The 70017-nt window shown below is 50.0% G+C and overlaps 4 protein-coding genes across 4 annotated transcripts in view; 2 read left to right on the top strand and 2 right to left on the bottom strand.

Moving 5' to 3' along the window:
* Positions 1-14700, bottom strand: part of EFHC1 (EF-hand domain containing 1) — a gene marked incomplete at both ends in the record, with an annotated part of 17639 nt that extends 2939 nt beyond the window's left edge. Inside the window, 9 exons of the mRNA XM_082305505.1 lie at positions 97-244; positions 876-1089; positions 2304-2444; positions 3235-3455; positions 3773-3965; positions 5391-5540; positions 7358-7645; positions 9242-9463; positions 14632-14700. Coding sequence (XP_082161631.1) covers positions 97-244; positions 876-1089; positions 2304-2444; positions 3235-3455; positions 3773-3965; positions 5391-5540; positions 7358-7645; positions 9242-9463; positions 14632-14700 — 1646 coding nt within the window. The remainder of the gene's footprint in view (positions 1-96; positions 245-875; positions 1090-2303; positions 2445-3234; positions 3456-3772; positions 3966-5390; positions 5541-7357; positions 7646-9241; positions 9464-14631) is intronic.
* A 6776-nt stretch (positions 14701-21476) lies between these two features.
* PAQR8 (progestin and adipoQ receptor family member 8) lies at positions 21477-36852 on the bottom strand. The gene is made up of 2 exons (XM_082306721.1): positions 36788-36852; positions 21477-27115 (listed from the first exon to the last, which is right to left on the bottom strand). Exon 2 carries the CDS (start codon positions 27059-27061, stop codon positions 26003-26005), a length of 1059 nt encoding a protein of 352 aa, XP_082162847.1. The 5' UTR covers positions 27062-27115; positions 36788-36852; the 3' UTR covers positions 21477-26002.
* Positions 36853-45860: 9008 nt separating this feature from the next.
* Positions 45861-55320, top strand: MCM3 (minichromosome maintenance complex component 3; the record flags this gene model as incomplete). The annotated part of the gene is made up of 17 exons (XM_082305220.1): positions 45861-45941; positions 46141-46253; positions 46757-46965; positions 47262-47392; positions 48080-48318; positions 48712-48820; positions 49524-49677; positions 50231-50362; positions 51064-51272; positions 51797-51971; positions 52159-52285; positions 52616-52766; positions 52916-53056; positions 53278-53381; positions 54362-54444; positions 54808-54883; positions 55122-55320. 17 exons carry the CDS (start codon positions 45861-45863, stop codon positions 55318-55320), a joined length of 2433 nt encoding a protein of 810 aa, XP_082161346.1.
* Positions 55321-67370: 12050 nt separating this feature from the next.
* LOC309588032 (interleukin-17F-like) lies at positions 67371-69448 on the top strand (the record flags this gene model as incomplete). Its single annotated transcript, XM_082306742.1, has 3 exons — positions 67371-67397; positions 68356-68600; positions 69211-69448. The coding sequence occupies 3 exons, from the start codon at positions 67371-67373 to the stop codon at positions 69446-69448; spliced, it is 510 nt and encodes a 169-aa protein (XP_082162868.1).
* Between the last annotated feature and the right edge of the window lie 569 nt (positions 69449-70017).

Raw genomic sequence — 70017 nt, 5'->3', positions numbered from 1 at the left:
GACAGCAGGCTGGAGCCCATGGATGATGCTGGAAATGCCCTTAGCTGTCAACCCTGAGTCTTATTTAGTTCCACAACGCCATCCTTTGAAGCCTACCTGTTGGCATTCTCCTTTACCACCTGCCGTGGGCGAAAATGATCCCTCAGGGACTGCAGTGCTGCCGCAGGGAAACTCTCTGCATTGCTCTCCATATAGTTAAGCACATACTCATCAGCGTCGGTGATAACAAACCTGTGGCCAAACACTGGGGAAGAGGCATCAAAGAAAGCAGTGTTACTTGCCTTTCAGCATGGGTAAGTCGCTTCATCATCCAGGAGAAAGCACGGTTTCTCTCTTGTGGCTGGGCTCAGGTCTGAGCGAGCTCTGCTATTTGTTTCTGTCCTTGAAGTGAGAATAGTTTCACTGACTCAAAGGGAGCTTTGCTGCAAGAAAAGCAGCTGCTGAGAGCAAAGGCCCCGTGCTTGGGCCTACGACACCCCATTAGCGCTGTTGTGTTTCTAATATTTCAGTATTATGTTTGTTTTCCTTACAAGATAGGTTTTCCTTGCAGGTTAGGCCTTTGCTACTGGAAGTCGTCTGGCATAGCTTTAACCCTGTGAATCCTGGCAGGTCCTAAAATGTAAACTGAACACATACTATGGAGAACGTAGCTCCTTACCTAATTATGTGAAAGGTCCAAACATCATCGAGAGTAACAGAGATATATCAATGTACACCAGCTGGTGATCTGGAAACTCAAACGTAATGAGAGCTGGAAGGAACAGATCTTTCAAGTGAAGTAAGGAATATGCACTGTCCATGCAATAAATGACATATCAGAGCAGGCACTGAAGACCAAAGCTCAGAGAGTGTTATCAATCCAGGCTGGGTTTTACCTTCAACTGTAGAACCGATGGTGAGGTCAGAGGGCTCATAGTACGTGACATTCTCTGTAGTAGAACCTGGTTTGGCAACTCTGGTCTTTCCTAAGTATTTGCCTCCAATGATGCCAGAATTACGGACCGGGGGTTCATAAATGCTGATCATGTCATTGGAGAGGAAATAAGAGAGGATGAAACGACGCTTTCTGTCCTCGGGGTTTGGTGATTCCTAGAGGAAAGGTAGTGGCTTTGGAAAAGAACATTCGAACCAGGTTTTTCTTTCCTGGGGTGCTTAGGAGTACCTAGTAAGCCACTCGTAAGCACCCTGAGTTCATAGCTTTTTTTTATAGCTGACTAAAAAAAGCGCTTAATGTAGGCCAAAAGCTACAGATATGCTGACATAGTGTAACAAAGCCTTAGACAGCATTAAGTATCTGAATTTCAAAGGTTACTTGCTCTAGTCAGGCTAACAGAAGCAGAATCTGGGCTGCAGTGACCAAGTAAATTCAGTGTTTCCACAGACTGAGTAATCCAAGAGAAAGGACTATCCTATAGGGAATGATTCATCACAGAAAGAGACTGGCTGTAAAATTCAGTGTTACAGCTATATTTTTCATTATAATGAGTATCTGAGAGAGGTGGGTGCCGCTTCCAGCTCTTAGTCACAGGAAGACACTCCCCTGACACGCCAGTAGGTTTACTTGATTAGTTTAAAATTAAGTGGATCTGAACTCGTCAGCTGTGACCTTTAGGAACTCTTGCACAATCGGGAAAAGAAATCAGCCCTTATTCACCCTGAGCGTGTGGAGAGGGCAGGCACCAGGCAGCAGAGGAAATGCCATTGCTACTGCTGGCCGTGCCAGAGGCTCCTTGCATAAACCAACTGTAAAGCTGGCACAAAGGCCAGGGCCTGAATGCCGATGTCGTGGGTGGAAAGCACCGTCCCCGCGGACTCCCCAGCTTCTGCGCTGGCACTCGGCTGCTCTGCTAGCACAGCCCCTTGCTGGCTGCTGCAGCCAGGACCAGCCTGGAGAAGGACAGGTGCTGGGAGCCAGCAGCGGAGAGAGCAAGCTTGTGCCTGTGGCAGCAGCGGAAGGCAGGCAGAGGCACAGTGCCCAGCTGCAATGCTGTTTCAGTTAGGGCCATCTGTCACGTGCTGATGTCAGTGGGAGTTTTTCCATAAATGGCCGTGGTTTTGTAGCATGTCTGTTTTGTATTTTCTGGCCTTGTTTTTTTCTACCTTTGCGTGCTACTAATTGTCACAGTGAGTACACAATAACCCAACGGCATCCCCCGAGGGGCACGCCTGTTGGCTTGGGGAACTCTCTTTTCCCACCAGCACAGAGGAGAATTTGCTAACAGCCTTGTCTCAGCAGGCTGTTCCTCCCATCCTTCTGACTCTACAACATAAGCTGGCACTATACCACCAAGCAAAGCACTTACCAGGGCCACCTGGTATCGCAGCACCTTGTGGTCATTCTCTAGCATCTTAATTACATCTTTCCGGGGAGGCTTTGGAACCAGAGAAAAGCAGTTCTGAAGAGAGTCTTCAAGGATGCCAAAACCATTATAGGGAGGAATTACCTGCATCCAGAGGAGATATCAAGCATAAACAGCTGAAACTAAGAACAAGACGATGTTTGCAAGACGGCTTATCAGAAACCATCTGTTTGGAAAGAAATCTTTTGTCACCAGGTAGCAGTAGCCGTGACATCCTGCCCAGTAGAGACGCTACTAGCCCAGCCATGAGTTGGATCCCCTACTTGCAGAAAATATTTAAGAGAATTAAGAAAATCTGAAATTCAGAAAGCCAGGTAATTTCTCTGAATAGAGACTATGGCCATACTAATAAGTAAACCTTCCTGTGCACAGGAACTCAATCATCTATATGGTTACACTGTTAACTTAATCCCCACTGTGTTTGTGGTCTAGGCCAGCTCGCACTCCAAACTATTCCTAGGCTCAGTCTGGGAGGTAACAAGGGCTGTGACTGTCCCCAGTAGGCAGTCTGGACTTAGCAACCACGTTTTGGAGGGTGAGGGAGAGTTTAGTAGCATGAGTTCAGCCATACTGTACCAGTTGGCTTCCCAGCCAAAACCAAACCCTGACACTGTTTAATTTTCTAGTATAGACATAACCAGAGTTTTTTCTATCACTATTAGCAAGTGCTTTGTCCTTTACAGTACTAGAAATCAACAGTTTCAGGGGACTTTCATTTTTATATTGACTATAACCATTCTTGCCTTGTCTTTTTCAAGTTACTTGCTCTTTTCTTTAAGCTGAACTTGTTTACTAGAGGTTCTTACTAAGCTGAACGTATACGAACTTATACCAACTGCTTCCTTCCCTCCCTTCAAGAAATTGTTTGCAGTACCTGTGGAACTTCCTCAAGCGATTTCTCCTTTATTTCCACTGGCTGGAAGTCTGTGATGCCAAACTTGTCACGATAGAAGTTTCGTGTGAAGTCATCGCAATCATAGATGAAGAAGGTGCGTCCAAGGAGGGTGGTAGATTTGCCGACAGCAAAATCTTTAGCTGTGTACCACTCAAGTACCTCCCGATCAGAGATCTCCAGCACACAGCTTGGGAAGGTCTCTAAGGAAAAGGGAGCAAAAGGAAAAATAAATCAATCAGGCAGATGTTAACATTTCCTAGTGAAAAGGGATACAAAAGCAAGCTGTATAAATAGCTCCAGGGAGCTGTTGGTACTGCTGTCCTGCCACTGTTTCCCAAAAGATAAAGAATTTAATAATCATTTAAAGGACTTTTCTTTGTCCAAAAACCAATGACACTTGGAGTGTTCTCATAAAAAATTCTCCAGATTCGTTGTACCTCTGACACAGCCACCACACACGTGTCTACCCACCAAGGCACTTCAGCACAGACAGATGTGCTGGCCAATCTAAACTTACTTTTCTTGTCCACAAAGGTTTTGGGCAAGCGTTGGCGTTTTATCAGTATTGGGAATGGGTCTCTACCATCATTTTGCTTGTAGACTTCCCGAACCTCCACTGTGTCATCTGCCAAGTAGTAATGGATGATGTAAGGCCGATTCTCACCAAACATGCTGTTGGTGTCATCCCACATGGCGTAGAAGCGAAGGACCTGGGGCGGGGAAAAAAGAGGCAGAGAAGACAAACGTGGATTAGAATTACTAATGCTTTGTCCAAACAAAGTGGGTTGAAATGGGCTGGGTGACTGGAGGCATCTCAGCAATCTTCTCTGCCAGGTACAGAAGAACCAAGCCCTTGTACTGTGGGTACTGGGATGAATGGGCTGCTGAGGCAGCAGTGGGAAGGGCAGCAGGGGCCTGGAGAGCTGGACAGGCCTGGCTTACCTTGACAGCAGCAAGTGAGAAAGAACAGTTTATGCTAAGACAAGAAATTTAGTTCAGGAAGCATGAGGAAAAATGGAGGGGGAAGTGATTAAAAAGCAGCAGAAAATAATTGCCCAGGACTGAACAGGGAAGTAGTCTAAAGGGAAGTGATTTTTATAATGAAACTTAATACAGCAAGACAGAATCTTGTTTTGACTCTTTAACCTCTCAGAGGTTTCATGGCCAATTCCTTACTACTGTCATGCTGAGGATGGCAGAGGGGAAGGCACTCAGCAGTCCTGAGGAGGCTGCGTTCACTGCAGACCCGATCTTATTTCTGCCTACTGGAAATATCATCTTTTAAAGCCACAGAAATCCAGTTCTTCACACTGCGATGCTCAAGAGTTCCCCAAGGTAGAGCTCCTAAACAGGCAGCCCAATGGCCATCGCAGGCAGAGTTGGCCCAGTGCAGACTTGAGTCACTAAGGCTAAACTGGCAGTAAAATGGCAGGCACAGCCCAGCTTGCCTCCACGCAGCAAAACTGTCTGCTCCCCTCAAAACAGGGTGACCATATCCAAAATGGCAACTGGATATGATCCTGTCCTGTGCTAACTAACACCTAGCTGATGGCCAGGAGCTGTTTGTTTGATAGCTGGCCAGGGACAACATGCAGAACTCAGGTCGTGTGCTGGCCCTGTTTTATTTTCTAGTGTAGATATAGTTGATAGGGTTTCTTACCTTGTTGCTAGATGAAAAGAAGATCCAGAGGAGCAGGGAGGGGAGTGTTAGTCAACTGTGTGCACAGCAAGTGGCATTTGGGTTTGTCTGAAATTGTCCACTCTGGCACCTGGCATCAATGTTTTGGGGGAAGAGAGGAGTGGATGCAGCACGCCCATTCGTATTAGAACTGCATCTGGCCCTATGTGCTAACTTCCTCAGGCAGGTGGCTTATCACCCCCACAGAAAGCAAGAGGGAGATGGAGGATCTAGAGCGTAGGTTCTGCAATCCAAAGAGAAGCTGTTCACAAGGCACAAAGCCCAGTAAAAAGGTAAAAGAGTTTGTTTCTTACTAAAGCCAAGAAAGGAGCAAAACTGGAATCTGTTCAGCGGACTGAGATTTTTTAGAATGAGTAAGGTTGTAGACACTCATAAAACTTGGGTTTCAGTAACACGTACAGTCTGTAATGTGGGTAATCACTACCAGCTCTCTCACCTGCTTGTCGTAAGTCAGAAACTGTTTGAGTTGGTCGAAATCTGATGGTGTGACGTAGTTGTGCATAGGCATCCGACGCAGTTCTGTGTAAGGATCAAAAACCATTTTCTCTGGAGGGTTCAGTTCAATTCCTTGGCTCTCCAGGAACACCTAGGAAGGTCATCTGAGGTATTAATGCTGCTGTGAGTTCTGAAGGTAAGAGGTAACTAGAGATTACAGACAGGCTGAGATGAGCGTTGTCAGAACACTGCAAGTTCATTACTCACAGACCACCAGGCTGCAGGACTATTAGTTCTACTGCAATAACAAATACGATGGAAGATAATTAAGATGTTTCTGTTTAAGCTGCTTCTTAGCTTTGCTTGCCCTTTAATTACTCAGGGCAGTCTTGTCCTCAACATCCTAACTCAGATTTTACTTGAGCACAGTTTTCCTTGGCCTTAGGGCTTTAAATGGAAGATAACTGTCAGCTGGTCTCTTTTACGTAAACAAAAAAAGCTAAATTAGTGCGTAACGGTGGATGTAGTCAGTTAGAATTTGCAAGAGACCTACGGCTCCCCAATGTGTCAGACAGTGGAAGTTAGTGTTACCCACAGTAGGGCCACCAAAGCCCTTTGGGCCACGAGGATATGTGCCAGAGTGGCAGCTTCAGTCCATCTTTCAGAAGGAGTACTTTTGCCACAGAAAGAGGACAATTTGTTTGTTTATAAATAGATTTTTTGCTTACCTTGGATGCATCAACAAACTCTAGGGTATTACTTGTGTATTCACATCAGTCACCCAAAACAACCTCTGAAGTCAATGGACTTCTTCCTTTTTTGGCCTTGGGATGTTGTGGCCCATGAAAACATTCAGCCCAGGAAGCACCTATGCAAATATCTCCAACAGGTACGTGAGATCACCCTGAAGACTCACAAAGCAGGTTCACACTTTCAGACTCACTATTTTCTGGTCTGGAGGATGCCAGTTAATGATAAACAGGCTAGTGGCCTTGAGATGTAGAACCACATCGCTCATTTTGTGTTTTCCATCAACCAGCCAACATTTACATGAGAACCAGCTCTTCATCTGATGTGAATTGACTTTAACAGTCACCCAGTTCCAGCAGAGCTGGCCCCACATGTTCTCAACAGCCACATATATACCAATATATTATACATGCTTGGGAACATTCCTGGGGACTGAGGCCAACTGGCAAGGAACAGCCTGCATCTAAACTCTGTCAGGCTCTAGGACAGGTTGGCTGCATGTAACTCACCTACTGGGAATGGTCGCTGGAGCATTCTAACTCCTGGACTGCTCCTGGGAATTGCTTGGAAGAATAGTAGTTGACCAGGGCTGAGATTATACTGGGGACAATCTAACAGCATACCATTATACTGGTATTTGTTATTGGATTGTTTTTCTTTCACTTACTGGTACAGAAATAGCCAGAAATAGAAAAGCAGGCAATAAGTAAGCTCTCTTAGAAAGGTCAGTTCATACCAGGATTCTCAACCCACGGATCATGACTGCTCTTCTGGCTCGGCTGTAGATGGGTGCAGAGTTACTGACTGCATTCCCTTCCCCTATTCTTAACAGAAGAGTATTAAGTCAGAAAAGAGTTAGGATCAGTAATTTCCCTCTCACATATGCACAATGTTTCATCTGGACTGTACGCAGTAAAACTGTTGTACACACAGAAATGAACTTAGAATTTGTATTGTAAGGAGAAGTCCTGAGGACAAAGGATGGACTCCCAGCAGCCCTGGGGCAAAAATACTGAGCAATTAATATGCCCTCAGCACATACCATACCTTGAACTCCCCATTGATCTGAAGAAAGAAGTCTTCACAAAAAGCAAAATGAAAGATTGCAAGCAACCTTATTCTGAAAGCTACAGATGCAGACTACTGGACTCTAACAGGTCTGGCCACCTGTAATTCCCAGGATTCTCTGTGTCAGTGTTCTCAGTACAAGCAACACACCTGTGTGAATGGGTCACAGTCGACTATGCGGTACATCCTGCCATACATGGTGATGTTCATGCCCCGATTCAGATCTTTCCAGTGGTAATGATCCCCACGGTCATTCTTAGGCACCCGGTGGCGTCTGATAAGTTTGCCTTGAGGAAGACCAGAGTTCCGTACAACAGGCTCTATGACGGACATGCTGTCATCTTCCAAATAGTAATAGATAGCCACTTGGCGGATCCGGTAATGCTCTTCTGCGGAGAGAGGAACATCTTCCTGGAAATAGGCATCAAACTTCAAAATCTGCCAAAGGGGCAATATCCCAAAGGGAGAAAGAAACAATTTGAACACCATGATTAGTCTATTAAGACAAATAATTTATTTGTAATGTGCTTTAGCAGTGCAAAGATACTGGATTGTAATCTATAAAATCATCAAAGCCAACTGTAGCCTAATCTGTGACTGATGGCAGAGGCATCATGAGGGCTTTTATCTAGACCTGCCTTTTACAAATCTGGTATGCTTGAGACAAGTGTAAAAAATACAGCCTTTTCCCTACTCCTCCTTCATCACCCACTATTCCACCTACTTCCAGGTGCTTGGTTACTGCCAGTAATCTAGTTTGCTGACATACGTGACTTTCTTTACTATTGTCAGCTTTGCAGACCCTGATTTAGGGAAGCTGTCAGGAGATTTTAGTAAAGAGTTCAACCACATCTGTGGATTTTAAAATCTGCATGGGTCGTCTGAAGTCACATCTATTTAGCACTGACAGCAAAAGCTAATCTGCGCTGGAGAAACAAGGAGAGAAATCAGGGTGCAGAGAAAATGCACCCTGCCAAAAGCCAGTCAATCACAGTTCCTGTGCTTGGCAGAAGTATGAGGAATATTCCCTCCAAGATCATTCATTGCCCCTTAAGACGATGTAGGTGGCCAATCAGGTCTTGCATATCCAGCCTACATCAGGCCACAGGCCTAAGTAATTAAGTAAGGATAAAGCCAGCAAGTTCCTACTAGCCAGCAAAAGTGCTTCAAAGGGGACCATGAGTTCCCCCAGCAGCACTGGGGCCCCTGCTGCTGCTCTGGCTTGAATGAAGGGGCAGAGAAGTATCTGGCAGATTAAAAACGGCAACATCTACATCACTCTGAAGGAATAGCCTCAGTAATTAACACAGCACATCTGTTCCCCAGTCTGGCTCACAGATGGGCTGAGGGCTGGCTACAGACTGCCTTTCCAGGCCTGCCTGGCAGCATGCAAACCCCTGCACGCATTCAGGTCTGCTGAGCCTTGCACGCTCTGCAGCGACTGCTCTGTCCTTGGCTGCGGCTGCACTCGCCGGCTTGCAGTCTGTGCCACCGGCACATTTAACATCAAGGGTCAGCTCAGGACTGCTCCAAGCAGACACACAGCCACCTCCGAGACCGATACGATCACCACGATGTAATGCAGGAAGTACTAATGGAGCAGTACAGGCTGTAACACGCTGTGGTGACAAACAAGCATAAATAGACCACAGTTAAACAGTCGAACACGGTCCTCATTGCAGACTGTCTTTTACAGTTTAAGCTGGGTTACAATCTCAATATAGTTTTGGAAATACAGAAGGCCAGACTGTGGTTTACAGGGCAATGGTTATAAACTGAAGCTTTTCAGAGTTAATCAAACTTCTTTTCCAACGCCTGCTGGAAATGCTCTAGCGTAACTTATGTCTTACATCGTTTACGTATTATAATCCTCCTCCCGAGCAAAGAAAGCCTCTTTCAGTCTGAGGTTCAGCTGTCTCTGACTAAGGGCTATGGCATCTGAAAACTGCTGTACACTGTCCCATGAACCCTAGAGCTGACTGTTTATGTCTCTGAACTTGGCCAGCGATATTCCTGGAATAAGCTTCTTTATACCTTTTTGTCAAAAGCCACGTGTGCTGGAATGAAGCCTGAAGGCAGAGCCTGCTTGGCTTGCCCATAGGTCAGCGTGGGTCTCTTGTTGGATAATTCGTCTAATTCAGCTTGAGAAAGCTGATTCACATAGAGTCGCTCCCCGCCGATCCCCACTGTTGGCAGCCGAGAAAAGGCAAATCCATTTTTGTAGCCCAGTGTCTGGGACCGATGAAAAGATGTTTTCTGTGGAAAGAAATCCAGCTGTTAAAATACTACATGCGCGTAGTAGATATAGCTACTGAAAGCTGAGAAAAACAGTAAGAGTGTAATATTCAGAATGCCCCCCCAGCATTTTATCATAACCTACTGCAGCAGTTATTTACAATCAGATTTTACACTTGGATCAAGAAGGCTGAAAAAACAGTAAGCGGCTGGAGGAAAAAAGCATCAGAGTGAACTCAAATCCTAGCACTGGCACAGACTCCCCAAGAGCTTAAATCACGTAATTTCCCTATTGCCACCATTCTCAGTTCCTAGAATGGGGTGACAGCACTTCATCTGCCCTAGTATTTCTCTCACAAACTCTTTGTTCCCGACTCTGTGCTACGGCAGTACAGAGCACCGTGGGACCTCACTCTGTTGTTGCCTTACGGTGCTCCCTTGACTATTACACCTTGTGCACCCTGTGTGTTTTCTGTTGCTATTTATTCTGTTAACCCTCTCCCGGAGATGATATTCACAGGATTTTCTTTGCTGGGCTAAATCAAGGTGTGTCATGCTCACAGAACTGCAATTATGAAACGTACCAAAGCACATTAGCTGTTTCACCACCTCTCTCCACAGTCCAGGCAAGGGTCACACATTAAATAACCACAACCACAATGTAAGACCCTACAGCAGATTAATGAGAAGCCTGATAAGGCGAGAAGAATTCTATCTTTGTGAGCACTGTATAATGCTGGCTATAGGATTCACTTGTTACTTTTTGCTTTGTTGGTTTAATCTTGGTTTTGAGCTTCTTGGAGCCTTTCACCTGTTTTGCTATCTATCTCCCTCATGCCAGCTACTGCGTCATTCTTCAAGCTCAATAATTATCCAGGTGGCACAGGAAGGTCCCTGCTTTGCTTAAGGACACACAACAAGAAAATGTCAGAGCTGTGAATGGGACCTGATCTCTGTCAGCCCAGTCCTGTTCTTCATTACTGAAGATTAGGATCGGACTTGAGTGACACCAAGCTACTCCTCTTGCTGTACAGTCCACCACGCCTGGTACCTCACCTGCAATCCTGAAAGCGTTTCAAATAACACGTGCCTGGCTGGTCCCACTGGGCTTTCAACACTTAATGCTCCAGAGAAAGCAGGAGAAATCATGAGTCCCTGATAATAAAATCCCTGACTTTACCTTGACTTTTGCCAAGTAAAACAGAGTTGTACGCATTTCTGGCCCTGAAGGAACAAGCTTCAGCTCCTTTTCCAGACCCAGACTTGCAATCTGTCCAACCTCAGACATGTGAACCACTTCTTCTCCACCCCCCTCCCTCACCCCTCATGGTTAAGCCTCTAATCTTATTTATACCTTCCAGGCCCCACTTGAATTTCACATAATCGCCTGTTTTCTCTTTAAACTGGTACGACGGATCTTGCAATGCTGTGGCCAGAGCAGTTAGGAAAACAGGTTCAGGTGAAAACAAGAGAGCTTACTGAAGACATATTAACAGAATGTCTTACAAACATTAGCCCTGCCACAGAACTGCCATTTCCTTCTGTTAAATGAATATCAAGGGAAAGCTGTGGGAAAAATATTCAAGGAAACCCAGGAAGTTTGTCTTTAAATTGGGCAATATCAGTGTTTGTCAGAAGTGCACAGGCTTTTAAGGGCTCACAGTTGCCTAAAGAAAACACCTCGCAAATTCATAAGACTCCCAAAGTTGATAGGCTCTCCCAAGTGAGCGTGGATGCCAGATAACATCTCACAGTATCAGGTGACTAATGTAAATGTAAAAGGGAAAAGTCAGAATATAAACTCCTAATCTCAGTTGCTGCCAGTCCATATCTGAAGAAAGGCCACTGAATTAAGTCCTTCTTTTTGCCAAGTCTATAACACTTCATACAAACACCATTCCCCCTCCCAGTGTCTCTGTTCCTCTGTCACATGAGCACTAAGCAATAACAATACTATCTTATTTGAAGACAGAGGTTTTCTTCAGCACTTCTCAATATTCACTTGGAAAACAAGTATCACAATGCCTATTTTATAGACTGGAAAATTGAGGCAAAGTGAGTTGACAGCACTTGCTAGGGCTCATCCTGAGGAACACTGCAAAGCCATTTCTGGAGTCCAGATCTCCTTAAAACATTACCAATACTTCAAGTTACTCTAAAATAATGATCTGCTCTGCTAAGTCCCGTGGGTGTTTCTTACATACACTGCTGAAGTCAGTAGAAACATTCACATGACTAAAGCAGGCAGGATTTTACTGATAGAGGAAATAATATTTTGCTAGGGGCAGAAATTTGCATTGCAGATTTCCAAGATGTTATAAATGATATTGAGGAAATAATATTAAGATGAGAATAATTCTGAGATAACCTTTATTACTGCATGGTTAAGAGTATTCATTATGAGTAAATGACTCCACTTACTGTTGAAGAACTCAGTTGTCACTGACTTAGAAAATAGTTTGACTGTTCAGGCTGGAAGGTACCACTAATACTGGCACAGTGAGAATTTATCCTTGGGTAATCTGATCCACACACAAGCAGAGTAAAGAAAAGAGAGGGTCCTATTTAGAAAAACAGAGAAAACTGGGTTCCCACAAAAGCATCCAGAATGATCTGGACTGGGTTTACCAAAGCCCATCATGACACAGTCCTTGTCAACAGCACATCATTTCAAGAGCACATCTGTCAAACAGTATTAGTGACAATGCCACCACTGGTCTAAGAAATACAGGACAATATCTTCCTAAGGGAGCGCTCCTTTGGGAGAATTAGCATTTCCATTGGAAGATCAAATAAGCATGAGGTCTGTGTTTCGGGAAGTAAAGAAGCTCTGTAAGTGATATGGGAAGAGCAGAGTGGGCTGACCTGCGGCGGGGCTCACCATCACTTGAGAAGATTTGCCTAAGGGTAGACTGGATTGGTAAGAGGTTCTCTCTTCTGTAGAGGTTCTCTCTCCTGTAGAGCACAATCTAGGGGACGTATCAGGAAGGCAGGGAAGTGCTTGTTCTGGAGGTGTCAGTTTTTGATGGGAATATCAAGGACAAAGAGTACTGTCCCAAGGTATGTCTTTTATTTTTTGCGGTAGTAGAGCATGTCCCATGACAAATGTTCACATACAAGTACACAAGGTTCCATGTCCAGAGCATACTGGGGCCCCGTTCGCCTGATGACCAGGCAACTTGGATGTATTGGGAGGGAGCAGGAGGAAGAAGGGGCCGCACTCAGAATGCTGAGCCTTATGGAAATGGTGGAACCTGTTCTTAAGGATATTAAACTCCAGGGAAATGTAAGGCATGCCCTGGTCTATCTGTTCCCTACAAAAGTCTGGGAGCATTGCTTCTGAGGGAAGCAGTCAGGGTATTGGTTTCTCAAACTGACATTAGTAGCATTGAGTTGAAGTTGAGCAATGGTGTCAAGACTCCTATATTAGTTCCCCAGGGAGAAGGAAGGGCAGAGCTGTCAGCTGCTCTGAGGCAGTACTGGAAGGAACTCATCTCAGTTCTCATCTGCAGTACTGCTTCCTCAAGAGGATATTGGAAGGATTTGGTGTTATCAGATCCTCAGTGTGCGGGCATTGGGAATGGGGAAAAGCAGAGGTTGCTTCCTCATTTAGGTGCCAATTCAAGTGCAGAGGATGAGGATGACACTACTTCTTCCAAGGAGCCTGGGAGAAGCTGAGAAGGTCTCACTTCCTTAGCAGGATCCTGGAGGCTGTGGTGGTATCCGTTCTGTGAGGGATACCAGTTCTTTGAAGACTGTCAGGTTCTCAGGCTCCAGACCATTAGCTCCCTATGGACTATCAAGGATTCATTTCTCCAGGCGATACTGGAAGAGCATTTGTGTAAGTATTGGAGCTTTGGAGGAGGGGGTATCAGGAGAGTATTGGTTGCCCAGGACATTGGTGACTTCAGGGTGTATCTGTCCCTCTAAGGGTGGTGGATGGGTCCAGGACCTACCTGTTTCCCTAGGTATACAGGAATGGTATTGAGGAATAATGCCTAGTGGAGGACTGCTTGAGGTTTGGAGAGTGTTGGTTCTCCTGGGTATATCAAGTCAGTTGAGGGGATATCAGGTGTGTTTAAGGGTCCTGGTTCAGGGCAGTATCAGAATGAGCAGCGGGTTCAGAACACATCCCTTTGGGAGAACTGAGATGGTTCAGAGAAACAGGAGTTTCCCTGGGGGAATCAGGTGTCAAGACTGTAAAGTGAATACAGGGATACTCCTTCCCTTGGGGTACCACATGAACTGGTGGGGGAACTACTGGGTGGATTCAGGGCTACTGGATCTCTGTGGGGTGAGTTTGCAATCGTAATTCTGCAGTTATAGAGAAAGCTTTTGGGGTCTCCAATGAGGCTGGGGGAACTTACCTCTCCAAAGCTACCAGGACAATTTCAGGGGTTATCAGATGGGTGCAAGATGCAATGGGTTCCTTGTGGACAAGATTAAGAGTACCAAGTCCCCTGGAAGGTGGGCTCAGGGATATCTGGTCCCCTGGGAACAGACTTTCAATTGCACTGAGAGAACTTAGGGAGTACCAGGTCTGCTGTGGGTGGGGTCAGGGGATACCAGCTGGGTTCAGAGAGTTCAGCAGGTATTTGTTGGCTTTGGGAAACACCGGGTCCCCTGGTGGAGAGTTCAGTGGGTATTAGATCTGCTGGGGAGCGTCAAATGAGTTTACAGGGCACCAGGTCCCTTGGGGGTCACTTCACCGGGTAGCGGGTCCCCTGAAGGGTGTCTGGTGAGTTTGAGGGGTACCAGGTTCCCAGAACATGAGTTCACAGTATACCAAGTCCCCTCCGGGATATTAGGTGAATTCAGGAGGTACCAGGCCTCTTGGGAGAATTAGAGGGTGGTCTGAGGGAATAGGAGGCTCCCTCGGGGTGGGTTCAGGGGGTAACATGTTCCCTGGGGGAATATTCAGTGAGTTTAGGGGTACCAGGTCTCCTGGGGACTTAGAGGAGGGTCTGAGGGACTGCCAGGTTCCCAGGGGGTGTCTTCACGGGGTAGCAGGTCCCCCGGGGGAGCCGGACAGGGTGCAGGTCATTGACGAGTCCCTGAAGCAGGTGGGGGGTGCAGAGGCCCGCTTCTTAGGGGGGCTCTCGGGGGGGGCACCTGCATGGCCAGCCCAGAGCGGGCTTGGGGGTGTCCCGGGGGGACTGGGGCAGGGGACGCCGGACGGCTGCGCTCACCATGGGGTCCCTGAAGGCGCAGCCCGGGAGGAAGGGCAGGCCCGGCCCCGGCTCCGGCTCCGTGCTCATGGCGGCGGAGGCGCTCCCTCCCCGGCCTCCGGCGACGCCGTCTCCACGGCAACCGCCGGCCCGCCCAGTGCGCAGGCTCGCCGGGAAGCGCGCATGCGCACTGAGCCGGGGGCGCCCGCGCCTGCGCGGTGAGCGCCGGGGAGGCGTTGCCGTGGCGACGGGAGGGCGGGAACGCGGCCGCTGGAGCTCGGCCGAGCCTGGGGCGGGGGCCGGAGCGGCCGGGCCGCCCCCAGCACCCTGGGAAGGGGGGTCCGGGGTGCCCTCGTCCCCGCAGTGTGGAAAAGAAGGGAGTCCCGGGAGCTGCGGAAAGCGTTAATCCTGTTTTCTTACGGATTTGAGCGCGCCAACGCAGGCTGCCGCCATGTTCCTCCTCCCCCTCACGCCCAGCCGGGACCTTTCAGCATCCCGCGGCGTAAGCTCAGTATTGCCTCTGCCAGGCCCTCACCCCCTCGGCACAGCCCGTGCTATTAAAATCTCTTGGCTTCCAAAACGGGTGGTGCCATCCAGGGACGCCTTTTGGGAGTCGTCCCTGCCCTGTGCCGTGCCCAGGGAGAGGAGTAGCCCGAGGGGGTCAAAACTGCACCTGGAGTGCTCAAAACATTTTAACAGGAGAAGTGATTCTGCTGGTTTATTATGTATATAGTATGTATATTAGCTGTGAGATAGTGGGGTTTGTGATATGTACCACTGACATAGTTCTTCTCTTTTAAAAACACAATTTTTATCTCTTTCTGAAGGAGGCAGCAAAAAGAAGCAGCGAGGAGGCCACCTAGGAAAAGGCAGTTGTGCAAAAGTCACTCCCAAATGTAAGAGAGAAAGGAGAGCCAAGTCAATCACCATGGAGAAAAGAGTTTTTTGTATGTCTTTCCCTTGGTCTCTTTATCAACGGCACACAGGACAGGACAGGCTGCGCTTCAAGGGCAGGCAGCAGGATCTGAGAGTTTTGTAAGCAGAAGTCAAGCAGAGAGAAATGCAGCCAGACCGTCTGCCTAAGCATGGTGTGGGAGAGAGAAGAAAGCCAGCCGGTGGGAGATAAAGAATGAGTCTGATGAGCTTAGAAAGGAAAATAAGAGATTGAAGGCCAAGCAGGGCTGAAAGAGCTGGATCTGAAAGACAGCAAGCTGCTAATGTGACTGCTGACTCAGATGCAGGTGCTGGGACCGAAGCTCTCCGATTTCTCCTGCTGTGATGTCCAAGCACCATTTAGCAGGTTTCCTGAACTTAGCAAGGACCAGGGCCTTCCTCAGAGAAGGAAGCTTGCCTCTGTGGGCCATGGGCCATCCTCTAGGAGAGTGACAGCAACTTTTTAACAAGGCTGTGTGGCAGAGCGCCCCTGTGCACAGCTTGCAATGGGGCAGGAGTGCTGCTGTCCTGCCCTTTGCATGAGTGGGGAATGAGGGCCAGGGGATTTATCCATGGTCACAAAGCAGGATCTTAGGCTCTGGATATGAGCAGGGACAGGATCGGCAGACTGTGGTCCCAGTACATTCCTCCCGGGTGTTTTAAGGGAGACGGGAATGAAGAAAGGAAGATTAAGGAAAGCTATAGCAGAAGTTGGTACTTTCTTAGGAATAGTGACCATAAAGCAGGAGAGAGGAGAAATGGGGAACAAGGAATTGAAGTGGAACTTGCAACATCTGGGTTCAGCATCATCTTTGACATCAGCTTCTGTACAGGCAAGTCCGGCTTGCCAAGGTTAAGATAAGCTTTAGCCTCCTACATCCCTACTCTCTATTGGTGAAAGGGAAAAGGAAGTCTTTATCAAGATTTCTATTTCTTATCTGTTTAAAGCTTATGTGTTTTAGAGGAAAGACTGTGCTATTATGTGTATATATGCCACTGTAACATGCAGCAATAAAAAAGTCCGACCGGTGAATAACCATGCAAGGAGAGCGGATGGTGTTTCAGTACAGCCTATCTGTAGTCTGAAGGATCCAAGGACTACTTCCAGTGGGTCTCTTAAAAAACACTCGGAAGCACGGGTTTGTTGGCAGGAGGCTGAAGTTTGCCACCTGAGTTTCCACAAGTCTAGTGAAATATTCAGGGATTCATAACTCGGACTACTCTCCCACACCGCCTTCTACACAGCTTTGTCATCATATCCAGCATTTGTCCAACCGACCGACAGACGCCCTGATAAAGCAATACGAGCTGGGATTTTTTCCTTTCTTCCACCCCATCTATTGGCCCCGAAGGGCCAAATATTTGATACAGGTGTGGTAGAAAGGGTACTGCCAAGGAATGAGTTTAGCTCTCTTCACTTCACAGCAAGAGATTTGGATTGAGAGTAGGTCTTACCTTCAGCCAGAACAAAGCAAAGAACTACAGGATAAAGGATAAGCCATCGCTGGGAACTGCTGCAGAATTTAAGACACAGGAGGCAGCTTAATGCCTTACACTTTGGGCAGGTTAATTTTTTTTCCAGGGCTGCTAAGGCTTCACTTCTGTCTCTGAAGTCAGCAGGAGCAGCAGGCAGCTTTGGGAAGCATTCTTCCCCTGACTTAGTCCCTGAGACTTCATCTTCAACAGCTGCTTTACAAACAAAGAAGGAAACATCTCGCTTAGAGCTGTTATCAGAGAGCTGCAAGGATAAGACCAGATAAAGACTTCCATTGGGTAAAAGAACCTCTTCTGAGGCAACTCGCTGCTGCAATATCTGGTGCTTGATGTAAAAATCGTTACCTTCTCTCACATTCTGTCCTCTGTGGCTGGTGACACACGAAATGACCGAAACAAAATGCCTTGTTCCTCTGACTTGGAAGGTCCTTTGCTTTTTGCATTTGGCTTCACGTGCTTTGGATAGGCCAGTTCCCTCTTTTGCTAATAGATATCTCTGGCTTTTCATGTGTCAAGGATGTGTGTGTGTAATATTGGATAATGACGAGCATGTAGTAAATATGTTCCCTAAAACAGTATCACCAAGCAGTTTCTTCTCAGCATACCACAAGTCTCTATTTTTGTTTCTAGTTAAAAAAGTTAAAACAGTCCTGTTTTTCTGTTTTGGTATTTTCTCCCATTCCTCTCCAGTTTTTACTTCATGGAAACTTAGAACTTTGGCCTAACTCGTCTGGTGAAATCCCTGTCGCTTACGCAGAGGGCGAGACGTTAGCAAAGCACATCTCTCGCTCAGAAAGGCATCTCTTTGCAGAGTTGGCTGCACGCCTGCTTGAATGGGAGCATTTTTTCCTAAGCCTGTCTGGAGAGCTAGCGCTGAAGGCTCTGCTTTCGTGGCACTGGAGGCCTCTCTGCGGCCACAGATGAAGACGTCTCGCCCTCTGGTGGGTAAAAACACAACAGTACGGAAGCCTTGTTCTGCATGTTATATTAAGAAAGAATAATTAGAATTATTAGTGTGGTGGTAATAGAAGGAAAAAGAGCAGATTTTTTAGAGGACTGAAATTCACACCGAGTGTATATCTGGGGTATGTACATGATCGCACGTGATCCTGCTGGTAAAGAGGGATTAAACTAGCGATGATGGGGGAGAGTTACCAGCAGCCCTGTCACGCAGTGATGGTCAAGGTTGATGCGCAGAGGTCCTGGAGTGATGTAACAGAAAGAGATCACGAAATCAACAAAACAGGGCTTAAGCAGGGTCACCTGCAGCGTTTGCATGTAAGCAAGGAAGTGCCTTGCCATAATGAGGCACCGTTATGGAGAAATCTCCCAAACCCTTTCTGGGCAATCAGCGTGCTGGGGTGTCTCTCTGAAGAGCGTGTAGAGTAACGCATGCAGCATGGGGACTACGCGTGATGAATTATAGATCTGTGTGCAGCTGCAGGGCTGCGATCTTGCTGGGATCAGGAAGACATGGTGGGATGGCTCCCATGGCTCAAGTGTTGCAATGGAGGGATACAGGCTCTTCAAGAAGGACAGGTCGAGAAGATGAGGAGGGGGAGTTGCCCTTTATGCGAGAGAACAGCTGGAGTGCATGGAGCTCTGCCTGGATGATGAGCCAACTGAGAGCTTATGGGTAAGGGTTAAAGAAGACCAATATGGGTGACATCATTGTAGTGGGTGTCTGCTATAGGCTGCCTAACCAGGAAGAACAAGTGGATGACGTCTTCTACAGGCAGATAGGAGCAGTCTCTTTGCAGGTCCTGGTCCTCATGGGGGACTTCAGCCACCCCAATATCTGCTGGAGGGACAACATAGCAGGGCATAAGCAATCCAGGAGGTTCCTGGAGTGCAGTGCTGGTAGCTACCTCCTCCAAGAGACAGAGGATCCAACAAGGAGAGGTGCTTTGCTGGACATCATACTCACCAACAAGGGCTCATGGGGGATGTGAAGGTCAAGGGCAGCCTTGGCTGCAGTGACCATGAGATGGTGGAGTTCAGGAACCTGAGGGGAGGTAAAAAGCAAACTCACAGCCCTGGACTTCAGGAGAGCAGACTTTGGCCTCTTCAAAGACCTCTACCTGCTTGGTAGAGTCCCATGGGATAAGGCCTGGGGAGGAGTGGGGCCCAAGAAAGCTGCCCGATATTCAGGGATCACCTCCTCCAAGCTCAGGAGTGGTCCGCCCCAACGAGCCGGAAGTTGGGCAAAAATGCCAGCAGGCCTGCGTGGATAAACAAGGAGCTCCTGGCAAAACTCAAACACAGAAGCAGCATACAGAGGATGAAAGCAAGGACACGGATAGCGAGGAATACAGAGACATCCGAGCCCACAGGGATGAGGTTAGGAAAGCCAAACCCCAGCTGGAATTGAATCTGGCCAGGGATGTCAATGACAACAAGAAGGGCTTCTATAGGTACATAGGTGACAAAAGGAAGACTAGGGAAAATGTGGGCCCATTGCTCAGCAAGATGTGGGAGCTGGTTACACAGAACATGGAAAAGGCTGAGGTACTGAATGCCGCCTTCACCTCAGTCTCTGCTAGCAAGATCAGCCTTCAGGAATCCCAGATCCCTGAGACCAAGGGGAAACGCTGGAGCAAGGAAGATGTACCTTGGTGGAAGAGGATCAGGCAGGGAATATTTAAGCATGGGATGCACCCACAAGTGCTGAAGGAATGAGCTGATGTCACTGCAAGGCCGCTGTCAATGATCTGAATGATCGTGGCAACTGGGAGAAATGCCTGAGGACTGGAGGAAAGCAAATGCCACTGCTGTCTTCAAAAAAGGGAAGAAGGAAGACCCCTGGAACTACAGGGTGGTCAGCATCACCTTGATCCCTGGGATGGTGATGAAGCAGCTAATTGTGGGATTATTAGTAATCCACTTCCAGGCACATGAAGGACAAGGAAGTCATCAGAAGTAGTGAGCATGGCTTCACCAAGGGAAAGGCATGCTTGACCAACTTGATAACCTTCTATGATAAAATGACTGGCTTGGTAGATGAGAGGAGAGCAACAGATAGTGTCCACCTTGACCAGTAAGGCTTTTGACACTGTCTCCCGTAAGATCCTCATAGACAAGCTGTTGATGTATGGGCCAGATGAGCAGACAGCAAGGTAGATTAAAAACTGACTGGGGGCCACCTGGCCGGAAAGCAGCTTTGCAGAAAAAGACCTGGGCGTCCTGGTGGATGCCAGGGTGAACACGAGCCAGCAACGTGCCCTTGCGGCAACGGCGGCAAATGGCATCCCGGGCTGCGTTAGACCAAGTATTGCCAGCAGGTCGAAGGAGGTGATCCTTCCCCTCTACTCAGCACTGGTGAGGCCACACCTGGAGTACCCTGTCCAGTTCTGGGCTCCCCAGTCCAAAACAGACATGGACATACTGAAGAGAGTCCAACGAAGGACCACCGAGATGATGAAGGGACTGGAGCATCTGTCCTATGAGGAAAGGCTGAGAGACCTGGGACTGTTCAGCCTGGAGAAGAGAAGGCTCGGGGAGGGGATCTTATTGGTGTATATAAATACCTGAAGGGAGGGTGCAAAGAGGACGGAGCCAGGCTATCTTCAGTGGTGTCCAGTGCCAGGACCAGAGGCCATGGGCACACAGTGAAACACAGGAGGCTCCCTTGGAACATCAGCAAACACTTGTTTTACTGTGAGGGCGACTGAGCACTGGCACAGATTGCCCAAAGAGATGGTGCAGTCTCCATCCTTGGAGGTATTCAAAAGCCATCTGGACATGGTCCTCGGCAACCGGCTCTCAGTGGCCTTGCTTGAGCAGGGGGATTGGACCAGATGACCTCCGGAGGTCCCTTCCAAACCGAACCATTCTGTGGTTCTGCACAGCTATCAGCAAGAAGAACAGAAGCTCTAGCCTTATTTCAGGTAGGCTTATGTCTAACTGATTGATATCCTTCTGTCCATCAATGGTTGTGTCTCTTCAGCTTAATTTTAAGCATGTGTTGAAATGTTTTGCTTGAACAGGCACTTCTGTTCACAGCTTGGCCACTGATGCTGCACTGCTTTGGTGCCAGGCCACCAAATCACTAGATACTCACCTCTGATAGAAATTAAGGAAAACTGGACACCCAAGTACTTTTGTGGATGATGAACTTAAATCCCTCTGATCAGTGTCAGGGCAGCCATTCTGCACCTCCCTTGTGAAAAGGGAATGAAAATCACATAGTTATTGTGAAACCTGGAAAGTGCTTTGAGATGAACAGATAAAACCACACCCTATTCTTCATTATTGTTATAATTATTATCCACTCTAATATACCCACTCTATAATTATTATCCACTTTTCTTCCTAATGATGCATAACCTTCTGTAGTTGTGCATTTGGGAATTTCATACCACACCAAATGTTTTGGTTTTACAGATTTCTTTTTTTTCAGTAAAGTTTTTAAATAATGATCAGTACAGTACAAAGCTTAAAATATTGCCAATGTTTTCAACAATACAAAGTCAGCAGATAGGAGTTGGGAAAGGGATGGTTAATATGTAACATTCATACCCTTCCCTGTTTCCCAGGGAAAAAAATACAAACTCTATTGTACTTCTGTTTAGTAACAAACAGTGCTTAAAAATAATCTTGTCAGTAAAAGAAAGATGTAAATTGCAAGGCACATGAGGAACCCGTCCTTGCCTTGTTACACAAATCATTAGGCATAAATACAAGTTTAAGGCACCTCTCTCCATCCTCCCCTTCTGCTCCGTACACCAAGCAAATCCTGTCAGCGGGTATCAGCTGTTAAGAACAACTGTGGACCAGCGACAGCAAAGAGGCTGCCTCTGAGCCTCAGGTTCCTTCAGGATGAATCCCAAAAAGGAATAGCATAAGGCACATTGGGATGAATTCTCAGGAGTTGTCCTGTACAGATCCATGTTGCAAGATCTGCAAAAATACTGTCTCAGGACCAGAGATTCCTGGGGGAGAGGATTAGGACCTCAGTCCCTTCAGGATCTTGAATGTGCTCAACCTTTGGTGGTCAACATTTCACCAAACCCTACCACTGGTACACCCCTCCCAAGCCATGCCTCCTTAGAGGAACGTCAGGATGGAAGGAGGCGTGCTCCAAGCAGTGAGCCCAAGGAGAAGGCCTTGAGAAGCTCTCAGACAAGCTGAGCATTTATCACAGCGGCACTTTTACTCACTCAGGACCCAGCCCCGGTCTCCCCTAGATCAACGGCAGGGCTTTCAGGAGGGCATTGGCAGCCACTTTCCAGTCCCGGCCCGGCTGAGGTGCAGCAGACTGCACGGCATGTGGAGTCTGCCCAGGTAGGCAGCCAGGTGCATAAGGCACAAGGATGAAGTCTGGGGATGAGGGAAAGAAATAAGCTGGTTGGAGGAAGATGAGGAGGAGGACGGAGAGAGGGATGAAGGAAGCTCCAGTGTTGGTGAGCCCCTTGTGAGACAAGGGTGCATCCTCACAGCAGCAGCAATGTGTATTGCAAGTCCCTGCTAAATCAACCCATCATAGTAACCAGGAGGTCAGCTCCAGGTCTGAGTGCAGGGCCACACGGGGACATGAGTGGCTTCACCTGAGGGGTAACATGAGAACATGTAAAAATACCACCACTGTCACACAATTGCTCCAGAAGAAGTTTCACTTCTGCTGGACCAGGGAGGAGAAGAACACATGACCAGAAATACCTCACAAGAGCCATGTAGGCACCTCCTCTCCCTGTCCCTGAACTAGACAGCATTACTGTACTCATCCTCCTTTGCCAAGGGCAGGACACGTCATCTATTTTCAAACCCTTGAAGAAGAAAACGCCTGGGTGATCCCTTCCTTTGGTACCAGGATAACTCTGGGTAGCAGCAGAGCAGGGTATCCTATTAGCAGCGATGCCCACTCCCTCTCAGTTTTAGCCCAGAAAGGAGCTCTGGACCAGCCTGGTTTACTCCCCTTCCTGCACAGGAGCCCACTGATACTGTCCAGCCAGATCCACACTCAGTGGCTTATTCTGCTTTACCTACCACAAAAGCAAGGCAAATTAAGCTGTGAGAAAAATCACTGCTCCCATTGTAAGTCTTTCCCCAAACTGGGAGGAGACTCACAAGCAAAGCCACGGAGACCATGGAGGGAGCACTCCATTGGTGCAGCTAAGCTGGTTGAGCAACCAGCTGCTGTGCAAGGAGGAACTGCCGCTGGCCTCCGCTCCGGCCCTTCCCTGCAGGCAGCAGTGTTGTCCAAGTGAGATGCCTGAAAGTTAAAACCAGCAGATAATTACTGACGTTTTTTCAGTAGGATTGGCTTTCCGCTGGTCTGTCTCACGGCACTGGCTCGCTCTGCGGTCAGATGAGCTTCTGCGCAAGGGAAGGGGAATGACGAGGTGTAAGTGGTACCATCCCCACTTGCCATTCCCCTCAGGCAAATTTACTGTTAGGTCAGCATGGCTGTACCATCAAAATACACCACAGGAAATGAAGTAAGTAATTTCTAAGTTGGACTAGATGTAAACCAGGTCTAGAGTGATGAGAAAGGGTGGACTAGATGACCTCTTGAAGGCCTTCCTATGATTTCTTCTCCTGTACTCCTGTACTTCCCTCCCCCTTTGTATTTAATTTGTCAGTAGGGCCACGATCTTCAAATCTGTCCACAAAACATAGGACACAGCAAAGCACAGCAAATAGATCTGTTTTCAGACACGCTGTTGTCTGGCCCACCCTGTTCCTCCAGCAGCATAGCACTGTTTCTTTCAGGCTAATCTTGACCCAACTAGGAGGCTCTGCAGATATAAAAGCCAAAGGCAAAGCCTTTCTGGATAATAAATCATGCACGCACACACATACACAAACACACACACACACACATCTCAATAGTTAAAAACCAGATCAAGTGCAGAAATCAGTGCTTGTCGTGACAAATCATATCCCCAACCCTAAACTCTGCCTGCTCAGAACCAGCAATCACAATTCATTTGCTTTTCCTTGGATTCAGTGAGACAAATCTGTGGCTGGAATAGATCCCATGGCTTCCTTGCTTTCAGCAAAGGCTTACATCTCCTAGGAATTTGCCAGATGCCAAGGCATTTGAGGTTGCAGGTCTTTCAGAGTGTATAGCTGGGAGGAGCCATGCCAGGATTTACTATGAAAAGCAAGCAGTGGGTCAAACAGAAGGTGTCCTGGCTGTATGGGACCATTATCTCTGCATTGGCTCTGAGCATCCTGTCCTGCAAGTGCTACCAACTTCAGTGCAACAGTGTGGCTCCATATCCGATATTCCCCCCAAGCAAGCACAGAAGAGACTCATCTAATGGGGGACACAGTAAACCAACCCTTTCTACACCTTGGACAGGACTGACCCATGGACATTAAGTGTTCCTGACCATTATCTTTGCTACTCATAGAATCATAGAATGCCCTGAGTTGGAAGGGACCCACAAGGATCATTGAGTCCAACTCCTGAGGAGAGGAATCCACAGAGGAATCACCAAGTCTCAAGGACAAACCTGTCCCAAGGTCGCATAGGACCCTAACGCTGTCACCCTGCTCCTGCCTTTTGCTGTTCTACCTTCACCTAGTGCTGATAAAAATGTGCCAGATTCACAACCCCATTGGTCAGAGAAAAGCAACCCTGCAGCTTCAAGGTCAGCTTTCCCACGAGGCCCACCAAGGACTGCTTGATGTCCTGAAAAGCACCATTAAGAGTGGAATAAAGACTACTTCACTCTCATACCCTTTTGGCCACAGTAGGGCTGTTGGAGGCCCAGGGCCCAGAGCCTTTCACCTATCAGACAGGTCACACCCAAGTTACTCTACACTGCATGGACAGCGTTGGAGGTCAGTCAGAATCCCTAGACAGATGATACAGGGTCAGTCTATGCAGGACTGCATGAACCCCTCATGCAAGCAGCCAAAATGATGTGCCCAGCATCAAAAGCATCTTCCCTGCTGGGGCCACCGCCCTGAATGTTGATGGCCTCCGGGGTGCTAAACCTCTGTCGCTGCTACTGAGGAAGGCTTAAAACCATCTCCAACCTGACCCAGGTCCAGCTCCTCAAAGGCAATTAAGCACTTAAAATAGAAGTGAGGAGCCTTTGAAGACCTGTCTTGTAGGCTACCAAAGAGCCATCTGCACTGCCACTACCTTAGGTCAAATTCCAACTGCTGAGAAAGACCCCATCTCTTGTTAGTAATCCCTGGGACAGCCTGACTCCTTGGTTTTGATGAGCAGCACTACTGCAGATGGTGCAGTCGTACAGAAAGAGCAAATGGAGCTGACCTAACATCTCCACCTGTGCTGGACCCACACCAGTCACCAGCAGACACAGGGCTCAGGTTCAGACCCAGTTTGTCCTAGAGGACCCCAGGTCAGGCCTAAGACTCCAAACATGCTTTGTCAAAGCCACCTCTGCAACCTGGCATTGAGATACTTGACAAGGGGACCGTAGAGAGAACCTGGCTTAGCCCCGCTGGAGCAGGAAAAGGATTATACCAGCCACTGTGCCACACATGCCCTTGCAGCTGAACCACAGAAATGTAGACTCCTCCTGAAACCTTGCTACTGCCTTTGACAGTAATAGGTCTCCCACAGATAGCAGTGATGGCAAAATCCAGAGAGGTCATCACATCCAGCTGTGGTCCTTACAGTGCGTTGTGAGCCCTGGCAGACCCTTCTACAGTCTCACAGCCTTCAGGCTGCCCTCCCTGACATTCAGCAAGATATCACCCACAGGTTTACCAGAATGAACAAGAAACCTCTGCCTATTCCAGCATCCTTGGTTAAATGACTTGTTCTGGCTTAAAACACCCCATGTCCCCCTGGAGGGCAGAAGGCAGTCCCTGCTGTGAAAATGCATCCAGCATGAAGTCTCCAGCCCTCCACCTGAGTCCAGAATCCAGGTTAGTCACAGCGTGTTAGGCAAATAAACCAGTTATGTCTCTTAATATGTTATGCCCCTTTTCTTGATTTTTCACCACCCTGGTGATGTCATGCCCATCACGTTCATGATCCTCAGGAGTCCTTTTTAGCCAGGCTGGCCTTGATCCTGCGTTGCAGGATGTAAGCTGTGATGGCACTACAAGCCACCAGGCCAAAAAAAGAGATGCAGGAGAGATAGATGGAGAGAGGCCCGTGTCTCTTCAGGAAAATCTCCTGCCTGTTCTTATAATCCAATAAAATGGCCTCCAGCTGTGATAGGGTGCAGATGGCCAGGAAAGTGTGGAAGATCTGGTGGGCATGGCCAATGATGTCACAGGAGCCAGGGAAGTACTTCTCAGGGACCGGGCAGGAGAAGAAATAAGCACTGATAAGGAAAAACAATATCTGGTACGTGTGGTACCAAGCAGCATCTTCCTCACAGCCCCCCAGGTGACACACCACCACCCGGTGAGCGACAGGACTGATATCCAAGATGAATGCCAGCCCAGCTGGGATCACCTGGCACATCTTCCTCATGATGGGGTAAGGCCGTCGGTACCGATATTTCGCGTAGCAGCAGCCAGCACAAGACAGCCAGCCACAGAAAGCCGCTGCCGGCAGGAAGAAAAGCCAGAACTTGTCGTACCAGGCTTGGTCGGAGCTGTAGTAGAAATGGGCCAGGGCACTACCATACTGGTAGATGCTGACTCCGACGTAGTCCACGAAGTAGAAGGTGTAGTGGTACAGCTCCGATTTGGACTGCAGTAGGTGGGCCAAGAGGCTGCAGGTAAGGTATGTGACAGAAGAGAGGATAAAGATGAGCAAAGGCAAGGACCACGCGTCCACGGGTAACTGCTCAGCCTCCACAAACGTCTTGAATCTCAGCAGCACAGCCAGTGCTGCCAGGAGATGAGTCCACACGTTGACCACCTCGTTGTGCTTCTGGAAGAGGCTAAGGAAGTAGTACCGCCAGTCCTGGCCGGTGGGACGGTACCCGGTGTGGATGTAAGGCTCACGGAAGAGCTGCGGCACCTCACACTCTTTGACTGTGCAAGGCATCTTGGGCAAGCCATCCTCCAGCAGCCTGGGGAGACGGCTGAGATGCTGCCCGCTGAGGGACAGCGTGCTGATCCGCTCCAGGATGGCTGTCATCTCGCTGCGTGCGGCGGCTGCGAGCCCAGCTCTGGGGGACGTCGTCTTTGTGCCCTGCGGGGAGGGGAGAAAGAAGAAATGTTAATGGTCATGCATCAGGGAGAAGAGCATGCTGCCATTCCTGGGTGGGATAAGCCATGGTGCTATCAAGATGCTGGCCCTGCTCTTAGGGGAAAGGGGCTTTTCTTGATTCAGCAGACCTATATTCAGCATGGAGAAGGATGGCACAGCCCTGTCCCTGCAGTTCAGCCTATGTCAGATGGGCACAAGCCTGCCCTTCTTCCCCACTTCCTCAGACACTCGGCTTGGAGCATGTTTAGGAGTAGCCAGGAGCTACCTTTCCTATCAAAAAAGTAGCCAGGAGCTACCTTTCCTATCAAGAAAGCACCTGATGATTTGTGGAGGGGATTTTTCACCCCTTTCCCCATAACAAACTGCTCAGGGACAAAACTGGAGTGTAATTACTCATCAAAGGGATAACCTGCCTTTCTGCACCTAAGTAAAGAGGGTCCCAACCAAATTGTGGAGGTTGTGAATAAGCCTGGCTTCCCTGCCACACAACTTGCACATGGGTTGCACACCTGGGGCTGCTGCAGTGAGTATGGCAGAGGGAGAAGGGGAAAAGTCCGCGGTCCCAAACCTGCAGCCCTCATCCCTCCATGTGTAATAAGCAGCAGGACTGGGAGGTGATGGAGAAACGAGGAGCCCCGCATCAGAGCTGGATGCGGTTTGGGTATAGCATCGAAGCCTTGGGAGCATCTACGGAGCCATGCTGAGGGGCTGCCAGACAAGATGTGCCTGGATTCTCAGAGCAGCCGAACCCCAGTGCTGGGCACTCCCCTGCCTGCTCTGCTCTGCTCATTGGCAACCTCCAGACTTGCTAAGCTCTGGCTGGAAAGATTCAGATTCTGGGCACAGCAGGATCCTAATGTCTGGAGACTACCTCACAGCATTGAATTCACTCCCAATACCCTCCGTTTCCCTTCCACCCTAGATATTTCTCTTCCCTGCTGGTGTTTATGCCACACAAAAAAGAGGAGAACTCCTTGCACCGATGAACTGAAATTGATGCTGATGGAGCCCCACCAGACTCTGCAGGGCTGTGGTTACCCCTGTGCCGCCAACACATACTTGTTTGCAGGAGTGGAGCCTCCCTCCTAAGCTTATATGCACCAGAGCTGAAGTGCATGGAGATGGCCACAAATAAGTAAATGCAAATGAGTATTTTGCCTGAGTGTGGGAAACGGCTTCTTTTTCTTTCATTGCATCAGATACCAGCTGCTGCCGGAGGTGAGACAGAGGAATAGTTTGCATGGGCTCATGATGGGAGACCCACGCTAGGCTGGAGATAGAGAGGATGGGAAGGTGTTAAACATGGAAAGAGAGTGGAAAAAGCAGAGAGATGTTGATGAAAGCAGAGAGATGGGACCTGCCAAACAGTCCCAGGGCGAGACAGCACAAAGAGCAAACTCAGAGCAGACTCTGAACCAGGCTGGAAGTCCCACTTCCTCTCGCAACCCAAAGCCTCTGATAACGTACAAAATATCTTCACGTTGCTTCCGTATTCTAGCAGATGGGAGTTATCATAATTAAGTTACATTTTCCAGTCAATTCTCTCTCCCTGTGCTTTCCAGGCTTTCTCCCTTAGCGCCTCTCAGGGCTGTTTGGTTTTTTTTTTTTTTCCCTTATTTGCCACAGGGGAATTTAGCCACAAAAGGCTTAGGAAGATGGTCCTTGCAAACGGTATTTTAGTTTCACAGATGCATAAGACTGAGTATAGCACCCTTGCTGGGGAGTTTGATGTTGTGCACGTTCACAAAGACTTTTTCTCTCTCCTAAGGGTCTGCAGGTCCGGATCTGGGAAGGGGACACACAGTTCATTCAGCAGCTTGTGTATCCCTATGGGAATATATGCCAAAATTTAGGGAGGCAAGGCAAATTTTGACTCTGGGGCACTCCTGTGAGGGGATGGTGTGAAAAAGGGGCAACATTCCCTCTCGCCAGTTCTAATGTACAACCAGTCTATTCTGGTTCCTTGTAGCCAATGGAGAAAGAAAGGCTCATTCATCCAACTTACTCTAGACCTCAGCTTCAGGATAAGGCACAGCCCAAGCAAGACGACCACGCCTGGCTATTCAGCACTGTAGTACGCACCCTCTATTGCCCTATATAGAGCCATAGAATAGAATCATAGAATCGTTTAGGTGGGAAAAGACCTTCAAGATCATCGAGTCCAACCGTTAACCCAGCACTGCCAAGTCCACCACTAAACCATGTCCCTCAGCACCACATCTACCTGGCTTTTAAATACCTCCAGGGATGGGGACTCAATCACTGCCCTGGGCAGCCTGGGCCAGGGCCTGACAGCCCTTTCAGTGAAGAAATTTTTCCTAATACCCAACCCAAACCTGCCCTGGCGCAACCTGAGCCTATTTCCTCTCGTCCCATCGCTTGTTACTGGGGAGAAGAGACCGACCCCCCCCGGCTCCAGCCTCCTTTCAGGCCGTTGCAGAGAGCGATGAGGGCTCCCCTCAGCCTCCTCTTCTCCAGGCTGAGCCCCCCCAGCTCCCCCAGCCGCTCCTCCCCAGCCTTGTGCTCCAGCCCCTGCCCCAGCCTCGCTGCCCTGCTCTGGCCACGCTCCAGCCCCTCCATGGCCGCCTTGGGGTGCGGGGCCCGGCGCTGAGCACAGCATTCGAGGGGCGGCCTCCCCAGTGCCCAGCACAGGGGGACCATCCCTGCCCTGCTCCTGCTGGCCACACCAGTCCTGACACAGAATACCTGATATCTCCTTTGGATGATCTGGCTAGAACTTGGCTGGAGGCTGAGCATGTTGGGGTGGGAAGGACAGGGAGATTTTATGGATGTGTCTATACTAAGACAGTGTTTGATTTCCTGGTCTAGATGCACAGACAAGAGCTCCTTCCCACACTGGCTGCATCTCCTTCGCTGCCGTTCCAAGAGATCTGTTGTCTCCAGCTGATGATCTCCAGGCCTCATGCAAAGGTTTTGCCCTGTCCAGAGGTGTGAGTATGGACTCTGAAGTACTTTATCTGTCCTAAGCTCCCCTGCCCTGTCCATTAACCTGCCATAATGTGTTTTACACTTCTCCTAGCATTTGCTGTCATACAACCCAAGCAAGAGGGCTTGGACCCATGCTCACCATCTCCCAGCTTCCCTTTAACTAAGTGTGGTCCAAGGATTTGGGCCCACTACAGCGGGCTCAGTGCCGAATCTTCATCCCAATTCATCCCAGCAGAATGCTGGAAAACCTTCTGAAAAGGTATTTAGGCACTGATGTTGGAGATGGCGATCACAGTGGCAAGGGACAAGGAGAAAGGGCATGCTGAAGCTTCCCACCTCTTGGAGAACACAGACTAATGCTAGCACAGACCCCAGGATATCAGGAACTGAAAAACAGCTCAGATATGGCGCAGACTGGGCAGGTGAGCTGCAGAGGAGCAGGGTCGGAGCGCTCACCTCCTTCAGAGAGGTGGCAACGTGCTGAAACCTGTCTGTAAAGAGCAAAGGCAACCAGAAGACACACGGAAGATGGCAATCAAGCCTGGGCATATGGATACATGCCTATGCGAGGGGCACATTGCCCCTTCCACCGTCCGTGGCCTGCCTGCTTGCTTTGCATGCTGACAAGGATACGAGAGACAGGCAGCTTCTGTACCAGGCACAGGCTGGCTCTGGCTTGTACGGTGTGTGCTAGCACCAGGATTTTGCCATGGTTTCTCATTCCAAGAGCTCAGTGTATACAGCGAGCATCGCCTTTGAGCAGAGCTAGGGAGAGGTTAGATGCTGCAGATCTCCCTGACAGCAGCAGACAGGAGAGATTCTTCCAGGCAGGCTTTCATAGCTGGAAAATGCTAGTTTTTAACAGGCCGAGGGAGGGTCAGAGATTTTCAAAATAATAGTCCAAAATCACAAGAAACACATCTGATACTCGGATAAACGGCACTAAATCCAGAACCTGATAGACTGCTTATTTTAAACCGAACTTGTGACATTAACGAGTGAGAACAAGTTGGCAATTTCCAGCGATCATGTGATGGACAGAGCGACAAGCAATTAACGTTAGAAAAGAGAGGGAAAGAAAAAAAAAAACACCAACCCAGAAACCCAAGGTCAGCACTGGCTGTTTCACTTTCACAGAGCCCCTATTCTTTTCCCTTCATGGGGGCGTAGGAGCGGCTGAAAGCCACATTCATCGGCAGGGCGTCTCGTTGAGATTCTGTCCTCACCCTCCATCTCCGGGGGATTCAGTTATTTTGGCTGCTCCCAATTAACGGCAACCAAGTATCGTTTGTTCGGGGAGGGAGCTGCAAGGCGAGAAGGAGGGAGTGGATGATGGCCAGGCTGTATCATTACAGCACAATAAGAACCGCGGCACAGGAGGAGAACGATCCCATTCCAATTTTTTTCTCCCTTTTGAAGAGAGTAATTGGAAACCCGAGCTTTTCCCAGCTCTTTTGCTTTTTGGTCACAGTCTGATGGAGGGGTTTGAATGAGAAAATTTCCTACAGAGTACAGCTGATTTTCCCACCGGTCTGGCCTCAGCGTTAACTGTCTGGGACTGAGGCTGTACCAATGTGATACATTTGCTTGCAGAATAGTATTCAGGCATCAGAAGTTAACGCAGGCTTCCAAAAAGGCAGTAATTCCTGGTAAACAAAGCAGAGAGGACAGGGGAACACTGCTGTGGGGAAGTCTTTAATAAATGCATTGCATTTTAAAAAAAAAAAAGGGATTGTGGATAGCATGAAAATAGCAGCAGTGATTGTGCAGCAATGGGCAACAGGCCAGTTCTGAGAGCTGCAGGTGATTAATTCCTGAATTCCTTCTTTTCTGGGAGTTGAGCAAAAGTCCCTGGAGGGACTACAGGTCATTTTGAAGCCCGGGGTTTTATTCTGACCCCTTCCTACATGGGGTTACCTTTGGTGTCGCAGGTTGTACAGCACCAGAACGGCAGAGATCAGCTCGCCTCGACTCTCCAGGGCTGGGAGAGGCTGCACCCAGCTCAGATGCAGTGGATAAGTCCCATCCCAAAGCCCGCTGCCTGCAGGCTGGTCCTACCTGAGCACAAATGTCTCTTCCTATAACCAACCCACTTGTGGAGGGCTCGGGACAAACTTTGAAAGACCAGCTTGGGAGCACGGTGCCAGCTCCTCCATCCCATTCTGCCTGGTGTTTTGGAAAGGCTCCACCAGAGAGGAGAAACCAAGAGACCACGGACTGGCTCATAGCAGCAATTCCTGCATACTCTTGGTATTACCTGCTTCCTTCTCCTGCCATACATTTCGTCACCAGCCTTCCTCCTAACTGTGACAGATTCACACAGCGCTCAGATCCCCTCTGCGGGGAGTTATTGGGATTTACATGGGTGTCGCAGAGGACAGAAACTGGAAGAGGTGGCATTTGGTGGTTTGTGCCAGGGCCGAGCCCTGCCTGAGCAGGCAGCAGGGTATGAAGGACTGATCTACACTCCAGCATCAAAGAAGTGGAAATCTCTACAACCAGAGAGCGGCCAGGTGCTCAGGACTTCTGTAAGTTGGGCTTACACCTCACCATCTATTAAAAGGCGACACCAGTCCTCATCTGCCTAATGACAACTAGATATTGTGCTCTTAATGCACTGCTGTAATGCACCAGGGAGTGCTGGGACTACTTCACAGTGCATGGCACAGAATATTTTATTTCCCTCAACACGCTTGCATACCAGGTAACATCTACATCAGCCCAATGGGTGTATTACAAGCACTCATCCAACAGAGACTCTGTATGGGTTAGGATGCTCTGGAAGGTAAAAGGTGAAGTGATGTGATTTACTGGAGACCTTGAATGGCAAGCCTGAAAATAACCTAAGAAAAAGGGTCAAAGCAACCTTGTGGAAAATTTCAAATAAAAGAAAATGGCTCAAATTCTACCTTTCCATATACACATATACGCACACACAACGTGTAGCTGAAGCAGGGTTTGTCCAAGCATGGATTAATCAGGAAACGAATGTCTCGTGATGCTGGGAGATGAGCCATTAGAGCTGGCAGGAGATGGCAGGATCCCCCACGGGAGCCATGGCAGTGTCAGCTCCCCCGCAATTTCTGGCCTGGAAGCAAGCCGGGCCGGCAGCCAGCTCAGCCATGCTGAGCAGCAAGTGCCTCTTGACATGGGTTCGGCATCGCCTGCGCGTTGGGACAGGTCCAGGGGATGAGAGCAGTGGAGCTGGTGTGATGAACGCTGTGCTCGGAGGGGACAGAGCAAAACAAAGCTGCAGGCAAATACCGTGTCCCTGCAGCAAAGCTGAGGGGGTCCACAGCATCCCACCGAGTTCCTGTGGTGTTTGGGGGAGCAAAGCAGGGCAGTGGAAATCCAAAGTTAGGAAAACAAAGATGTGATGAGGCTGCTGGCTTTATCGCAAGAGTCCAAACCTTGAGCCAGACACCGCATGCAGAAGTCTGATTTTCACAGTGCTGAGTCCTTGGTTCTGAGATCAGCCAGGCTGGCTTGGCTGCTCCTGTGCTGCTACACCCTTGAAATGGGTGGCCACACGCAAACTGTATGCCAGGAACTACTCCTGGACTGTGCTAACTCGCAAACCATGCCGGGGAATGGTGTGGGTCACCACGGCACATTTCTGGTTTGCTGCGATAAACACAGATGCAGTTTCTTCATGCCTAACCAGGGTTAAAGCGCGGTGATGGTCCTGATAACACAGCCAATGCACTCAATGCGTGAAAAGATAAACCCATCTACAGCACTAGGTAGATGCAAAAATGTTAATATTATTTCTACCCACAGACCCTGGCTGAGAAGTATCTCCTCTGGCAAATCCATCCCTCCCCTCTCAAACACTGCTCAAAATCAAGGTAATATTCTGCAGTTTTTCTTCCTGATCTCACTAAACCTTTGCTGTTTGCGCTTTCCAGATTGGCTCACCGCTTTCTTTTCCCACACACAACTAACACAGCCCCCAATGCTTTGGGGCTCAATTTCAGGAGGGTGTGAGATCCCCAGGTGGGGCACCCATGCTTACAGGCTTTGAGTACACCAGTAATCAAATAAGACCAGAGCACTGTCCTGGGTCAATGACCTGCAACCGTTAGGTTGCTGAAGTGTTAGCACACTCCTGGGCACGGTTTTGGTCCAGCCACCCACACCGGTCCCTGCCTGTTGTATTCAGTCCTGCAGGGACCACCGATGGAGTGGGACGACGGACCCATTTCAGATGCCAATGCTGGAATTGTGCCAGAGAAGTGCCTGTTGTTTCCCCCCCCGCCGCCCCAACTGCAAAAGGAGCCTGGATTTGTTTCAGCTGCATCCAACTTTCACCTCCTAAATTTCCTCCTGCAAGGTCCGTGGGATATGGTATCCTTCCCTTCCATCCCCGAGTAGCTGCATGCACACCCTGCGAGCACAGCATTTCTGCAGCCAGTTTGCCTACCTAAGAGATCACTGCCATGAGCCTTTCCTAAAGCCACAGGACCAGCACCCAGCGACGGGACAAATCTTTCAGCACAGATCTGCTGGAGACGGGAACTCCTGCTACCACAGGGAGACCTCAATGAGCCAGCAAATCCCTCCCTGCTCAGATCTATCTGCTGATGGGACAAGCCAGGAGCCATCTGCCTGCAGGCAGAGCAACCAAACCAAACTGGCCGTGCACTGTTTGCGGATCCGGACCGTTGCCAAGAGATCTCCCAGAGCCTACGGGCTGAGGTTGCTTAGCTTTGCTATCGTCCACAAAAGCCTCTTGTACAAAAACATTTTTTTTAAGGTTGCAGATTTTAGAGCTTCCGTCATTAGAAAAAAATGTATATAAATCATGCACACCACCGCTGCCGCTGCGGGCAGAGAGCAGGCTGCCGGGGAGAGACTGCAGCTCTGTGCCAAGCCCCTGGAGCTTCCAGCTCTCCTCTTCCCTACACTAAAAGTCTTTGTCCCCATCTGGGACCTCCTCCTATTTAAGCCCGTGGCCTCTCCTGGTGAGCTTCCAGGTTTGCAATGACAGCAGTGCCGCCTTTCCAGGAGGCTCCCAAGCCCTGAGCAAGGGCCAGCAAGGACCAGATGGCAGACTCCCCCCCAAACAAGGGATGCGGGCTGTGCTGCAACCACATGCTTACATCCCTACTCGATCCCAAGGATCCACTGGGGAATAAAAAAGCAACTGGGAGCAAGCTTCCACTTGCTACTGCCTGTGCCTGAAGGCCAGGGGATATAAGGTATGGCCACGTACGTACAGCTGCAGACCAAACGTGCAGCCTCCGGGAGCCTTCCTGGGAATTTATCCCCCTGGAGGAATTTCTTTAGCATAAATGGATACTGCAACTGGCCTGACCTCAGGAGCGGGGGTTATCACATCCGCTGGCAGCTAAAAATTAAGCTGGTGCATGACTCAAGACGTGCAAGTAGCTGCAAGCACACGCACGTGACCCGACGATGGCAGCTCCCGTCCTCAGCCTCTGCCTGCGCTGCCGGCACGTCGCCCACACCGGCCATCCCTGCCTGCGTCCGCAGGGACACAACCCTCTTCTGGGCCAGAGGCTCCGGCCGCAGCTTCAGCGTAAATAAATAAAAGCAATGATGCCCAGAGAACAGAAAATCCTGCAGCGAGCAGGGCTGTTAACCCACACCTTTACCAGCTGAGCGGGAGGAAATGTGTAACGGCTTGCGGTTTGGCCCAGCGAGCCCGTGGGTTTCTAGGAATTGTTTGCAATATGTATCACCCCCCCGCACCCCAACGTGAAGGCAGGAGCAGGGTCTGCCGGTATAATTCACGGCTGTCCGTCCCCTCCCTGCCCCGGCAGAGAGCAAAACCAGACTTCGGACCTGCTGGATTTCACTCCGGCACAGCGTTGTGTACGTGCTTCGCTCTTTTTCATCATCTTTTCAAGACTTCGCTCTTTTTCAACCACCCCTGCCGGGGCGGCAACACACACATCCTCATCCTAACCCCCCGCCCAGCTTATGGTGTTTTCAGGAAAAATCCAGATGGGAAATTGGGGGAATATAACCCCCGAAGCGCCCTGGAGAAGACAAGCAGGGAATAACCCTTCATCCACCCTTTCGAGACACGAGCTGGGGCGCGTCGAGAACGGGCAGGTGGCAGCTCCAAAGCAAACAACGGGAGCTGGTTCTTCACCCAGCTCACGGCTAAACTATGCGTCTCCTTGCCGCAGCCTCCAGAACTCCCCAGGGGTCAAAGTCACGCGAGGAAAATCCACCCACGGCTATTAAAAACAAACGCGGAGGAAAACCGATGCCCACCTCGCTCCTCCACGAAGCCCTCGAGATACACGGGGACTTTTGGGGAATTTATGGCAAAAGGACGTTTGTCCCCGTGCGCTCCTCCCCTCCTCAGGCTCTTCCCCGGCGCCCACCTGGCCGCAGGACCAAAATCACGCATCCCCCTGCACCCCGATGTCCACGCGTGTTTCACCCGTGCTGGGGACCCGCCCGGAGAGTGGTGGCAGGCGCTGGGGTGTCCCCCCATGCACCGTCCCCGGCGTGACCCAGCCCCCGCGGGGAAGGATGCTCCTGCCGCGGCGGGGATGCAGCGGCGGGCGTGGTGCAGGGAGCCGCGGTACCCACCCGCGGACGCCGGAGCTCGCCGCGGGGGGACAGAAAAACCCTTGCCGGATCCCTCATGGGACCCTCGGCGGGGGGGTCCCCGGGGGAAGAGGAGCTGCCCACCGGGAGGGGACCGGCGGCTGCGCCCGCACTCACCCGCGCTCTCCCCGCCGCCGCCGCCGACTCCCGCGGCCGCCGCCTCCGGCAGCACCGCCGCCGCCACCGGCAGCCCCCGCGCATGCGCGCCCCGCCCCGGGGTGGCCCCCGAGGGCCGAGCCGAGCCGAGCTGAGCCGAGCCTAGCCGAGCCGCGCCCAAGCAGCCTGAGCTGGGTTTAGGGAAAAAGTGGGGCTTAAACTCGTGGGAGGGCCCACCCCCGGGCAGCCCGGGTGGTGGCTGCGGAGCAGCAGAGGTGGAGCGAGGAGGTCAAGGGGAGACACCGGGGGAGGGACAGAAAGTCACCGCAGGGTGGTTGGGGTGGGAGGGGACCTCTGGAGGTGACCTGGGCCAACCCCACGGCTCAGGCAGGGCCACCCAAAGCCGGTTGCCCAGGACCGTGTCCAAATGGGTTTTGCAGATCTCGGAGGATGGAGATCACAGGGATGGAGATTCATGGGTGGAGATCTCTCTCAAGGATGGAGATGTCTCTCAAGGATGGAGATCATATGGATGGAGATTCATGGATGGAGGTCTCTCTCAAGGATGGAGATGTCTCTCCAGGATGGAGATCACAGGGATGGAGATTCATGGGTGGAGATCTCTCTCAAGGATGGAGATGTCTCTCAAGGATGGAGATCATATGGATGGAGATGTCTCTAAAGGATGGAGATCATATGGATGGAGATTCATGGATGGAGGTCTCTCTCAAGGATGGAGATGTCTCTCTCAAGGATGGAGATGTCTCTCAAGGATGGAGATCATATGGATGGAGATTCATGGATGGAGGTCTCTCTCAAGGATGGAGATTATACCTTCAAAGTAGAAAAGACAGGACCAGAGGCCATGGGCACACACTGAAACACAGGAGGATCCTCTGAACATCAGGAAACACTTTTACTGTGAGGGTGACCAAGCACTGGCACAGGTTGCTCAGGGAGGTTGTCGAGTCTCCATCCTTGGAGGTATTCAAAACCCATCTGGTCCTGGGCAACCAGCTCTGCTGATGGCTCTGCTTGAGCAGGGGGGGGTGGACCAGATGACCACCAGAAGTCCCTTCCCACCCCAATCATCCTGTGATTCTGAGCTGAGGAGCTGCACAACGCAGCAGAGAGGCCAGGGAAGGCTCTGCACGGCGGTGGGCAGTGACTGCTGGAGCTCACAGTTTCCAGCTGTGACTGTTAGGAAGGTGGTGTCAAATAAAAAAAATCCTAGTCCTGAGAGCTCTTTTTATGCTGATCCCAAGCTGACTCAGTGGAGGTAAAAATGAGGGAAATGGGAGGAAAAATAAAAGTGCTGCTGCCGACTGCCCCATTCCTGGGCTCCCATTTGGGGCAAAACCCCCGATTTTGCTGCTGCAGACATGCAAGCATGGAGGAGAGGACGATTTTCCCCAGGATTTGCAGCCTAAAGACAGTATGGCTTTGAGCCAACCAACGGGGCAGTGAGGTTTACGCTGTAAAAACAGCACCAAAATCTTTGGGCTCCAGAAAAGAGGGATTTGCACCCAAATGGCCTTTCAGGAGTGGTCTCTCCGCCCTTGAACTGTGCCTGGCAAATGTCTGGGAGAAGCTTATACAGCCTAGACGGAGCTGCGCCAAAACCACGGCAATCGGTTCAGCCATAAAGTCACCATGCCCCCAGGAGTGGGTTAATTTATGAGTACAGAGTACCCGTTTCCCCTCTTCTGTCTCTCTATCAGCTTGTTTATGTGTGTTTTGCTTCTCCAGCATCTCAGGACTGTTATTTTTTTATGGGTTTATGAGAGAAACAGAAGGACCGCTTGTTCTGCAGGGAGAGGATTGAAGGAGAGGCAGCCCGGGAACGGGACTTTCTGGCTCCGATAAGATCACTCCAGCCTGGGTGAAGCTTTGGCACATCCCAGCACCCATCTGCCAGCACGCAGGAGAGCCAGTGCTCCCACAGCAGGGACCTGTGGGTGGGGAAACCTTCAGGGTGAAGAAGCAGCTGGGCAGGGGACCTCCTGAGTGACATCTTGTGCTTTTTTTCCACCCCTCTAAGACATCTCCCCCTGTGAGACCCATAATACTGCTTCCTCACCCTCCTCTGCTCCTCAGATCCCGAGGGATGCTCGGTGGCTGGGAGACGGAGGTCATGGCATGGCTTTTCCTCTTCCACCCATCTTTCCATTATTGCTCACATGGGAGAAGTGGGAGCACTCAGCTGAGTGCTGGAGATGGCCACGGCAAGGCTGGAGAACAAGGTGGGAAGAAAAATACAACCCAAGCAGAAGGGGACGGCGGGGTGGCACATCCCTGCTGCAACATGCACATTGCAACGCTGCTGGGTCGCCTGCCCTTCTGTTTTGCTCTGATGAATGGTTTTTCCCACATTTATCTTCACGGCGTGCCCCAGGGCAGACTTGAGAAAGGCAAAGGGCAGCTCTGTGTGGGATAACTGCTCTCCTGGGTGGGTGCTGACAGCTTGTTTTGCACACCAAGCTTGGTGGATGCTGCACAGTGAGACCTTTTGGATCGCTGGCTCCATGACCTGCTCTCAGGTGACCGGTACCTGCCAAGCTGCGCTCGGTAGTTCATTTCAGACTCACCCTGCTGCACTGCAGTCCCTGTTACTCCCTATCTTTGACATTTTACACCCTGAAATGAATCACCCAGTTCCCTTCAAGGCATAACCCAGGTGTGGTTGTGTTTGCCCAGGAGATTACTCCCAGCAGGCAGTTAAGACTAGGTTGTACCAGGCTGGGCTCTCCCTGCCCTTTACAGTCATCTGATATGATCCAAGCAGGCTTTACGCCTTCAAACGTATCCTGCACACCTTAATTCCCCACCCAAATGTACATCATAGAATCGTAGAATCACAGAACCATTGAATGGTTTGGGATGGAAGGGACATTTAAAGGCCATCCAGTCCATCCCCTTGCAATGGGCAGGGACATCTACAACCAGATCAGGGTGCTCAGAGCCCCGTCCAGCCTGGCCTTGAATGTTTCCAGGGATGGGGCATCTACCACCTTTCTGAGCAACCTCTTCCAGTGCTTCACCACCTTCATTGTGAACAATTTCTTCCTTATATCTAGTCTGAATCTCCCCTATTTTAGCTTAAAACCATTCCCCCTTGTCCTATCACTACAGGCCCTGCTAAAAAGTCTGTCCCCATCTTTCTTATAAGCCCCCTTTAAGCACTGAAAGGCTGCAATCAGGTCTCCCCGCAGCCTCCTCCTCTCCAGGCTGAACACCCCCAGCTCTCAGCCTTTCTCCACAGCAGAGCTGCTCCAGCCTCTGACCATTTTGGTGGCCTCCCCTGGCCCCGCTCCCACAGCTCCATGTCCTTCCCGTGCTGAGGACCCCCGAGCTGGACGCGGGGCTCCAGGGGGGTCTCCCCAGAGGGGGCAGAGGGGCGGAATCCCCTCCCTCGCCCCGCTGGCCACATGCACCCTCCCTGTCATGCAACACAAACCCTATTCTTGCGGGCTGCAAACCAGTCGTCCTTTTATTTTGGGTGCTTTGAATTATCACCCAAAAAGAGGAGCTTGTTTTGGGGATCGGGATCTCTCTTCACCAAGATGCATCCAAACACACTGTGTCAACGCTGTGCTGCTCAGGAGGAACGTGGCAGCTTTGCACCAAAGACAACTGAGATATTCAAAACACCGAATGGAATACAGAAAGAAGGACGAGTTCCCTTTTCCCTGTATTTGCTTGTAATAAAGAATATTGACCTGGCATTATCGTAACTGGGTAAAAGAGGCTTTTTCTGCAACATCCATTGCGGTCTACTGAACAACTTTCCACTGGAGTGGGTGCTCATGGTTTGGCAGGATTTAGACAAGGTTGTGCAGATGTGTAATACTAAGTATGGCAAAAAAAAATGATAGTTTTGGAGAGGATATAAACCTTCTTGCTTCAAAGAAAGATCTCTAGCTAACAGGGCTCAGGAGGGAAATTTCGTTGTGATCCCCAGCTCTTATATGGGGGTTTCTTTTACCTTCCTCTGTAATAACACACACCGGCAAGTCTCAGGGTGATGTGTTACATGAATTCCTTCCAATTGTTTTGAATCCTGCTTATATGCTTTCTTTAACTAATAATTCAGAAAAAAAAAAACCAAACAGTCCTAAAAGCCCTGGCTTACCAAGTCCGGCTCCTGCAACGAGAGAGAAGCGCTTGATACTCTTAATTTTGTCACCTTCAGCTGCCTCCCCCGTGTTGCACAAGGGGTATGTGGCAATTTGGGGTCAGGACTTTCCTGCCTCTTCGTGGTTAGCACAGAGCAGAGAGCCCGTTGTGACAGTCAGATGATGATTGCTAACGTGGCTTACAGAAATCGCTGCAGCTTCCCATCTTCCAAAGCTGGACATCACTCGCTGAAGTGACCAGTGGATCCTGCCGCGTGGCTGAAAGTGGATCCTGGAGATCCCGATGAAGAGACAATGATGCTTTGCATACAGATAGGTGATTTCCAGGCTTGGGGGTGGAGAAAATGAAGGGGGGAAAAAAAAAGGAACCAGCTGTCACTGTCTTTAGTAACGGCCAGAACTCATGAGAGCAGATGAGCAGACCGAAATAGCAACACCAAACCTCAGGCCATCTATATCTGGGCCCTTCGGAATTCCCTGGAAATGTGGTCGGGTTGCCACATCACACAGACACGCTCCCGGCTGCGCTCTCGGGAGCTTTGTTGATTCAACCACTCCTCTGGTTTCATTTGCCGGGGGAATTAATTTTTTATTGTGCCTGGAGGCACGGCCTGTGTGGCTTTGTTTTGGTTTTTTTATTAATTGCTGTATTTTTCTTCTGCACAGTAGGAGAAGAGAATGATTCACCCGCGGGATCTGGGGTAGCTGTGCATCAGAAGCAGGATCGCAACAAGATTTTATGTTCCCATTGCCGTGCTAGCTGCATCTAGGAGGGAAAGTAGCTCTGTGCGTGCCAGGCTCCTGCTCTGGGAAGCAAGAAGGTGGCTACGATCCATCCCAACATGCTGAAGGTCAGAGTCTTAACTTCTTACCCACTTTACTGTGCTCTCCTGGTGAAATACCGGCAGCTCCCCGTGCATTTAAGTAAAGAAATTCCATTCATATTCACTGATAGTTGTTTTCTGTGTTTTTCTTCCCTGGGACTAGCAAAAAAAAAAAAAAAAGAGCTAGATCAGTTTAAAGATTTACCAGAGTGCATGGGAATAGCAAATACTTCAAGAAAATGACATCAGAAATGCCTGAGCTGGGTGCAGATGAGATCGGGTGAAGTTCTCCAGCCTATGTTAGGGAAAAGGTCAGATTAGAGGATTAAGAAGGGTTCCTTCAGCATTAAATTATATGTCTTCCACATGTGGTCCTGAAGTGGTGAGAGTCAGGATGACTCTCCTCTTGCGAGAGCAAATTCCCTGGATGGGGTTCAGCTCCTGCAAGGACAAACCCTTTTTTATCCCTTGGAAAACTTAAAATTTACACTGACAAAACGATCACATAGGTGGTCTCCCTTCTGCACATTGTTTCAATTATAAAAAGTGATATTTTTTTTTCATTCAAAACATTTAATTCCATGTTATTACCCTTCCATTTTATTACAAATATATTCAAAACCTCAACTCCAACGTGTTGCTTGATGATGAGGTGACATTCCATTGAATTTGGGGTACTCTCCCCCCATTTTTGGAGCTGTGAATGAGCCACAAGCCTCTCCTCTGCCCTCCAGGGGGGGAGATAAGGTTGCTCAGCATACAGGAAAGCTAACAGAAGGCAACTTGAAAATTGAGTTGTGGCTTGAAAATTGACTTTTAGTTGAACTACGGGGAAAAAAAAAAACAAACAACAGAGTCTGGGAAGAATCACAGGGTACCCATACAGGGATCTCAGAAACCAAGTGCACATGCGGATGCCAATGCACAGAGATGTGAGGAAGGTGAAAATGCACCCTGGTGTTCTGGCAGCACCCCTCGTGTCCGTGGAAATTACTCCTGCACCCACCCGCCATTCTTCTATTTCTCTGCGAGCTCTGCAGCTCCAGCCCTCTGTGTATTTAGGTGCTAAATTCCTATTTTTTTCAGTGGATAGGAGGTGCTAAATGTCTCTGTGAGCCTGTGCTGCACTCTCTGCCCTGTAACCACTGGGATGTGGCAGGGAGGTGAACCCCTGGAGATCTTCGGCATCGTCCTAGGGAGTCCCAAAAGGCAGGGAAGGCGTCCGCCCCGCCTCTGTTATCCCGGCGTTCTTATAGAATCACAGAATGGTTTGTGTTGGAAGGGACCTTAAAGATCATCTGGTTCCAACCCCCCCGCCATGGGCAGGGCCACCTTCCACCAGACCAGGTTGCCCAAAGCCCCATCCAACCTGGCCTTGAACACTTCCAGGGATGGGGCATCCACAGCTTCTCTGGGCAACCTGTTCCAGTGCCTCACCAACCTCATGGTGAAGAATTTCTTCCTTCTATCTAATCTAAATCCACTCTCTTTCAGTTTAAAGCCATTACCCCTTGTCCTATCACTGTGTGCCCTTGTAAAAAGTCCCTCTCCAGCTTTCTTGTAGGTCCCCTTCAGGTACTGAAAGGCTGCAATAAGGTCTCCCCGCAGCCTTCTCTTCTCCAGGCTGAACACCCCCAGCTCTCAGCCTTTCTCCACAGCAGAGGTGCTCCAGCCTCTGACCATTTTGGTGGCCTCCCCTGGCCCCGCTCCAACAGCTCCATGTCCTTCCCGTGCTGAGGACCCCCGAGCTGGACGCGGGGCTCCAGGGGGGTCTCCCCAGAGCGGGGCAGAGGGGCAGAATCCCCTCCCTCGCCCCGCTGGCCACGCTGCGGGGGATGCAGCCCAGGAGACGCTGGGCTTTCTGGGCTGCCAGCGCACATTCTCCATCTCCATCCCTTTGTCCTCCCTGGCCTGACCTGCTCCAATTAATTATTCAGGCAAGAGCCACCGCAGGGCAGCAGTTGCTATAGGGCGCTGTCATGAGTAACCGCGGACGGCTATTTTTATCCCTAGCTCTCGTTACCTTGCGGTCAGGAGCGATGGGTCCCTGCCAGCTCTCTTCACGCAGAACTCGCTGTCTTCAGCAGGAGGAGCACCGCCGTGATTTACAACATCTTTACGGGCTGGGATTCATTTTGACCACCTAAATGGAGGTGAGATCTATCTGCGATCTAGATACATGTGTCTGAATCCCACCCTGTGCACTGCCAGCTGTACTCACGGGTTGCTTTGCATCCGTGTTTTATTTTTTTCATCCATATTTTATCTTTTCCATCCATATTTCATCTTTTCCATCCATATTTCATCTGCAATAAAGCACGCAGACTGTGTTCATTGCTGAATTTAGGAGTCTGTCTACTGCAGAGAGAGAAAAACTGCCTTGGAAGTGAAATTTCATCTCAGGTTCTGACAACTTATATAGAATATGTTATATTTCCTTCGGGGACTTGCGCAGACTGATTCCTCCAGCCAGTTTATATCCTCAGAGCTGATGTGCCCACTTAAATATCTTGAAGTGACCTGATGAGTGTGGCTTTCTCTGTTCCCTCCTCCTCCTGCTGCCCCCGCTCACACCAGCTGCAATGAAAACGAGAAATCGCCAGAAAATCAGGGGAAGGGGGGGATTTGAGGAGCAGCAGAGGCAGGGAGGCTGTTCTGGCTGCGGAGGGCAGCTCTGGAGTTAGCAGAACAATCTGGAAGATTGGGGAGGGGGGGGAAAGAAAAAACAAGAAAAAAAAGAAGGGAAAAAAGAGAAAGGAAAAAAAAGGAAAAAAAGGAAAAAAAGAAAAACAAAAAGGAAAGAAAACAGCAACAGAGCACAGATCCTTCATTCCTGCCAACCTGCCAAAGTTAATACTCCATCAAGTTATTCCAGAGGAGGGCCCAAACGCCTGAGAAGGAAAATCTGAACTTTCGCTTTGATGCAGAACGACGCGAGAAAATCTCACGTCAGCAGGACAAACACCCAGGGCTTGGGCTTCGCCTGTCTGCCCTAACCCGGCCACAGCCGTTACCGGTATCATTTCCAACGATTTTAGAGGGATCTGGTCCGGCCAAAGGGAAAAGGGGAATCCAGGCAGGGGCTGTTTCCTTCTTTTCTTCCAAAAACACGAATGCAAGCGGCTCCCTCTGGACAGATCGGGCAGCGGGAACGCTCCTGCCTCGGCGTTTTGCACGGCCCAACGGCCCTTGGGTGAATATTTACTACCAACCCCGGAAAAAACTGATTTTAGCTCTAATATCATCCAGCGGACACAGCCAAGTTTGGATGTCCGCGATGCCTTGCTGATCAAAATAGTTTTGCCTAGCTTTTTATTCTTTTTCTATTTTTAAACAGAGTTTAGATGAGGATTTTTTTAAGGGATACTGAAAATATTTTTTAAGGGGGAGCGGCCGGTTTCCCCGTGCGGAGCGGCACCGCTGTCCCCGCTTTCCTGGGATTTCTGCCTGCAACAGCTCGCCGAAAACACATCCAAAATCACCATTTTCGTTGCAAAAGCCACGGGACCTGTCGCTTCTGGGTCTTCAGCCCCAACTCCTGGGCTTCATCCACCATCTGAAAGGGAAAAGCGAGGCCTAGCCTGGACATTTTGGGGCAAAAACACCCTGAAACGGAGCTCCCCGAAATGCAGTAGGAAAATAAAAGGTGGTTTGGGGGTTTTGTTTGTGTTTTGTTTGGGTTTTCTTTTTAATAAAACGGTATTTGCAACCAGCCGCTGACTTCCAAGCGCCGGGGCTGGCGCCGCCCACGCGGGCGCAGGGGAGGGCGGCTCCCCGCGGCTCCCCGCCCCCCCGCGCGCTGATAGGCCGGAGCTCTTGCGCGTCACTCTATCGCTGCCCCATTGGCTGGCGCGGGGCGGTACTGACCAATGAGAAGCGCCGAGGGGGCGGGAGGGGGCCGGAACTCCCGCTCGGTGGCGCGAAAGGCTCCCGGTTTTGGCGCCAAGCGGCGGCGCGGCGGTAAGCGGGGGGGGATCGGGTCGCGGCGGGCCGGACCGCGGGCGCTGCCGGGGCCAGGCCGGGTCCCCTCGGCTCCCACCGGCTCCCCTCGGCTCCCACCGCCTTCCCCCTTGCAGCGGCAGCGGCTGCGGGATCTCCACGGTCTCCCCGCGGCCTCCCGGAGCGGCCGGCAGCATGGCGGCACCGGCGGGCGGGCTGGAGGACGCGGAGCTGCGGGAAGCGCAGCGAGATTACCTCGATTTTCTGGACGATGAGGTGAGGCCGGGAGCGGGGCTCCATGCCCCCGGGGGTGGGGGAGCACTTGGTCCCTGTGCCCCCCGCCTGCTTGGTCGGTGGGGCTAAGGGGAGGCGAGCTCTGCAGGAATCAGTACCTGGAGGGGGGATGCCTCATGCAAAGTGAGTTAGTTTTTTATTTTGGTTTTGTTTTGGTTTTTCCCCCTACCCCTTTCTGCAGGAAGATCAAGGGATTTACCACAGCAAAGTCCGGGACATGATCAGCGACAACCAGTATCGCCTGCTGGTCAGCATCAACGACCTGCGGCGGAAGAACGAGAAGAGGGCCAACAGGTTGGTGTGGGGCGGCGGGGTTTGCCTTTGGCACCCTGCCCTGGGTGGGATTTCAGAGGTCCAGCCCTGGTTTTGCAGGCCCTCTGTGCCAAGGAAGAGCCAAACCTTGTCCCCAGTGTAAAAGGAAGACTTGCCCTCTCCCTCCATGGCACCCATCCCTTCCAAGCTTGCAAACCCATGATTTGGAAAAAACCTTCTTCAGCAAGCTGGGGTTGATTGCACGATATAAATAATCTTTTTTAGGATGCTTGGGGATATTTTGGACCAGGCTTGCCAGTCTGCTCAGGGACACGTGAGGTTTTTCAGATGGGGTTGGGTTTGTTCAGCTCCTGACTGTTGGTGGCAGTGAACCTGACACAGAGCTAGGACGGGCTTTGGTTTTTTTTTTTTTCCCTTCTTGCTCCTAATAAACTAGCAGAGCACATGGAGGCATGGGTAGGTGTTGAGGAGGAAGGCAGAAGGGGCTGCTGATCGGTCCGCATCGTCACATCCCTCTGTTGCAGGCTCTTGAGCAACGCCTTTGAGGAGCTGATCGCCTTCCAGCGCGCCCTGAAGGATTTCGTTGCCTCCGTCGATGCCACCTACGCCAAGCAGTACGAGGACTTCTACATCGGGCTGGAGGGCAGCTTCGGCTCCAAGCACGTGTCGCCGCGGACGCTGACAGCCTGCTTCCTCAGCTGCATTGTCTGCGTGGAGGGCATCGTGACAAAATGTGAGACCAGGGGAAGACCCAGGGGCTTTGGGGGTGGTGGGTCCAGGTGTTTGCTGCGGAGGGGCTGGAGTCCACCAGGAGCCATGGTATGTCCTGGCAACCTGGGTGAAGGGAGCAGGGGGCTTGGCAGAAGGTCTTGAGCGTTGGCATGGTCTTTGAGCTCAGCAAATCCTGGCTGTGGTTGACAGCGGGTTGTGTCCCAAGTGCAGTTTAGCGGGGGAGAACCTGTTGGGGACTGTCTGCTGACAGATGGGTGGGACATCCCTGCCCCTAACTCCTGTTTCTTCCAACCCCAGGCTCTCTGGTTCGTCCAAAGATCGTCCGGAGCGTCCATTATTGTCCAGCTACCAAGAAGACTATTGAGCGCCGATACACGGACATGACCTCCCTGGATGCTTTCCCATCCAGCTCTGTCTACCCTACGAAGGTGAGGTGAAGCAGCCTTGTGGGAAGCATCAGCAGGTTCCTCTAGGGAGAATGTGCCAGCTCCGAGCCCAGGATCTCAAATCCCTGTGCATCCCTTCTCCCTTTGCCAACATAGCCCACGGAGTAGAGAGAGGACACATTACACATGTGACAGTTCCAGAGAGCTACTGGGAACATGTGAAGAAAGTCTCTGTTGGACACAAGGCCTCCAGACCTGCTAGTTCAGCTGTTAGATATGATCTTGGTTCTGCTGGAGCATGGCTTCTTGGGGGGTTGTCAGCCAGTCTTGCGACTCCTGGGGCCCAGGTCAGCGTGGGCATGCCTGTGCTGTCCTGGAGGGTATAAGCACCCTTGGGTAGAGGGTTTGCCCTGTATTTGTGAATGCAGGAAGGTTGACCTGAGCTTTGTCCCCGTTGTGTACACAGCCTGCTGCATGGGTGGTGTGTCACCACTGCCTGCAGCAGGGACAGGGCTTGGAAAGACCTAATGTACCAGTAGTGATGGGTGTTGGCAGCTTTAGACTGGGGGGGCTGTGGAGCTGGTGAACACCAGCCTCCGTCAATCCTGATAAAGCAACCGTTTCCAGCAGTCTTGTGTATGCTGGGTGATGCAGCCTGTCTTCCCACTGCTCTTCTCCCCATGCTCCTGAAAAATGGTGCTAGTCTTTCTATTGGGGTTCCTCCTCTAGGATGAAGAGAATAACCCCCTGGAGACAGAGTTTGGACTCTCCGTCTACAAGGACCATCAGACCATCACCATCCAGGAGATGCCTGAGAAGGCACCAGCAGGGCAGCTGCCACGCTCGGTGGATGTCATTCTGGATGATGACCTGGTGGACAAGGTGAAGCCTGGGGACCGCATCCAGGTGGTGGGGACGTACCGCTGCCTGCCAGGAAAGAAAGGAGGTTACACTTCAGGGACTTTCAGGTGAGCCTTCTTTTGTCTTGACTTCAGCCCTCCCACCCTTTTTAGTCAGGCCACATCTCTGGAAGATGAGATCTAGGGCAGGCAGGTGGCTATTGCAGAGCTGGGTCAAACACTGGCTCAAATCACTTGGAAGTGGTTTGCACCTTGCTCCTTAGCACCAGTTTGTAGCTGTGAGCTCCAGCTGTGCACAGAGAGGGTTGGATGCTCTTAAAGATGCTCCACTGATGGCCCTGTGCAGTCAGACAGGGGAGGCTACAGCTCTTGAAGCTTTCCATCCCTCTCCAGGACTTCCTAGAGCAAATGATGACCCTGTGGAAGTTTCTGCTGTGTTGTTGCTGTGACTCGTAGGCTCTGGGGTTTGCAGACCTGATCGTGGCTGTGTCCCTTCTCCAGGACTATCCTCATTGCCTGCCATGTGAAACAGATGAGCAAAGATATCCGACCTCTCTACTCTGCTGCTGATGTGGCCAAGATCAAGAGATTCAGCAAGAGTCGCTCCAAGGTATTTAAGCCTTACATCTAGAAGGCAGGCTTGTATCAGAGCATGAGGTTTTCAGCTTTAAGGCTTGGCATGTGGCTAAAGAGCTGTCTTGTTGGGTTGCAAGTAACTCTTCAACCCTCTTAGCAACGTTGCTGGATTTTCCACTCTCTTTCTTTGCATTTTCTGCTTAGGCTTTGATCAGGTCCTGGGTTTTTTTATTGCTGCTTTTGTACTGGTAGTGGAGTATCCTTCCTGCCTGCTGGCAGCTCTGCTGTGCATAGCTGTTGAGACAGAGATCTGTCTGTGTTGTGTGTGTCCTGACCCTGCCAGCTGGTTGCCAGAGAATTTCCTCTGCAGGAGAAACACCTCCCTCTTTCCTCCTCAAACCTAAATCCAGAATGAGATATGGAGGTCTGCCCTAGCCTGATCTTATGCTCAGGCCTTTGCTTCATAGTGTGGAGAGGAGAAAGCCTTGCTGTCGCAGGGGTTGCTGCTTCCAGTGCTTGCTTGGGTGACTGACAGTCAGGATGGTCTGGCACTTCAGAGCCCCATTAAAAAAAAAACTCCAGCAAACGGTCTTCTCTCTAAATAATTTTCATCCATGTGGTTCTGTGATAGAAATAAGCTCCTTTTTTTGTGCTGAAATGGACTTGTGGAGTATTGCTCCTTCTTCTTATTTGCTACAGCCCATCTGATGGGCCATGCACTGTCTCTTCTGCCTTAGGATATCTTTGACCAGCTGGCGAGGTCCCTGGCTCCCAGCATCCATGGGCACGAGTACATCAAGAAGGCCCTTCTCTGCATGCTGCTCGGAGGGGTGGAGAAGGTCCTGGAGAACGGGAGCCGCATCCGAGGAGACATCAACATCTTGCTGATAGGTCTGGAAAGGCTAGGCAGAGGCACCCTCAGTTGGTGTTGTCGGGGGGTGAGATGAAGGAGCATTTTCCTGGACTTAGTTTCATAGAGTAATTGAGGTTAGGCGGGACCTCCAGAGGCCTCTGGTCCAAGCATGTGCGCAGGGCAGAGCCAGGGTCACTGGTAGATGAGGTTGCTTTGGGGCTTGTCCAGTTGTTTTTGAACATTTCCAAGGATGGGATCCCATGACCTCTGTGGGCCACTATCCCAGTGTTTGACCACCTTCGAGGAGATTTCTTTTTCTTCTGCCATCCAATTGGGATTTCATGTGTTCCAAATTGTCCCTCTTGCCTCTGGTCCCGTCACCATCCACCTCTCAAAACTCTGACTCCATCTTCTCTATTTCTTCTCATTGGGTCATTGAGGAAGGCAAGGAGATCATCTGATCACCTTCCTTTCTGAAGGCTGAACAAACCCACTTCTCCGTCCCCTTCTTTTTTCCCCACTGAGGAGCCCCAAACTGGACACGTTATCCAGGTGATGTGTGATTACTAAACGCAGTCTTCTCCATTTCAGGAGACCCTTCCGTCGCCAAGTCTCAGCTGCTGCGGTACGTGCTCAGCACCGCGCCCCGCGCCATCCCCACCACTGGCAGAGGCTCCTCCGGTGTTGGCCTGACTGCCGCTGTCACCACGGACCAAGAAACCGGTGAGGAGCGGGTTGGTTCCTGGTGGGAGCTTGCAGAGGGATGCTTGTTAACACCTGGGAGGGACTCTGCAAGACCCAGGGCTGCTGTTCATTCTGCAGTGACGCTTGCAGGACTTGCTCCACCCAGAAGCTTTATGGCAATGTTAGTGGTGTTTAGGGGTATTTTCTCCACCTCTGTTAGGTGGTGGTCTTCTCTACTCCTCTTCTACTCAAAATCATAGAATCATTTAGGTTGGAAAAGACCTTTAAGATCATCAAGTCCAACCGTTAACCTAACACTGCCAAGCCCACCACTAAACCATGTCCCTAAGCACCACGTCTACCCATCTTCTAAATATCTCCAGGGATGGAGACTCAACCACTTCCCTGGGCAGCCTGTGCCAGTGCCTGACTGCCCTTTCAGTGAAGAAATTTTTCCTAGTATCCAGTCTAAACCTCTCTGGGCACAACCCATGTGGTGCATCCCATGTGAGGGCTAGCAGCAGCCTGGATCTTATCGTCTTCCTCGTGGGCTTGCTTCTTATCCTAAGCGTCCTCCTTCTGCTGTCAAGTTGGGTAGGAGATGGGCAACCCTGAAGGTTGCTGCTGCTCTTTGAGCTTAGCCTAGTCACAGGGGCTGCGGTGGAGGAGGACAGTGGGGAGGGAGATAAATGGGACTGCTGAATGGTGGTTGACCCTCTTTTTCTCCCACCCCATCCCAGGTGAACGGCGCCTGGAAGCAGGGGCCATGGTGTTGGCCGACCGGGGGGTGGTGTGCATTGACGAGTTCGACAAGATGTCTGACATTGACCGCACAGCCATCCACGAGGTGATGGAGCAGGGCCGTGTCACCATCGCCAAGGCTGGCATCCATGCCCGCCTCAACTCCCGCTGCAGCGTTCTGGCAGCAGCCAACCCTGTCTATGGCCGGGTGAGTGCTGGCATTTGCTGGTCCCCTCCATAGGGAGGGATGCTGGGAGCTGTCTTGATGGAGGAGGCAGCTGGTAAAACCCAAAACACCCCCCAAAACCAGTGACTTGGTTCTTGCTGGGACTGGGATCTATGGGGCAGCAAAGATCTGGTTGGTTTGGTCTCTGTTGCTGCTCGTGGCCATCCTGGAGGAGAGGGGGGCTCGTGGGGTTTCTCACCCCAGCTCAGTTCTGCCTGGGTGTCTTGGGGCAGCCCAGTGGACCCTCATCTTGTTGACAAGCCTCAGTCTTGATGTCTGATCTGGAATAACAAAAATTATGTTTTCCTTGCAAATGAGAGCTACACCCACCTTCCAGGATAGGGAAAAGAGGCCTTACTGCTGCAGCAGGCTGGGTTTAGTGTGGTGTCCAGCTGCCTGGGCACCCATCCTCTAAGGCCTGGCCCGTGGAGGTCCTCCCAGCCTCCCTGGCAGGCAAGACTGGCCCGGGAGGGTCTCCTGTAACCCTTTATCTCATCTTCTTGCAGTATGACCAGTACAAAACGCCCATGGAGAACATTGGCCTGCAGGACTCCTTGCTCTCTCGCTTTGACCTGCTCTTCATCGTGCTGGACCAGATGGACCCCGAGCAGGACAGGGAGATCTCGGACCACGTCCTGCGGATGCACCGCTACCGCAACCCCAACGAGCAGGATGGGGACGGTGAGTTGCTTGTAATTGTGCAGCTGCCTTGTTGCTCAGTCCTGTCCTTCCTTGGCAGGTTGTCACCTCTTGGTGACAGCTCATTGGGTTCAGCATCCCTGGCTTTGTTGAGAGCTGCTTTTGGAAGTTGCTCCAGCAATGCTGCAAGAGGCTAAAAGCCCGTTCTCTGTGACCCTCCCCTCTCCAGCCATGCCCCTGGGCAGTGCCGTGGAGATCCTGGCTACGGAGGACCCCGACTTTGTGCAGGAGGAGGAACAGGAGCTCCAAGTGTATGAGAAACACGATGACCTCCTGCACGGGCCCAACCGCCGCAAGTGAGTCCCCCATCACGTGTCCTCTGGAGCTCTCTGGGGGTTTCCAGCACTGGGAGTTGATGGGTTTGGCTTGAGTATCCAGGCAGTGGCTGATTGCTGGTGCCAGCGATGCTCCGGGTGGTCCGTGGGGAGGTACGCGGGCAGGGTGCCGAGGGAGCCCTGCTCTGGGCTTGATCTGTCATGACAGGCAGGTGGGGAACATCTCCTGGAGCCGAATTCCCCATGTGCCTGGACACCCGTGAAGGGTAAAAAGTGGGAAGCCCACTTCTCCAAACACCCTTTGCCTCGTCCCCACCTTGGAGGACACGGGTCCGTACACATTCCCCGCAGGGAGAAGATTGTCAGCATGGAGTTCATGAGGAAGTACATCCACGTAGCAAAGATGATTAAGCCCGTCTTGACCCAGGAGTCAGCAAGCTACATAGCGGAGGAGTACTCCCGCCTGCGCAGCCAGAGCCAGATGAACTCGGACATTGCCAGGGTGAGCCCTGGAGGCAGCTCCCTCTCAGGCCAGGAGGAGGGAAACTGAGGCACAGGCTCCCCTCTCCCCTTACGGGTGTCTTCCACCCTTGGTGGGATACTGCAGTGGGGTTCAGCCTCCTGGAGACACCTCTCTCTGTTCCCCACCAGACCTCCCCAGTCACAGCCCGTACGCTGGAGACCCTGATCCGCCTCTCCACGGCCCACGCCAAGGCCAGGATGAACAAGACAGTCGATCTGCAGGACGCCGAGGCGGCTTTGGAGCTGGTGCAGTTCGCCTACTTCAAAAAGGTGGGGGGAAGGTGTCCCTCGATGCTCGGGTGGTCCTCAAATTATCATTGAAAGAGGTGGGTTTGGTGCAGGCTGAGCACCCTGGGCTGCTGGTGGGGTTCTTTCCTGGTGACGGCACGGAGATGGGGCAGTGGTGGGGTCTTGGGTCCCTCAGGGTTGGCCCCTGAAAAGCAGCTTGAGTAGAAAAAGGGCCTGAGTTCATCCTGTCGTTTGCCACACAGGTGCTGGAGAAGGAGAAGAAGCGGAGAAAGCAGGCGGAGGACGACTCGGAGACTGAGGAGGAGGACGAGGAGTCGCAGCCCAAGGAGGAGCGCAGGACAAGGAGGTAGGAGCCAGAGCAAGGGAGAGGGCATGTCATGCGAGGAGCACCAGCCTCTTCTGAGGTTGTGGCAGGCAGTGCTGGCATTGGGGAAATACTCCACGTTTTGCTCAACTTAGTCGATCGCCCCCCACCAATTTGTAATAGAGGGACATCGTTATTTCATGGATAAGGAACTGGCTGGGTGGCCACCTCCAAGGAGTTGCAGTTGACGACTCAATGTCCAAATGGAGATCAGTAACGAGTGGTGTCCCTTACCGGTCTGTACTGGGACCAATACTATTTAATACCTGTGCAAACCTTGTGAAGTTCAACAAGGCCAAGCGCAAGGTCAAGTGCTTGTGTCAGAGCAATCCCCAGTATCACTACAGACTGGGGGGAATGGATGGATTGAGGGCAGCCCTGCAGGGAAGGACTTGGGAATACCAGTGGATAAAAAGCTGGACGTGAGCTGGCAATGTGCACCTGCAGCCCAGAAAGCCAACCGTCTCCTGGGCTCCACCAAAAGCAGCGTGGCCAGCAGGGTGAGGGAGGGCATTCTGCCCCTCTACTCCACTCTCGTGAGACCCCGCCTGGAGGGTAGACTTAGATTGGAAATAAGGAAAAAATTGTTGTGGTAATGGTAGTGAGACACGGGAACAGGTTGCCCAGAGAAGTGGTGGATGCCCCATCATTGGAAGTGTTCAAGGTCAGGTTGGATGGGGCTTTCAGCAAACCTGATCTACCAAAAAATTACCCTGCCCATGGCAGATGATCCAACCCCAAACCCTTCTGTGATCCTATGACACTCCCCAACCCCCAGGGCTGGTGCTGGCTTGGGTCCCGTGCCATGGGCAGGGGTTTGTGGCTGGAGGGTGGCTTACCTGTGAGCTGCAGGTACCCTGCATGGTCTTGGCCAGACATCTCCAGGAGCTTGGGGTTTGCGGGGTGGTCCTGAGGTCTGTGGTTTGGATGGAGGAGGGGTGACATCTTCTTCCCCCACCCAGGAGAAAGAAGGCACGCACAGGAGGCGAGGGGGACTCCTACGACCCGTATGACTTCAGTGATGCCGAGGAGGAGATGCCAGAGGGTGAGTCCCTGGGGTTTTGGTGGCACCTGGCTCCTGAGGGTGCTGCTGCCTTCTGCCCTGGTGGGTCTGCACACCCTGGGAGCAGCAATGCCTTGGGGTCACTTGGGATCCCTGCTGCAGTGCAGCACCATCCAGCCCCACAAATCAAGGTGAATTTTTTTTTTTTAAACCCTCCATGGCCGTGTGGGACAGGAGAGTTAGTATTGCCGGTTATTTTTTTTCTGTCCACTTCCAAAGTGCTGCAGAAGTAACAACGTTGTGAGGGAGTTTGGCATCGCCCACCCTATCCTAAGGCCAAGTGCTTTTGCTCTCTGGGTGCTTGGACACCAGGCAGGTTGAAGGTAACTCTCTCTTCTGCTCCAGTCCAGGCACACACTCCAAAGACGCCCGAAGCCTCGGCCGCTGCCGAAGCGAAGAAGCCGGAGTTGGCTGAGCCGAGGTGAGTGGGCACTGGAGGAGGCATCTGTCCCTGCGTGTCCCACCCCATCCTGGTGGGGCCAAGCTGTTATCCGATGCTGGAGATGCATCTGTGGTGGTTGCTCCCAGCTCCGGTTTCTGCTTTCCTGCTGGGTGCCACTGGAATGGGGAAGGACTGGTGGATCCTGGGCTGGGAAGGAAGGGGAAGGACTTGTATGTGTGGTCTCCAAGGGTGATTACTTCTCGCCTTCCCTGACCAGGTTGAAAGCGTTCAAGGCTGCTCTCCTGGAAGTCTTCAAAGCTTCCCACGCCCAGTCCGTGGGTTTGAAGAACGTGATGGAATCCATCAACCGCGACAACCCTGAGCCCTTCTCACTGGCTGAAGTGAAGGTGGCGTTGGCCCACATGCAAGATGACAACCAGATCATGGTGTCTGATGACATTATCTTCTTAATCTGAGCCTCTGGGTGGAAGAGGCCAAGTTCTTGTGGACTCTTCAGTCTGGAGACTCTTTGTGTTTGCCTTCAACTCTCTCCTGAACGCGTCATCTGGCTGAGCTGAACTTTGGAGAGCTCAAGTCTGTGCACTTTACAGTCCTTCCTCGCTGTGCATTGCTGGCACCAAAAAAGCCAGGAGCTCTGGAAGCTCTCTTACTGTTGCTGCCTCCAAACTGGAGTATTTGGGAAGAGGTTTGTTTCTGCAAAGAGCTGAAAGGAAAAACTTATGTGCAAATTATCAGTGTTCTTAATGTATTGTTTTTAGCTTTGGTGGTAACAGTTCCAGCCTTTGAATAAAAAAATCTGGATTTAGGTATCCAACATTCAGTAGCAGTGGTGGTAAGAAGCAATACGGGAGCTCCACTGTTAGTAGTGAAGCTTTTATTTCTGCCCCCCCCTTTTTTTTTCCCCTTTTTCCCCAGTTACATAGCCTAGATTTACTCGTCTCACAAGTAAAGATGCTTAATGCCTGTCCTGTTGGCTGTGACCAGCCTCTTTTTTTTTTTTTTTTCTTCTTACCCACCTTGTGGAGGACAATTTCTGGTGATGGAGGAGCAAGTGTAGTCTGACCTGCTCCATCACCCATGGGTCAGCTTGATTTCCAGGTTTCACAGCCCTGCTGGGAGTTTTGGCCCCAAGCGAGTGGGAAGGACCTGGGATGCTCAGAGCTGCCCAAGGCACATGTCCCTGGCGCAGGTGGGTTTGGTCTCCTGCCTTCAGTCTGGGATCGTGCTTGTATGATTGAGGGCCACCTCAAATGGGGAGGAAATCTCTGGCAAAGAAAGGTCAAAGGTACCGAGGCCGAGCCCCTGCAAATCTTCCTGTGTCCTGTGGAAGGTAACCACAAGCTACTGAGACTGTAAAAGCCTTCCCTGCTCTTGGGGGATTTGTTGAACTGTCTTGCTTTCTGGGAACACATAGGTGACCGCTTCTTGGAGAACGGCTGTTCCTAGAAACCAGCAAGCTCCCATGGTTTGGGATAGTTTTCAAGAAAAGCTGAATGTGCAGCCAGACCAGTCTCAGCTGCTCGTGGTGCCAGAGCTGCTGAAGGTTTGGGATATTTTAATTTTTTTTCTTTTTTTTTGGTTTTTTTTTGTTTTTTTCGGGTCTTGGCAAGTTTGAGGTTAAGCTTTGGAGAAGACCCTGATCAGCACAGGCCGTTTGCTGTTGTCCCTGCCCGTCTCTGGGCACCTGCACAGTTCACGTGCCCTTGTTTCTGGATGCCATAAATACTGATTTGAATAATAAAAATGTCTAGATACTGTTTCCCCCATGACTCACTGCTTGCTTGGATTTAAACTGTTCCCACTTCTGGGGATGCAGCTCTGCAGTCTTCTGGGGACTTGTGCTGCTGTGGAGAGCCTTCAGGCAGCTGCCTGCCCCTTTGGGCTCAGGGGTGGCGTTGGGCACGTCCTCCCACCACCGTGTCTTTGCCTCAGTGGACCAGGCACTTGCAGAAATGCCCTTGGAGTGGGTGGGTAATGAATGTGGGCAGCTCTTGCCTCTCCCATGGCATCTATGCGGCTTCTGCCCACCTGGAGCTACACGTCTCGGTGGCTAGGAGAACTTGGTAGCATCTCATTGCACAGGGAGGCTGGGAAACCTCCATTTCCCTTCTGCAAACAGAAATATTGATTTCTAAAAGCCTGATTTCTGAGCTCCCCTTATCCAACACAGCTGTGACAGCTGACTTTTTAGGTTTGGAGGGGATTTTGCATGTTGGCAGACTTCTAAAGATCTCTGGTTGGATGCATTGCGCTTCTGCAGAGTTGCCTCAGACCGGCGGCCAGAATCTGGCTTGTAAAACTGCGAAGACCGGTGAAGGTGTTAAACACAGATGGTCAGACTTCTGTCTCAGTGGTTTTATGACACAGGTCCGGGCCTGAGCTTTGTGGGGCTGGGGGGGAAGCTGGGCCAGCACGCTCTGCCCCTGCATGGCCACCACCGTGGTGGCTCCACGCTGCAAAGTCCCTGGGCAGGAGCAATGGGCCAAACCTACCCAGGTGCCTTTTTCATGGGGTGGGTGGTGGTTTCTTACCAACTCATCTGTGGGTAAAGGAACCAACCTTTTTCTTCTGGAAAGGTGCCTGGGTGCTTATAAGAAGTCCCCTGGTAATTTCTGTAGCTCTGACCTCGCCTTGCTGTCGGAGCGGGGATACTGTCATCTCCTTCCTCTCTTCCCGCTTCTCTCTGACTTTTGGAGGCTGTTCCTCTTCGCAGGTCACAGCAGGGAGCAGTGAGGGCATTTGGTGAGAGCGACTTTTTGGAACCATCTCCTTTTCTCTTTCTGCTGAGGCCTTTAGCTTTTCCCTGTCCTTACAGCTGGGGAACTGCTAATATTGTGTTTCCCATGACAAGACACCAGGAGGAGCTCCAGGGCAGGTAAATCTCTGGTTTATTTTACTATGCTATAGCATAGGATGGTAGGAGTCAGCTATCTATATAGAGAATATATAGCTATTTATAGATGTCTATAGGGAGAGACCTTATCGCTCTCTACAACTACCTGAAAGGAGGTTGTAGCGAGGTGGGGGTTGGTCTCTCCTCCCAAGTAACAAGCAATAGGATGAGAGGAAACAGCCTCAAGTTGCACCAGGGGAGGTTTAGGTTGGGTATTAGGAAAAACTTCTTCACTGAAAGGGCTGTCAGGCCCTGGCCCAGGCTGCCCAGGGAAGTGGTTGAGTCCCCATCCCTGGAGGTATTTAAAAGACGGGGAGATGTGGTGCCGAGGGACATGGTTTAGTGATGGACTTGGCAGTGCTGGGTTAACGATTGGACTTGATGATCTTAAGGGTCTTTTCCAACCTAAACGATGCTATGATTCTATCTACCCTCCCCCTGCCCCTCCATGTGCTGGTGACCACCTTGGTATGTCCTTTGCAATTGCTCAGGCCCTTGGGAGAGCGGTCTTTGCTAACAAGGGAAAAACATACCCTGATCCTTGGAGAGAAGCTGACTTGGCTGGTGGGTCTGTGGATGGTCCATAGCTTGTGGGACGGCTGGTATGGGAACTGTAGATGGTGAACTGGCAATGCCTAGGAAGGCAACTTCTTGGCTTCTTTGGCTGCTCTTTGACCCACATAGGCTGTGTTCAGACCAAAGAAACATCCCCTAAATGCTCCCCATAGGGCTTTGCTTTGGATAAACAAACATGTGTCTTCCTCGTCCTTGCCAAAGGAATTCAGGTAAGAGGTGCCGTGCGGGGAGTAGGTGGGAGAGAGGTAGAAAGGAGTGGGATGCAAAGGAGCAATGTCAGTTTGCTGTCAGCGTTAAGAAAATTGTTTTGGCAATGAGTGGTCAACTAACCCTATGGATGGAAGATCTGGATCTACAGATCCCAAAGGCAGAGAGGTTTGTGGCGATCACCTGGATCTGACCAACAGCCTTAATCTGCAGTGTTATCACAGAGGTCATGCAGTTCTTGGATGCTCATCCACATGGACACTGAAACTATATCTGCTCTTATAAAACAAACAGTGCCAGGGTCCAGACTTGGGCACTGCACCTCAGCTAGCTATATTGGATTGGTCCTTGGCACAGTTTTGATGGGCTTAACTAGCCGTCTCCCGAACAACTTTTGGCCATGATTTAGGAGTGTGCATGGGCCAAGAAGCAGTTGTGATATAACCACCTCATTTTCGATGCGGGGAGCTTTTAATACTAGCAACATGGTCAGACTGTGCCAATTGGTTTCGGTTCTAGAAAAGAGTCTCTGTCACTGTTTCATTTACTAATATTTGCTAATATTTATATAATATTATTTGCTATTATATTTCATTTCTAGGCTTTGTTCTTGCTGATGGAAAAGAACTGATTGAAAGTTCCGCAGTGGATGAAAATGATGATGGAGTTTGTGATACTTAGGAAAAAAAAGGAAGGAGACCATAGAACGAAGATTGCAATTCTCAAGAAACCTGTCTTGAGCAATGTTAGGGGCTCAATAGGGAAGATCCCATGGGAAGACAGCCTGGAAAAGGATTTCTATGTGTCCTGGTTTCAGCTGGGATAGAGTTAATTTTCATCTTAGTAGCCGGTATGGGGCTGTGTTTTGGGTTTAGGATGAGAACAACATCGATGACGCACGGATGCGATGCACGGATGCTTTGGTTCTTGCTAAGTAGTGCTAAGCTGTTGCTGAATAGGTGCTAAGTGGCGCTCACACTGGTCAAGGACTTTCCAGCTTCCCCTGCTCTGCCGGGGGCACAAGAAGCTGGGAGGGGGCACAGCCGGGGGGGGGGGGGGGGGGCTGACCCAGACTGGCCCAAGGGCTATTCCATACCATATGACATCATGCCCAGTATATAAGCTGGGGGAAGAAGAAGGAAGGAGGGGGACATTGGGCATGATGGCGTTTGTCTTCCCAAGTAAACGTTACGCGTGATGGAGCCCTGCTTTCCTGGGGATGGCTGAACACCTGCCTGCCGATGGGAAGCAGTGAATGAATTCCTTGTTTTGTTTTGTTTGCGTGCACGGTTTTTGCTTTGCCTATTTAACTGTTCTAATTTATTTTACTTCAATTATTAAACTGTTCTTATCTCAACCCACGAATTTCCTCCCTTTTACCCTTCCGATTCTCTCCTCCATCCCACTGGGGGGGAGTGAGCGAGCAGCTGCGTAGTGCTTAGTTGCTGGCTGGGGTTAAACCACGACACTATGTCTTGAAGAAATAATACTAAATGCAAACCGGGTGAAACAAATTTTGGATTCCTTTAGGTCATGATTCATCTGATATAGATGGGACTAAGTCTGAGCATCTGCAGGAGTTAGGATTAATTGGGATTAAGATTAATAAATATTAACTGTGGTCTAAATGTGCCTGTTGCTCTGATGAGTCTAAAGCAAACCTAAATTGCCAAGCTCAGCTCCAGGTGTCTTGATTTTAGATGACTGAGGTCAGTTGAACTGAGCCGGTATGTTGGATTCCTTCTGGGGATTCTTGGAGGACAGGTGAAGAAAACTGAAAGAGAGAAAAAGAAAAGTGGGAGAAAGAAAAGGAGAAACCAGGGAAAGCCATAGTTCCCAGAAAGCTGCAGGGACAGAAAATCAAGCAAAAGTTGTATCACAATAAAGCAATAGCAAATCTACAAGGCAAATCATGCCAAGCCAAACTAATGCTGCTTTTTGACAGGTAATGGGATTTGTGGTTAGGAAATGAACTGTAGGTGTGTTTTATCTTGATGTTATTAAGCCTTTTGATACAGTTGCACATAACTCTCTTATAAGCATGCTAAAAAAGTGGTCTAGAAATGAAATTAAGAGGTGGTGGGTGAATACTTGCTTGGAAAAGCCCTACTTAGAGAGTAGTTGTGATATGGGGAGGATGGAGAGAGCAGGATTCCCACAGGGGTTTGTCCTCGGGCCAGCACTGGTCACCCCTTTGATTAGCAGGCTGGGTAAGGGAACAGAATATCTTCCTACCCATATTGGCAGGTGACGGCCAGTTGAGGTGGGCCGTGAGCATTCAAAAATGAAGTTGGAACTGAGGAAATAATATGAAATAAATAGTATTCAGTTCAATCAAGATGTGTATAAACCTTTGAACCAAAGTAGGGAAAATCATCTGCCTTAGTCAGAGACTGGAGACTGATGGGGAGAGAACAGTCCTTTAGGAAGAGACTTGTTGCTGAGCAAGTGGATCACAAGATAAATATGACCCAATAAGTGTCATGTTGGTGTCAAGAACCCGATATATTGGGATGTATAAAATGTTGTAGAGACTAAAAGACATGGTAGTTTCAAAAAAGAAAGAAATAAGCTTTTTTCCTTGGCCACAGAACAGAATAATGAGCTTAATTTTAACATGCAGGTCTTCAGGAATAGGTTAGGCAGTCACTGATCAGGAATGATTCAAGCAGAGGTGCTGCTACACTGGGGCTGAGCAAGAGGCCACAGATGCACTAAGCTCCTTTCCAAGATCCCTTCCAGCCCAATTTCCTGTAATACATGGGGGAAATAGCGTGCAGGGTACAAAACTATGTGATGTTTCTGTAACCCTCTAGTTTGGCTACGTGATGCCATTCCAAAACGCCATATGCTAAGAAGGGCTTGGACCTAGGGGATCTGAAAGCAAAGGAGGCTGGATACCTCTATGTCTTTGTGGCTTGACCTATGGAAGACCTACCAGGCAGCAGTGTACAGAGTGTGAATACAAATGCAACCTACATCACTGAAGGAAGAGCCTGTATGTGAGCAAGAGGTAGCTGGGCTTTCCCCAGAATAGCCTTGAAAATGTGCTGACTAAAACGTATCTTGGTGGGAAAGAGTCAGATAACAAGGCTGATCATGTCAGCGTGACCAAGACCAGCACCTGAGCTTTTAGATGAATCCTGCAAAATAAGTGAGAGCATAAACTTCAGCTCCCACTGGGAAACGGGGAGTGTGCAGCCTCTATTGAGGGACATCATGCTCATTTTGAGATTAAAGATCACAGGTAATAAAAATAATGATTTGGGGACTCCAGCTTGCACAACTGAAGCATGTAGACTCATACATTCCCTGTTGCCTGCTCTCAAGCCATGGCCCTAATAATTTACCTGGTCTCATCCCTTCTATGGGAGCGAGAACAGGAGCCCCAGTTCTGGATATTTAGGGTTGGGTGACCCGATCCAGAGAGCCTGCCCGCTGGTGCCCTCGCACATCACCCATCATCCAGCTCATCTGTCCTGCCACCAGGGCTTGGTCATGCACCAGCGGTGTGGATGTAGTGTTGGGTCATGCGCCCAGGCATTTCCCTGGTGCCTTATTTAACAGACTGTGCCTTAGTATTGTATTTCTTAAGCCCTTAGTCCCCCCACTCTCTGCGGGGCTGTTGATGCTAGAAATGAAACGCCCTATTTATCTGCCTGTTGTGAGATGGGCGAGCACCCAGGCTGCAGGGACTAGAGGTGAAATCCTCCCGCCGGCACCATTGGCACCAACAAATCCCTGCTTCCTACTCAACCCACAGCTCTGGCCAAAGTGTGAAGCCGAGCCAGGGGTGGCAGCCAAAATTGAGGTTTGCCCATCACCCGTAGAGGGAGCCCAGAGGTGCCACCGGTCCCCTCCGAGGGCCACCAGCAGTGACACAGAGCTGCGGTCGCTGTCGTGCTGGAGCAGCGCATGCTGACAGCCCCGTGCAGAGGTTTTTGCTGCTGGTATCTGTGGCACGCTCGCCAGCTATGTTGCCCTTCAAAATTTGGTCTTTCCAGTTCGTGTCTCTCGGCTGTGGTCTGCGACTTGGTCATGAGTCTTGTCGATGTGGTAAAGCGCCGTCAGCAAACCCTGCCGGGGGTAAGCACGGATGCATACAGTCCGCTCTCAGAAGGTAGGTGATTTTATGGTGTCACCTGTCACGAAGGGAAAAACCTCGGGTGGCCAGCGAGGCAGGAGTAAGCTGCTGGAGGTACGAGCCCTGCCCTGTACTTGTGCTTCAGCTGACCTGCTGAGCTCAGCTCTGAAATATTTATTTTGGCCCTGGCATCTGGAGATTTCAGGGGTTGCGATTTCAGCCCTGCGATTTTCTGCTGCAAGGTATGGAAGGTTCTCTGATGTGCTTCAGCTAAGCTGGCTGAGACAACTGCCCCCAAAATGCTGCCTATTCTCATAGCAGAAATCATGGTAGCTTGCTGGGATGCAGACACTGACACTGGGTCCGATGGACCCCCCCATCCATGGGACAGTGTGGTGGTGGGGCAGAGGATGCTAGAGAAACATTACTTCCAGGTAAAACCTGTTAATTTATTAGGATTCCAGCCATATCTAGTCTCCCCCTCCCTCCCTCATGGCAGGCCACCTGCTTCCAAAGCAGAAGATGATCATGTCATCAAAGCATTACTACCAGCTATGAATACTTGCAGAGATACAGCTGAGAAACAGCGCTTGCTTTGCCCAGTAGTGAAGTCAGTGAAATGCAGGTCATGATTCAGTGCCCAGTGTTTGCTCCTCTAGGTTCAAAGGCATTTGAGTAGTTTTGGTTTCTCTCTGCTCTGGAGTTTTAATTCCATGTTTCCTTGGAGGTGGTACAGGTGCCTCCTGTGAGCTGAAAAGCTCGGAGGAGCTTAGAAGGCTGTGGTATCCAAGCCCTATCTGAAATCAGGCATGTCTTATGCCTGAAGCCCCTGCAGTGTTATGAAAACCTTAACCTAAGTGTGTAATGAATCCTGCAGTGCAAACAGTGGTTTTCTTTGTAGTAACTCAAGTGTAGAAGAGTTCCTGGAGAAATTAAAACTCCTCTTTGATTTCCAAGTCCACATCCCTGCTCCAAGCCCTTGCAACATGAGAGTGAAAGCTTTTTGAGATAACGAGTATTTTTTCCTCCCTTGTAATGATTCATATCAGGTGACCTCTTTTAGATAAAATTTTCAGCGAACTTCAACTCAAGAGAAATTCAGTCATCATAGGAAATTTCAGGTCAAAGAGGGAATCCTTGCTTAAGTTATAAGCTGCTGAAGACAGCAGATGTGAGTGGAAAGTGGTGGTCAGGGCTAATAACCTAGCATTTGGCGTGATGACATCATCGCTTCATCGCACGTAACCATTTCCACTGAACCCTGTACCTGCAAAATCCAAACCATTTTCATGGCAATGCCCTTTTCCTTTCACTGCAAGCGCTCAGGGGAAAAAAAGGGGGTCAGTTTCTGGGCTATAAAAGTGGATTTCTGGTAATTCTACCCTCTCCTGGTCTTCCACACTCCGTGTCTCAGTAGATGCACTCGTGGATATATAGATGTGAACAGTCAGAATAGGAATATGTGTCACAAAATTGATATTACCTCAGGTGAACTTAGTAACCTGAAATACAAAAAATTTACGTGAGATGAGTTGTTGGTCTCTGAACTGTCAGTTGAATCAGACCACAAAATCATGACAACATCCTGCAGTGGCAAAAAGCATCAGTTGAAGATTTCTGCTGGTATTAGTCAAGAGAGGTGATATTGCAGGGACCAGATTAGTCCCTTCTCATTTGAAAATGCCATGAATCTGTAAGAGGCTCCTGATTTTCTGGAGGACTGAAAATGCCATGAATCTGTTGGTTTTCTGGAGGACTGAAGATGAATTTGTGTGAAGAGTCCTATGCTTCAGTCCTCCCCTTCCCGCTTGGCTACATGGCTTTGGGAAAGGCTTCTCTTGGGGCTTTTCTCCATAGAGGAGCTGATCAAACTGGTTACATGGTCTTTTTCTGCAATAAAAATTAGCTTTTACTCCCAAAGAGAGCTGCTGATGCTTCTGGGGAGACAGCACATGCATTGGTCTTTCTCCTCCGGTTTGTGGCTGATCCTTGCTGGATCAGAGAGAGCAGAGTCCTTGCTCCTGCTTCCCCTTTTATTTTCATGCCTCTCTCCTCTAATTATAAAATGGAGATTGTTAGTTTTTGTGATTAAGAGCCATTATTTTCCACGAACACAAAGGAGCAGAGGAGCAGTACCAGGTGGAGGAACCCAAATAATGTTGTGCCAACAGAGCCCCTGACCTGGCTCTTTCGGGGCTGTCCAAGGAGGATGGTCAGCCCAAGTCCAGATGTGAGACCCACCAGACAAGTCAATGGGGGACATCCATTCCCCACATCACCTTGCTGGCTACAGGGGTATGGGACTCATTATGGTGTGCTGGGAAGAACATTTTGGGATTGTGCAAGACTTGTTATGGGATGTTTAGGGGAGGGGCAAAGCTGGGGAAAGGAAAGGGTCAGGGTGGATCAGTGAGGAGCAAACAAGAAAATGAGAGGAGGGATGATAGGGGCTGATCACATGTAAGTGGGATGGTAGTCACCCAGTGTGCCCTGTCTTCTTATTAAATCCTTTTCTTAGTGGGTTTTTTTTTGGTTTTTTTGTTTTTTTTTTTTAGTGTGCTTTCACTCTCTATCCTAAATGCAAGTGCTGCAAGGTCTAAGGGCCAGCAACTGGAGGTCCGGTGTGCGTGCATATTGTGTAAGTATGTATGTGAGTGTGGAAATGCTGAAGACATCAAGCTGGACTAGCTCCAGGTATTGGAACAGCCATAAGTCTAGGCAGGATGCTGGAGAGACCAAAGGGTCTGCAAATTGGCTACTGGGGATACTGGGAGGTCTAGACCAGCTGCTGGAGAGATTGTGGGATCTGGGGGTTGGCTACTGGTATGGTCTTCAGTCTGGAGCAGCTGCTGAGGAGACCCACTGGTGTGTGTTTGTGTCTGTGCAGGAAGCAATGGGGAGACTGGGGGATCCAGGAGCAGCTAGCGGAGAGATGGTCTAAGGCAAATAACTGGAGAGATCCATCTTGTATGTATGTAAGTATATATTTTTACCTATTTTCCACTAACAGGCTTTCATCCTGATCAACCAGAGAGGGGAACAAGATGACGCCGTTGGTCCTATATGTGTTTGCTTGAGTGATGTTTTTTGCCTGTGTTGATCCAGGTGGCTTCACATCTGCATATGCATGTATGTTATACATGTGTTGCATGTGTGTGTGTGTATGCCCCTGTTGGGAACTTGTGCTCAGCTTCACTACTGGAGGGATGTAGGGGCATGGAAGTGTAGCAGCCTCGCCTCTCCTGGGTTTGAATTTGGGGCTACTGGATTTGACAACGCCGAACAAGGACAGCGTTACCTTCTCATCGCTCTAAGGGATAAATGTATATTTTACTGAACAGGTGTGATACACCGACACAGCAGAGGAAAAATCACATTGGGAAAATCCTTAAGGAGCAATTAAACCCATCCAGACTTTAGCTGCTAGATTCTGCCAAGCCCTTATATTCTGCATGCTGAAGCTTTATAAACATTCATGATTTTATCAAGTTTGGTAGGATTTTCACGGGATCATCCAAAGACACTCCCAGTTGCTTGCCAGGATACTGACTCCGTGTGAGTTTGCTTCGGTGCTGTTGCAGGGGCTCCTACGCTTCCAGCTGCCCTCACACCATAACACATTGCTGTGCTATCACCATCTACAGCCACTGCACTGGTGGTGGTGATACAGCTCTTTCAGGCACTTTAAAATGAGAAAAAAACCTGTTTAAATATTATTTATATTTTCTCCAGCCCCCCTGGCACTCAGAGGAGACCTAGGCAAAATGCAGTATGGTATGGCCATGGAGATGGTCTACCACGTGTGTCCAAGGAGTCCATCCAGGAGAAATGCCACTCCAAGGTCCATCCAGTAGACAAGGCCAGAGAAGGGGCAGGAAACCAGCACTCCTACAGCATAGCTCAGGCAGAGAATGGAGGCCCAAAGCTGAACTGAAATGGGGCTCCTGGTGATGGGCTGTGGAGGGAAACCCATGGTGATGCTGGCCAAGGCCCTCAGGGCCCTCATAGGGCATGCATCAGTTTTTCAAAACGCTCTCCAGAACATGTCAACACAGGATCTCAGCAATGAGTGGGGAAGGCATCCCAGCTACTGGTGCCCTGAGGTCCCCCAGGAGGACTTCCCCTGGGCATCTACTCTTCCCCTGCCTGGTCACCGCAGGACACAGGGATCCCCGGAGATGAGGTGGGGGCGGATTGTGCAATTGAAGCAAAGGGAGGTTAAACCATGAAGTTGCATGTCCTGTCCTCATTTTGAAAGCCTTGTTGGGTGCCTGACTTTGCAGCTTGCTGATCTCTGCTGTTTGGTTTGTGTGAGGCATGTGGAAGTGCATCCACAGATGTGTTTGTGGTGAGAGAACACTAATATTAGAAAGAGGGGGTGGGAAGGGAAAAAAAAAAAAAGCTCCCTGAACAATTTTTTTTTTCTCCTTTTCTTCCCTTATCTCTTTATCTGCCTGAATAAACTGTATTGGCTGATTTGGGATCCTGATGACATAGTATCTGCCCTCCCCTTTCTGGAGGTAGAGGAAGGAAGTGGGCTAGAAAATGAAATATCAGCTCCTAACCTCGGGTCAGGTAAGCTAGCCATATGCTGCAATGGAAAGGATGGTAGTGGTTGAACTTCACTATAAAAAGGAGATCACAGCTGGCTTTGAGACACACACAGAGTGGAAGAGGTCTTGGAGAAGGAGAACTCTTGTGCTCTGTCACCGTGTGCATCTACCTAAAGCAGCAGAGAAGTTGCCATGGCTTTTGCCAGCTACGCTGCAGTGGTAAGTACTTCTTATATTTGGTATGAGTGTTAAGATACATTTGCTGCAAGAGAAAAAGCAAAATGCAGATCCCATGATGCTGTTATCAACAAGCAACCCTTCTTGGTCTTAGTGGGAGCTGAATGGGATGCTAAGTCTGTCTGATACAGCTTTCTGTTCTGAGCTTTTCCAAGTGGGTTTGGTGCTTGAGTGACAAGGAGGCAATGGACTGTCCATTATTTATCTGTAAGGGCAGCACTGCTGATGTGGGATTGGGAGAGACAGTCCTTTTCTCAGACAACATGCTACCAAAATTGCTGAAATGTCACTGTGAAGTGAATGTCTGTCCATTTAAATTTCAGCCTGGGTAGTATTTGCAGCACTGTCAACTCTTGTGCATTTATTAAAAGCTTTGCATTTATCTGTCTTCTTTTCCTAAAACCGTAGCTCATGGAAATGGCCTGAGAATCTCAGATTTCATCGAGAAAAGGGTTGTTTCCAGCAGATGGCTGCTGTGCGGCCAACCTTTCTTGTCCTGAGAAAGCATATAGCTTACTAGATTTCTAAGCTTAGGCATGGGGTCAGCTGAGTCCTTACCCCACCTTGTAGACTGTAAAACACTGCTGTTTGACTGCGGAGGATGACTTTTCAGAGCTTGTTGGAGAGATGCTCTTCTTGGTGCAGAGCCAACTATGAATCAGAATTTGAATCAGAGTTTAGCATCTGTTGTGATGAGTGTTAACATCATTGTGCTCTTTGCTCATGCTGACCCGCCTCACCCAAATATAAGTATGAAGATCAGCCACTGCCCCATGCTGATTCACAGCAATGAAGGAATTCAGGATAGGACTTATGTTCTGCATCCTTTTCGTCTTGCTAGTTATATGGTCCATTGATGGCCCAGTTTAGTCAAGATTTGGCTCTTTGTGCTCTCTCTCTCTTGACTGAACTGAGCCAATGACACCGTTCTCTCTCCCAGTTCAGATCACTGCTTTTGGTGCTGGTCTTAGCACTCATCGTAAGGAGCTCACCCCGTGGGAGGGTAGTTCATCGTCGATCCAGCAAGAACGGTGGCCCTGTGAGGCTTAGTGAAGGCTGCCTGAACCAAAAGGATCTCAAATTCCCTACAACGGTGAAAGTTGATATTCGTATCAGCAATTCAGATCATGCCTTTAGGATGGTCCATGATGTCAGGAACCGGTCTCTCGCTCCTTGGGATTACAGGTAACTGTTTAGTTGTTATCTAAATTGCAATGGCTGTGCTACACAGATTTTTTTGTGCTGAACGATGGCTGGTTCTCAGCATGTGCCTAGAGTTCTGTGAATATTGCAAACACTTCTTGACACACGCTTTCATTTTTATGTTGGGTGAGATTTCTCCAAGAGAAACTGTTTGCAGTGGAAGGGGACATCATTGGAACGGTCTCTAATCATCTTGTCAATCTTTGTCAAATAATTATTCCTCTAGCAAAAGACAAATGTCAGTATATTGTAATTTTAATTTTTCCTAACTGAACTACATTTTTGAATGCTGAAATTAAAACAAAACCAAACAAAAATGAATAGTCTGCTTGCTATGAGTTCTATATTTTACCCAGTTTCACTCCATTCATCAACTCCTAAAGAATGATATGGCAGTATTACTCTCCCAAAATTGATTCCATTTCTGGGAAATCATTCTAAAAACTTTGAGGATGGGGAAATTCTTTGGCCTTGTCTCTCATAATGAGGATACACAGGTAAATAGTATGGGCCTTTCATGCAGATAAACAAGAAGATCTTGCCAAACTGTGTTGTGCAAGTGCATAAAACCCTTTTGTGTCCCCATCCCCAGGCTCGATGAGGACCCCAACCGCTTCCCCCAGGTGATTGCTGATGCCAAGTGCCGCCTCTCCGGCTGCGTGAACCCACTGGGGCAGGAGGACCACAGCCTCAACTCCGTCCCCATCCAACAGGAGATCCTCGTCCTCCGGCGGGAGCAGCAGGGCTGCCTGCCCACCTACCGCCTGGAGAAGAAAGTCATCACTGTGGGCTGCACGTGTGCCACTCCAGTCATCCACCACCAGTCCTAGGAGGAATTAGCAGGGGAGACAACACTGGGAAGAAGAAATGTCTCCTACGAACATCCCTCTGGAGAAATCCCGCAGTCACCCACCTTGCATCCCAGGAATCCAACATGACATTTCCTTTCCAAATCTGAGCAAATTACCTCCTGAAAGTACTGATTCTTGCTGTTGTTCATTTATGGATTTTAGAATGGGAATTGCCGGTAGCTAGTGATGGAGGGGAGAGAGGGGGATGGAGGAAAAATTTTGTTTGTGACTCCAAGCAGGGAGGGGGTAAAGCAGTGCTTTTTTTTTTCATTGTGGCTTATATCAGTTTGGTGAATCAAATGAATTATAGTTTCACAAGTTGTTCTCAGCAGTAAATTGCCCTAATGTATACATGTTAAGCAGCACTGCCACAAAAAATCCCTACTCCTTCACCTTCTCCCTCCCTTCCTCATCCCCTAACCCCTTTTCCTTCTCTGGCCATCCCTGCTCACTAGCGTATTTCTAGTGTAAATCTGACATAAGTGCCACTAGGCTTGATTTTCATTGCACTCTGGGTTAGTGTCACTGCTGCTCCATGGGGAGCAGCG

The sequence above is a fragment of the Platalea leucorodia genome (genome assembly GCF_965183815.1).
Source record: "Platalea leucorodia genome assembly, chromosome: 3".
Taxonomy (NCBI): Eukaryota; Metazoa; Chordata; class Aves; order Pelecaniformes; family Threskiornithidae; genus Platalea; species Platalea leucorodia.
The sequence above is the reverse complement of the archived record's forward strand: the minus strand, read 5'-3'. Positions and strand labels throughout refer to the sequence as shown.

What these genes read in the sequence shown, in the direction of transcription:
- PAQR8 (XM_082306721.1), bottom strand. Translation starts at nt 27,061, where the DNA reads ATGACAGCCATCCTGGAGCGGATCAGCACGCTGTCCCTCAGCGGGCAG.